At 39.1% G+C, this 60,948-nt stretch overlaps 1 protein-coding gene across 1 annotated transcript; it reads left to right on the top strand.

The window, feature by feature from the left end:
- Window positions 1-6,833: 6,833 nt before the first annotated feature.
- CIMIP6 (ciliary microtubule inner protein 6) lies at window positions 6,834-32,636 on the top strand. Its single transcript, XM_068988035.1, has 5 exons — window positions 6,834-6,859; window positions 10,823-11,030; window positions 18,005-18,158; window positions 30,379-30,494; window positions 32,268-32,636. The coding sequence occupies exons 1-5, from the start codon at window positions 6,834-6,836 to the stop codon at window positions 32,634-32,636; spliced, it is 873 nt and encodes a 290-aa protein (XP_068844136.1).
- The last annotated feature ends 28,312 nt before the right edge of the window (window positions 32,637-60,948 follow it).

The following is a 60,948-nucleotide window of genomic DNA, read 5'->3' as shown; positions in this document are numbered from 1 at the left end:
CTTATGCATATCTTATTTAACATAACAATCCTACAAGATAAAAGCTTTTATCCCTAATCTTTCAGGATCTTTTCTTATTCGTTTATTTTTTGAAGATTAATAAGAGGCATATTCAAAATCTAAATCTCAAAGAATTTAAATAACTTGCCCAGAACCATAGGGCTTTAATCACAGAGCTAGGATTTAAACTCAGGTCAACTAACTCTGAAGTTCAAGAAATATTCGTTCTTTACTCCAGGGAAAATACAGAGAATAGCAATTTGTATCATCCAAAGGATCAAAGATAGATTTTTTATGGGCAGAAGTTGAAGAATATAAGTTGCTTAGCTTAATAAGTAGTTTTAAACATTGTAAATCAACTGTACTTCAGTTTAAAAAAAAACTTTTAAATTTAAAGGTGATTTTTATTACCATTTTTTAAATGTCAAGATTCTCTAAGGAATTTGTTGGACAATTATAATCTGTATCCATAAAACAATTGAAAATGAAAGGTAACATACAGTTTGTATTATATAATGAAGAATCTTTCTGGGACAAGCTTGCTCATAGGATGTATTGTTTGCAAGGTACTTTTCTAGGTGCTGAGAATCTCAAATGAATAGACTAAAATCTCATGGTCCTATGAGAACAGGCCAGAATATACAAGGAGCTCAATATATATTGGATAGCTCAATAATTAGGTAAGATGTGGTAATAACATGCAAGGAAAATGACTATCTTTGGAAGTCTTCAAGTAGACAAAGGGAAACAGCCTAAAAAGGCAGCTAGATAAAAACAGAAAACCATCAAAATGACAGCTTAGACTAGTGATTTCTAACTTTTTGATAATGGTAACACCCAACCATGTTTCATTTTGCATTGTTCCTTCCTTAAGAAGTTCTGTGTTGATGTGTGTGGTGTGTGTGTGTGTGTGTGTGTGTGTGTGTGTGTATGCGCACGCATGCATGTTCAGTCATGTCTAACTCTTTGTGATCCTATGGACTATAGCCTGCTGGGCTTCTCTGTCCATGGAGTTTTCCAGGCAGGAACACTGGAGTGGGGTGCCATTTCCTATTCCAGGAGATCATCTGGACCCAAGGATCAAACCTGTGTCTCTTGCAACTCCCACATTGGCAAGCAGATTCTTTATACTGAGTCACCTGTGAAGTTGCCTATATGTCCACAGCTATTCACAAATCTTAGCTACATGATCACTCTACTTTGAACAGTACCAAAATGGCCCTCTACTATTTTAGCCACCCAAGACTAGCCTTTCATTCATCCTTGGTTACACAGTTTCTATACGAATGACCACAGTTGGATTAAAAATGAATCTTGAATTATGAAATTATAGAACCCTTCAAATTTTTAAAATATAGTCTTCTTCCTTCAGTCAGGTGAATTACCTAACTATTGATTTCTAACAATGATTTTGAGTAACCCAGGCTGTAATTATTTTAGTTATTTCAAGAAACTTCATAAAATTAAAGTTTTAACTTATACATCTATATGAATAAATCCATACTCATGAATACATCCAGGGTCACTTACATTGGAGTGATCTATATGATTTATACTAGACATCTTTACTTTTTAAGAGACACAACACTTCTTACTTGTTATATAATCAATTGACTTTGAACTTGGACCAGAGGGAAATTAATAGTCCCTTTCATATCTGGAGAAGGGAAAGGCTACCACTCCAATATTCTAGCCTGGAGAATTCCATGGACTGTATAGTCCATGGGGTCACAAAGAGTCGGACACAACTGAGTGACTTTTACTTCACTTCACTTCATATCTGTAATTCATCCGAACTTATCCATCCTCAAAGATAAACAAAACTAACATTTCTCATTCCCACTGCCCTCAAATTAATGTGTATTTTGGCTTAATAAAAGTCTTATAGTCTAAGGTAATGAAATAAAGACAATGTAATGCATGTACTTCATGAATTTTCTATCCTGTTAATTATAAAAATAGGAAGAATACTAACAGCCAGTTTTCAATGTGTGCTCCCTGGTGGCTCAGACAGTAAAGAATTGGGCTGCAATGCAGGAAACCTGGGTCAGGAAGATCCCCTGAAGAAGGGAACGGCAACCCACTCCGGTATACTTGCCTGGAGAAGCCCAAGGACAGAGGAACCTGGTGGGTTACAGTCTATGGGGTTGCAAGTAGACACGACTGAGCAACTAACACTTTCATATTTTTTTCACTTTACTTATGAGGATAAGTTATCTGCATGTATTTTGTAATTTAATCCTTACAAAAATGTAAATGAGGCAAAAAAAACCTCCCTTTAAAACCATAAATAAAATCAGAGATAGCTTTGTTTATTTGCCGTCTTCTTGAGATCTTCACCTGTATCCCATCACTGAAGAAAGAACTGAGAAGAAGCAGGAGCCTCCTGAGCCTCAGCTTTCCCACCAGGTTATACAACTGCACCTTCATTATTTTTGGCATTTTCCTATGGTTCAAAAAAAAGTGTTGACAATTTTCTGCATCTATAACATTTTGGATGAGCAATTTCCATCCTATTGTGTTTCCTCACATATGGTGTTCTAGCTCAAATAGCACTGGTATTTTTATCTTGCACAATTTAAGTATACCACTTTGAATTCTTCACTGACAAGTATCCAAATTACCTAACACAAATGAGAAAACTCCATGTGTGTTCATTGATTTTCAGACAAAAAATTTCCAACAGAATCACTGTATTTTACAGCTAGAATGGATCATAAGGACAATGTAATCTGACTATCTCTCTGTAGAAGTAATAATCTACAGCAGAGAGGTTTAAATGTCTGCTAGGTCAGGTTAACCAGCTGATGGTAGAAAAAACTAATAGTACTTCAGTACACTTTTCTAAATAAAAATGTCAATAGTTATTATAAAAATCCATATTATTTTTCAGTGTCCTGCAGAGGATGTTTCAATAATAAATGATGAGTACATGTTTATAATATTGTATTATCAGTACTGAAATTGAAAATTTGTGACTATGAGTTATATAATATCATTGTGGTTCAGAATTTTTTCCTGTATCCATAAATAGATTATGACTTCTTTGTTGGTTGGCAGAATACCTTTTTTCTTTATATGTATATATATACATACACATATATAATTAAAGATAGTTGACTTACAATGTTTCAGGTTTACAGCAAGGTGATTCAGTTATATACATACACATATATTACTTTTCACATTATTTTCCATTATAGGTTATTACAAGATACTGACTATAGTTCCCTGTGTGATACAGTAAACCTCTGTTGCTTGTTGCATATCTGTTTTTTTTTAATTAGAAATCTAGCATTCTATTCGTACTAAGTTAAACAAGTAGAATCAAACTGTCAAAAATTTTTTAGCCAGGCAAAAATTCATGTTTTCTAAAATATATATAGTAGGTTACATACACTATATATATATATACAAAGGCCTATGCTTGACAAAGGCTTGAGAAAGAACATTAAAAAAAAAAGCAAGAAGAGATGGAGAAACTGGAAAACATAGACTAAATGAAATGTAAGCACTGAATAGAAATAGAAAAAGTGAAACACACTAGATAAAAGGCACAATTTCTTTTTAAACAATCTTTTTTATATCCCTTAATAAACCTACACACACACGAACTACTTAACAGCTGAAAAGAGACTGACAGAAATACATTTATATTTTAGACTAATACTATATGACTCAAAATAGAATCAAACAACTGTCATCCTGTATGAATGCAGGTGAATATGTTGTTTGGAGGGACAGAAAGTTGAGAAAACTTTTTTTTTTCCTATCAAGCAATTGAGATTGTCCCTGACAGTGAGGGGATTTAGGCACTTCAAGAGATTGGTGAAGACTAGAATAGAAAGTAGATGGAATGATGAGAGTTGACTGAGTCTTAAGACATCTGGTGGCATATGCAGATCAAATTGCTCAATAAAAATAATAGCTAATAATAACTGAGGACTTAGTACATGTTTGGCTCTCCTCTCCGTGCTCCTGCGTTAAATCATCTACAGTTCGAAAGTCAGTTCAGTCACTCATTCGTGTCCAACTCTTTGCGATTCCATGGACTGCAACATGCCAGGCTTCCCTGTCCATCACCAACTCCTGGAGCCTACTCAAACTCATGTCTATCAAGTCGGTGATGCCATCCAACCAACTCATCCTCTGTTGTCCCCTTCTTCTGCTGCCTTCAATCTTTCCCAGCATCAGGGTCTTTTCCAATGAGTCAGTTCTTCACATCAGGTGGCCAAAATATTGGAGTTTCAGTTTCAACATCAGTCCTTCCAATGAATAGTCAGGAATGATTTCCTTTAGGATTGACTGACTGATCTCCTTGCAGTCCAAGAGACTCTCAAGAATCTTCTCCAACACCACAGTTGTAAAGCATGAATTCCTCCTCGCTCAGCTTTATTTATAGTCCAACTCTCACATCCATCCATGACTACTGGAAAAATCATAGCTTTGACTAGATGGACCTTTGTTGGCAAAGTAATGTCTCTGCTTTTTAATATGCTGTCTAGGTTGGTCATAGCTTTTCTTCCAAGAAGCAAGAGTCTTTTAATTTCATGGCTGCAATTACCATCTGCAGTGCTTTTGGAGCCCCAAAAAAAAGTCTCTCACTGTTTCCATTGTTTCCCCATCTATTTGCCATGAAGTGATGGGACCATATGCCATTGATCTTAGTTTTCTGAATGTTGAGTTTTAAGCCAACTTTTTCACTTTCCTCTCACTTTCATCAAGAGGCTCTTTAGTTCTTCTTCGCTTTCTGCTGTAAGGGTGCTGTCATCTGCATATCTGAGGTTATTGATATTTCTCCTGGGTATCCTGATTCCAGCTTGTGCTCCATCCAGCCCAGCATTTAGCATGATGTACTCTGCATATAAGTTAAATAATCAGGGTGACAATATACAGCCTTGATATACTCTTTTCCCAATATGGAACCAATCTTTTGTTCCATGCCTAGTTCTAACTGTTGCTTCTTGACCTGCATACAGATTTCTCAGGAGGCAGGTCAGGTGGTTTGGTATTGCCATCTCTTGAAGAATTTTCTACAGTTGGTTGGAAATTTTGCAAAAAACTTCACAAAACCTTAGGTTATTCTTTCCCTATTCTGTGAAGAAACTGAGGCTCAGAGAAGTCAGAACATTCACTCAACTGAACCAGCTACTCGATAGTGGAATCAGAATTCAAACACTGATGTCCACCAAGGCTATGCTCCCAACCACAGTTTAATAGTTAGGATACAACCTAACTTAATAGATGAGTATGAGGCACTTAATTCAGTCAGAGCAAATGCTGGGCTCCCAAGCAGGAGTTCACTTAATGTTAATTCCCTGCTTTTGATTTCAACCCACTCTTCTCATACACATTTACTCATCTCCTTAACTCCCTGAGTACACATACACATAACCATATACTCACACACACTCTTGTCTTTTTATCAACAAGGTCCACACTCAGGTGTCTAGGTAATGAAAGTGAAAGAACGTGAAAGTTGCTCAGTCCTGTCCGACTCTTTGCAACCCCATGTACTATACAGTCCATTGAATTCTCCAGGCCAGAATACTGGAGTGGGTAGCCTTTCCCTTCTCCAGGAATCTCCCCGACCCAGGAATTGAACTGGAGTCTTCTGTACTGCAGGTGGATTTTCTACCAACTGAGCTCTCAGGGAAGCCCACTCTGCATCAAACTTCTATTCATTTACTCTTCTTCCTCTTAAGCTCATTTCTGTGCAATGATTCCTGCGATCCTACCTTAACAAACCTCTGCTGCCCCATATCTTTCAAGGTAAATGTAAACACATACTAAGACTGAGGCTGGGTTACAAAATAGATACATGTGCATAGTCCAATATACAGCAGAATTCAATTCAAAAAGGAGTATTCTCTACCCATTATCTAGGGAGATGCCCGAGCAATACCAAAGACATTTGGCTCTGGTAGTGGAAATTGGGAAGCAACGGTGAAATGAGGTAAGACATTCCAGGGCCTGAAAGTGGACGCAAGTCATCAGCTGCTTCTCTGAGGAACTCGTTCTTTTTGGATAAGGGCTATACGTACAGGCCTCGATCTGCTGCCACAGCCTCCAGCCTCCTCTACCTGATTCTGAACCCCGCTCAGGCTGGAGCAGATGCCCACAATGCGGGGAGTCTCATTTGTAGGAGATAAGTGTTTCCTTGCTTTATTTTACTCTTTGCCGCCAGCCAGGGTAAGGAGGATGTGTCAGAAATCATGGAGAACACAACAGCCAAGCTTTCTCATGCAAAGACTAAGCAACTCAGGAGCAGCAAATCATGACTTGCACTCAAGTATTTAATGGATCATGGGGAAACAAGCTTCTCTCCTGCCTGCCTGCCCTTTTGGAACCAGCTCTGGCAGACGTGGGCAAAACCGGGGTGACATCTTGCGGGGCTCTATAGGGTGGACGATGCAGGGACGCAAATAACTCAGCCCCTCACCCCGCACCAGGGCCAAGGGCCGAGCGGGAGGCTCCGGAATCGCCCCTTGATGATCCCAAAAGACAGACTGGGCCCTGATAAATATCCCGCCCGGCCGGATATAGGGAGCGGAGCTTACAGCGGTCCGGGAAGTACACAGTCAGATCCAGCCAGCCACTCCCTCCCCATCGCCAGCCTCACCCTCTTGCTGCAGAGCTGATAGGGTTACTACGCCTGCGCAGTACTAGTCCCGCCACTCCCACGCTTTCCGAGGCCTCCTGCTCAGCTTGCTGTCGCTTAGCAACGTACAAGTCACAGTCGCGGCTTCTCCGCGCGTCCCTTTCCTGGCAGGGTTTAGTCCATGGTTTTCCTGTGAGGCTCCTCATTGCCTCGAGTCAGACCATAGGAGCCCATGGAGGGAAAGGAGGATAAGCAGCAGTAAGTGCTGAGCATTGGTTTTCTATTTCTCCTTCCGAAAATGTTTTCTTCCCTGGGGGGATGGTTAAGTGAGATCCGAAGGGTGTCTTCAGGCCATCAGGGCCTTTCCTCTGCCAATCCCCTTTCCTACTCTAACTTCTAGTATTGAGTGCAATAATACTTTTTAAAACGCATTGTTTACTGAGCGCCTACAATGTATCAGGCAATTTACATGCATTTCTTGGCCTAAAATTCCTGACAATATACCATCTTGAATCATCCATTCCTTCTGACATCTAATTTATTAGCAAATTCTGTAGGCTTTACCTTGAAAATAAATGCAGACGCCTCCAAGATCCAGTATCTCTACCGTCATTCCCACTCAAGGCAGCGTTCTGCGTGGTCTTTTTACAGCATAAATTTAGATTCCTGTTCATCCTTGGCCACTGCAGAGGAAAAGCTTCTACAGTGGCCACTGTGTGTCCTTTGCCTTCCTTGGCCTTGTCTGGACTTGCCTCCCTCTGACAGGGTTCTGCTCCAGCACTGAGGCCTCCCTGCTACATCTGCAGTAACTTTCTGAGTGTGGTCCCCAGAACGGCATCAGCATTACCTGAGCACTTATTCAAAATGCACATTCTGGGGGGTGGTGAGAGGTTCCCCTTCTCTCCATAGATGCACCATATCAGAAACTCTAGAAGGGCATGATAATTGGGTGTTAACAAAACCTCCAGGTGATTGTGATGTACCCTAAATTTTGAGAACTATTCAATCAAGCAGCTTGTTACAGCTTGTTATGTTGTGAAGCCAGGTTATTTGCTTCCAAAGCCTGATACTTTTGTCTCTAAAATGGTGGTTCTCAAATTTCAATGTATATAAGAATAATAGAGTTTCCTGGGAACCTGCCCCAAAGATTGATTTGGTAGGTTAGGGAGGGGGCCCTTGAATTTGCATTTCTGACAAATTGAAACTGATACCAGGGCTGCTACTCCAGGAACCACGCTTGAAAAACCACCGTCCTAAGGTCAGGTACTTCTGCTGCAAAGCTTTGGCAGCTACAGTTCCCTTGCTAGAATGCACTCCCTCAATATCCACTTAGTTCTCTCCCCTCTTTCCTTTTTTCATTGCCACCTTCATAATGCAGCCTCCACCTTATCTAAAAATGCCACCTACCTCCCATAGACACGGGCTTCTTTCCCCCATTCCCTGATTTATTTTTGTCCTCAGTACTTAAAAGACTATATATTTTACTTTTTATTTCTCAATTGCCTTCACCTGCTAAAATGTTAAGCTCTGTTTACTTTGTTGCTTCTCTATCCTCAGTGCCTCAAACAGCAGCAAGCATATAACTCAAATATTTATTGAAAGAATGAATGATTTAACGTTATTCTCACATGTCTTATGATAGGTATTATTGTCCTTACCATGCAAAGAATTGGAAACCAAAGCTCAGACAGTAAATGGCAGAGCTGGGATTCCAACCCAGGTCTGACTTACTTCAGAGCCCAGTAGTATTTTTAACTGGAGAAGGCAATGGCAACTCACTCCAGTACTCTTGCCTGGAAAATCCCATGGACGGAGGAGCCTGGTAGGCTGCAGTCCCTGGAGTCGCTGCGAGTCAGACACGACTGAGCAGCTTCACTTTCACTTTTCACTTTCATGCACTGGAGAAGGAAATGGCAACCCACTGCAGTTCTCGCCTGGAGAATCCCAGGGACAGGGGAGCCTGGTGGGCTGCCATCTATGGGGTCGCACAGAGTCGGACACGACTGAAGTGACTTAGCAGCAGCAGCAGCCGTATTTTTAACTGTGCTTTCTTTCTAGTAAGAGATAACTAAGAACTCCATATTTCACATTTATGAGTCAATCTAGAGCCACTCAGACCACAAATACTTAATCAAATGACTGCATCAGTATGTGAGCAAACAGCCACAGTCCTTTCCTTAGGGACCTGATTCTAGTACAAATGTACTTCTGGGTTACAACTATGAGAAGCAGATGGAAAAAACTAATGCCAGAAGTCTACGATGATAATGGCCTTTAAATAAATTCATTTCTGAAAAGATAACAGGAAAAGCCTTTGAAGTGATTTACACTTAACCAGTAATCATTTTTTCCAAACCCTTCACAGAGAGCAACTTCTGTTGGGACACAGGGAACTGGAATCCAAGGGTCCTGAATATTGTGTGTGTTCTGGGTGAGGGTTGGGTGTGTACAGTTAACACAAAGCCAGAGTGACAGATAAGTCCAGCAGATTCACCAGAAATGTGTAGACAGTATAGTGGCAAGACACTTGTCTGGACACTGGGTACATAATGATGAATGAAACCCAGTCCTCACCTTCATGGAACTTAATGGCTTGTAAAGGATATTTGTAGTGCCTACTAGAACAAGTAAACAAAAATAGGTACATAAATGATAAATCGTAGTTTGTGTTATGAAAGAAATGAACAAAGTACTAAAACAGAGAATACATGGTGTGGGAAGGGGAAGTCTAGGAAAAGCTTCTGGATTCTTTAGCCACTGAGCCACTAGGGAAACCCAAAAGCTTCTGAGGAGATGAGGTTTCAGCTGGAGACCTAAATGGTAATGAGTCAGGAGCTGTGCAGGGAGCTGTGGGGTCCAGCAGATGCCCTGAGGGGAGAGGAGACTAGTGTGTTCCAGGAACTGAAGGTAGGCAGTCTGACTGAAGAGATTAGCGGGAGTAGGGTCACACAGGGTCTCAGAGTTACAATAAGGACGAAGTGTTTTATCGTAAATGCAATGGAAAGCCACTGCTGCTGCTGCTGCTAAGTCGCTTCAGTTGTGCCACTGGAGGGTTTTAATTGGAAAACCTGACAAGATAGAAGAGATGGACTTGGCTTTGGTTTGAAGTAAGGTAGGGTCATGGACACCCACTCCAGTACTCTTGCCTGGAAAATCCCATGGGCGGAGGAGCCTGGTAGGCTGCAGTCCATGGGGTCGCGAAGAGTCAGACACGACTGAGCAACTTCACTTTCACTTCTCACTTTCAAGCATTGGAGAAGGAAATGGCAACCCACTCCAGTGTTCTTGCCTGGAGAATCCCAGGGACAGGGAAGCCTGAGGGGCTGCCTTCTATGGGGTCGCATAGAGTCGGACACGACTGAAGCGACTTAGCAGCAGCAGCAGCAGGGCCATGGACAAAGCTAAACAGAATACTCACTTTCTCTATAAATTTCTAATCTTATTCATTCACCTTCCATGGGTCAGGGCTTTGACTTTTTTCTACATAAAAAGTATCTAAACTCAATATTTTGTTCTTACCTTTATTTTTCAAGTATCTGAAATTTTTTAAAAAGCACCTTTTATAAAGTCTATTACTCATTTGAAAGGAGAAACAACTTTATAAACTATTCCTTTAAAATATTTTTATTGATAACATTAGAAAAAAAATCAATAATTTTTATTTTTATTCCAGGGTAGTCATTAGAAGCAAAAAATGATGAGATTGAATTAGCTGTTCTGATGTCTGCATAGTGGTCTCTTCCTGAAAAGATAAATAATAGTGCTCATTTGGGAGTTTTTGTAAGTCTGCTAGGTGAGCCTTTAAAATTAAATAGATGGCTTTGTCACCTTGTCCAGATAACTAAATCTACTACATAACTAACTTAAAGAAGATGAATTAAAATTAGCATGTGACATAGGCACCTGAATAAATACTGTAAACATGATTTGTAAGAATGATCAAATCACTACTCTTTCTTTACTCCAAGCAAATGTCTGTACACTGCATCGGTATAATAGTAATAAAGAATCACGATTATAGCAAATATCTTTATCTTTTATATGATTTCAAATGAGAGGATACCTTCTCAAATTTTAATTGCACCATCCCCTAATATTTATTAATAAAGCCTAAATTGTCTTGACACCCGAAATATATTTAAATCTTATTTTATATGATTATCAATCAGCACTGAAATGTTCATTGGAATAAAGGATATACTATTTAATTATGTTTTTCAGACAGCATAAAATAGAAGATGTTGGTATACTGTATGTAACTGAAAAAGAAGAATTCAAACATGAAAAAAAACCTGGAAAAAGTATTCAACATTCAAAACCATGTGTTGGGAGAGGACGTGTATATTATGCTAAATTCATTAACACAAATGTAAGAACATGCAATGAACCAGTTCCCTACATAGATGTCAAAAACGAGCCAGAAAATCAGGTTGGATTGATGTTCATTATGTACAAACATAGATTTAGATTCAGAAATGTTTTGCAGGATCATTTTGTCACAGACTACTTAGAGGGTGTGACATATCTCAGACTAATCCTTTTTATAATCCAATAGTTAAAAGCAGTAATCTGGAACAATACTCACAGATAATGTTTGCATGCAAACAATGTGTGTGTTTGTATAGAAGGAATCCAAATAATTGTTTTTCTCAACTGGATCAGATTATAGTCACTCAGCAGTGCTTAGGGAGAGGAGGGGCTATTGAAGAAATCTCTTCTAAAATATTGTATTTGTGACAGATCTTATAAAAATTTCCATGATACTCAGTAATTCAAACACTTTCTATAAAAAATAGCTACCGATTATTGAAAGTGTGCAACGTGCTAGGAACGAGCTAAGAGTTTCATGTAAACTATATCCTTTAATCTGGACAACTATTTCTAGGAGATATTATTGGAGATAGTTTAGTGATAACATGCTCTAATATAGTAAATTAACATAACCTGAGATTACATAGTAAGCAAATGTCACAGTCACATTTCTGACCCAGGACTCTCAGTTTAGCTGAATCACACTTTCATTCACTATTATATTAAATATATTCCATTATCTTTTTTTTAGAATCAGGTTTGTTGAGGTTTATTGTATTAGTTTCCTATGTTGCTGTTAATGATTACCACAAACTTAAAACTATACCTTAAAGCAACACAAAGTTATTCTCAACAGTTCTGAAGCTCAAAAGTCCACAGTCAATCTCATTGGCCACTAGCAGAGCTGGTTCCTTCACCAGGCTCTAAGGAAGAATCCACTTCCTTGTCTTTCCCACCTTCTAGAGGTTGCTGTATTCCTTGGCTCACAGACCCCTCTTTAAAGCCAACAACATAGCATCTTCAAATCTCTGACTGACTTCCCTGCCTCATTCTTCTATAGACCCTTGTGATTATACTGGGATCCTTAGAAAAAAATAATCTGGATAATCTCCCCTTTCCAAGATCGTCTGTCATAGCCGCCAAGTCCCTTTGCCATGTAAGGTTAGGTGTGCCTAGTCATGTCCAACTCTTTGCGACCCCATGGACTGTAGCCCACCAGGCTCCTCTGTCCATAGAATTTTCCAGGCAAGAACACTGCAGTGGGTTGCCATTTCCTACTCCAGGGAAGGTTAGGTATAGTTCCAATTTAACTTAACATTTAAATGGAGATTGCTTTTTGTGAGCTCTCGTTACACAAATAACATCAACTATTCATGTCATGAAACAGCACACCACAGCCCTGTGTGTAAATGTGAAATAAATAAATAAGATAAATAGATAAATAAATAAAGTTTACCTTGGTTTTTAAAAATTAACTGGTTTATAGTAATAATGGCTTTAAAATGAGTAAAGAAAATAAAGTTACTTAAATATTTAAATTGACATATATCTGTTATGTATTTTTTTAAGAAAATGTCTTTAGCATATTAGATTGGTTGATTTTACTTATTTGCAAGATTTTTAAATTAAATAATCAATTATATAGTTCTACATAGGGACATCAAATTGGTGATATTAGAAAAAGTAAAAACAAGTTTCAGCTCTGTTAGTTCCAATGAAAACTAATTTGGTTGTCTTATATTTTAAAATATTGGTAAATATTGATATTTCAAAGACAATTATACTAGGTCAGTGTTTTACAAATTGTATTTTTTGGAGCACTAACCTTTGGCTATGTGCTCAACAAAATAAAGCTTCAAAGTCAAATATGCTGTGGAAAAGCTGTATTTTTATATACCCTTCTGAGAGCTTTACAATTCACATCAGTAGATAAAGGTTCTGAGAAATCCTGTGGTAAACTTGTTTAACTTGCTTATCTTAGTATTTGTCAAATTTATTTAACTATGGAAACCTCTTTTATATAATACTTATTAACATGCTGCAGAACTAGTATTCCACAGAACACAATTCAAGGATAACTGTTGCCTTTTCCTGAAAATGGTGCCGAAGGCAAAGAAGGAAGCCCCTGCCCCTCTCAAAGCTGAAACCAAAGCAAAGGCCAAGAAAGCAGTGTTGAAAGGCGTCCACAGCCACAAACAAAAGATCTGGAGGTCACCCACCTTCCAACACTGCGGCTCAGGAGGCAGCCCAAATATCCTTGGATGAGCGCCCCTAGGAGAAACAAAGCTGACCACTATGCCATCATGAGATTCCCCCTCACCACAAGTCAGCCGTGAAGAAAATAGAGACAGCAACACACTGGTGTTCACTGTGGCTGTCAAGGCCACCCAGCACCAAACTAAACAGGCTGTGAAGAAGCTTTATGACATTGACATGGCTAAGGACAACACCCTAAGCAGGCCTGATGGAGAGAAGAAGGTGCATGTTTGACTGGCTCCTGACTATGCTGCTTTGGATGTTGCCAACAAAATTGGGATCATTTAAACTGAGTCCAGCTGGCTAATTCCAAATATAAGAGTTTTCACTATTAAAAAAAAAAAAAAAAGAGTAACTTATTGAGCAAAGTATGAATTGCTTAAAGAGGTATTTTTCAGCATTCTTTCCGATCGACAACAAAATACAGAGGAATGTGGATACAATGTAACTCTAGTGTTTGCCATACACAAATTTTTTAAAGCCACGGAGGTCTACTAAAAAACATATGATTATCTATGTGTAAATTGTTGTCAAAAGTCTGTATTTCCCTAGGAATCCCTACAGTATAATGTTATGTTCCACAGACAGCACCCCCATCACCACACCCCCATCATCACCAGCAGTCATCTTGGCCAGGCTGCTCTAGACCTTGGCTTACCATCTCTAACATTCTCTTAACTAGTTTCTCCAGGATATCCCACTTGCTTTCACTATATCCCCCCAGGATTCTCCCTTAGTTTCTCAAAGAATGGAAGTAATTTTACTGATGCATTTCTGAAGATACTGGGATGACAGAAGTATAATACAGAGATGGCCTCACAGTGGTTTCCAAGTGTAGCCAAGAGGCCTGCAGTACAAGGGCTCTTGGGCATTCCAGGAGCCTGCATCATAGTGGGTCTTGTCATTAGGAATCTCCAGGTACCTTCCTACCATGGAGCTCCAGTGCTGGCCATCCTGGGGCAGGGACCCTGGGCTGGAAGGGAGGACTTCATCCTCTCTCTGGGTCCAAAGTTTGGGGAACAACTTTTTCTTTAGGCAAAACTCCCTCTACAATCTGCAGGATTGTGGTCTGACCCCCAAAACCCGGACAGAGCAATTACAGAGCAGGCCTTTTCCAGTGTCCTTTATCATAAATAACTCCACATCAGCCCCTCGCAATCCAGTGTAAGTGACTGTACACAGAGTGGTAAAGTTTTATCCTTAGTCCTCCCCTTCAGCATGAGGTAAAGGAAAAAAAGTAGGCTTCCACCTTTACTTTTAATCTTTATAATCTGAGCAAATGCTTGGACCAAAAGGGCATGCACAAGTATCTGGGTGCATACTCACTTTCAGTCTTCTAGGAAGGAACCAGACTTTCGGGTCATAGGGCATACTATTCAGAAATAGAAAAGATTAAAAAAAGTTTTTGAACTGTAGGATTTCATTCTCCTGAAGTGAGGATTCATCCAATTGATGACAGTAATCAGAACACTCACCAACTCCAAGGGTCTTAAAATCATCAATCACAACAGGAAAAATTGCTCATTGTTTTCCTTATATGCATCTGTAAAACCAGAGAGACCATTTTGGTAAAATTCTAAATTCAAGTTTTCTTGAAAGGTGAACAATCTCTGCTTTAAGGCTAGCTTTTGCACTATACTCTGGTTTAAGGGAAAAAACTGAAGTCTACCAGACATAGTGGTTCGCTCGTTCCAGAGTCACTTCTCCAGTAACTTGGATGTTAGCAAAATAAATTTCTGACCTACAGAAGGTTATATAAAGAAAATACCTTAAAACTTTATCATATGGCTTCCCTGTTGGTCCAGTGGTTGGGAATCTGCTTGCCAGGGTGGGAGACACAGGTTTGATCCCTGGTCTGGGAAGATCCCACATACCGTGGAGCAACTGAGCCTGGGTGCCACAACGAGAGAAGCCACCACCACCTATTGAAACTAGAGAGTAGCTCTCAACTTGTTCACAACTAGAGAAAGCCCAAACACAACAATGAAGAACCAGCATAGCAGTGAAGAATCAGCACAGCCAAAAAATAATAATAATAATAATAATAATCTTAAAAAAAACCTTATCATAGAAGATCTTTCTCAAGGTATTTACTTATAGCCTCTTTTTATTTTTGAAATAATTTAAATAACTTGGTGTTTGTCTGGCTTTGCCTTCCACAGCAGATTTGCAATAGCAGTGCAGCACAGAAATGAGAGGCTCACACCAAAAGATGGGGGCAGAATTGGGTGCAGCTCTGCTACCTGGTAGAGATACACCTTGGGGAAGTTACTTCATCTGCCACCAGTTTTCTCATCTGTACAGTGTGTGTACGTATCTGGTAGAACTGGTACACACCTCAACACCTTGTGTTGAGAATAAGGGAGAGAAGGCCTAGACCCTGCGACATAAGCACCACAATAATCACAGAGTAGAGAAGAGCAAGAAGCAGGCACTCTGACAACAGTAAGACGAAACTATTTTGAGCCAGAGTTAGAAGATGCCATCTGTGTAGTGATCTGTTCTAGAATTCCTCGGATCTACATCAAGTAGTCTTTTTTGCAATTCACTTTTAAGTTCATTCTGAAAAATGAGGCATTAGCCGGTTTTTCCTACTCCAAAATTCTTTGATTTGTGCAAACATTCATTTTTACCTCTGGTTACAGGTTGTTACTGGCCCTCATTACCAGTTGCAAAGGGAGGTCTAACTCTTTTCAACTGTGCAGGGCTTAGTTCATGCACATGGTCTTTGGTCCATGTCCATCTTATCTTTTTTTTTTTTTTTTGAATCGTTTGGGGGCGTCTCCAGTGGCTCAGCGGTAAAGAATCTGCCAGCCAATGCAGGAGACACAGGTTCAATCCTTGATCTGGAAAGATCCCATATGCCACTGAGCAACGAAGCCCATGCACCACAACTACTGAGCCTGTGCTCTAGAGCCCAGGAACTGCAACAGCTGAACCCATGTTCTGCAGCTGCTGAAACTCGTGAGTAGGGAACCCTCTCTAGAGCCCGTGCTCCACAACAAGAGAAGCCTCCACAATGAGAAGCCAGTGCACAGCAACTAGAGAGTAGCCCCTGCTCGCTGAGACTAAAGAAAAGCCAGCAGCAATGAAGACCCAGCACAGTCGAAAATAAATAGATAATTGACTCTTTTGGCCATGCCAAACAGCATGTGGGATCTTAGTTCCCCAACCAGGGAGCAAACCCTTGCCCCCGACATTGGCAGTGTGAAATTTTAACCCCTGGACCACCAGGGAAGTCCCCATCCCATCTTTTCAGTTTGAAGATAATTTCTCTTAGGGAAGAACCTTGGATTGAATGGCTCTGACTTCAGCTCTAAACAAGGCACACTTCGAATTCTAAGCCTTTCCGAGATTTCTTGCTATAATAGATTTCTTTCCCCAGAATACCCTACTTTTCCTTCCTTTGGTATTTTCATAACTTTCTGCTATCTAAGCTTCTTGACAATCTCCTGACAAGACGACTCCATTAGAGTATGTTTTCTTTGAATCTACTACTGTGCACCTTTTTATACATACAGGTCTCTTAGGAAATTAGCTCAGTTGAAAGCTAACTCCCTAATATAGCCATATAGGTTTCTTTAGATGTCTCCTTCTTTTTTAAATCAATGCAGCTTCAATTGTATTTTCAGAATTTAACTTACTAGAATTTCATATTTATCGCCCTTGAATCATATTTTAAAGTCTCTGACTGTGCAATAACAGTTGATTTTTTAAAAGGATGATCTCTTTCTTTAAAGCCCCGGGTAGCTGTTTGAATATACCCAAGGTTACTCTCCAGGCAGTGTTCTTGCCTGGAGAATCCCAGGGGCAGGGGAGCCTGGTGGGCTGCCATCTCTGGGGTCGCACAGAGTCAGACATGACTGAAGCGACGCAGCAGCAGCAGCAGCAGCAGCAAGGTTACTCTCATTCTCTAATATCCAAGAACTCTGAGGTATCACAGTTCCCTTTTCCCAAGGTCCTCTTCTACCTGATCAACCAGATGAAAAATTTTTTAGGCAGTTCTAAGACAAGTAACAATTCACCTCACTGCTTTCTCAGCTTCTAGAAGATCAAATTGTCAAATGGGCTAATGTAGACTCTTCATTTGCTTCATACTTAGGTCATGTTTTATTATGAAAAATTCAGTAACACTGGAGATATTTCTGCTTAGAACAAAATTTTTCAAACTGAGTCATTAGTGAGTTATAAATCCATGTGGACTGCAACCAGCTTTATGAAATGAAAATAAAAAAGTAATATAATAGAAAAATAGCCAAGTGCACTGCATGTCATAAAAATAAGTATTTTTTTTGTGAAACCTCTAGTTATATGTGAATGTATGCAGTGGGTACTCTTGCATGACATAAAATGTATTTTGTGGTAGGGGTCATGGACTAAAAACTTTAAAAAACCATCATCTTAGATGATAATACATTATTTGTATTGCTGAAAGGAAAAGAACAGAATGTAAATTTTAGGTTAAATCATATTTACTATATGTTAATACATAGGCATACATGTCTACATATATATATAACTATAGTACAAAACATAGAAACATAACTATTTTGTTGATTTTTACCACTCCATCTGTGGAAAGAAGGTAGTTTAAGAACTTAGCAGCTGTATTTTAGCTAAAAGTACGTGATAATGCATTTTTAGATGCCTTTTAAGAAATATAGCCTTTGTGAAAATATTCAATACGTTTATTCCTAGATTTCAGAACTGTATTTTAGTACTAGAAAAATCCAGTAACTTGTTGAATCAAATTACTAAACATTCACAGACATCAAACAGCACATGAAAATATCTTATAATATCCAATTTTATGTTTCCATTTTCCTTCTCATGAAGGGTGACTGGTGGCCACATGGTAAAGGACTGGAAAATCCATTCCAACCACCTTATGACACTAAGAGCACCCAGAGGAGTGACTTTAAGAAGCCAACATGCCCACTGGTTTCTCCAGTCAAATACAGCAAGTTGCAAAAGCCTTCTTATGGAATAGGTAAGGTTAGCATGTCTCCATTGTCTCAAGTTACTGCTATCAAATTAAGATGTATTAGATGTGCTTTTACCTCCTGGGAAAAACTAGTCCTCTACAGGAGTTGAAAATATATATGCGGCAAGTGCAGCCCTTGACAAGTTTGTTTCTCATCCTTTCCTGGTGGACAATTTAGCTCTAAACATGTTTAATGTAACATAATAAAAATTGTAATAATCATTGATAACACTAGCCTCCAAGTCAGAAATATAGTGGCATTCTGCACATTACTGCCAGCAAACTTTTAAAACTGTAACTGTTAAAATAGGAGGCAACTCTAACAAGCAGTATTTCTCAAAAAACACACTGAGGGACACTAGTTTTTATGATGTTTATAGATACTGCTAAAAAAAAAACAGGGAAAAACTGAATTTATAAAGTGAAACAGTTTTTTTCTTACTATAGAACTCTTAAAACCCTTATTCTAAGCATAAGCATAATGAGTTTCCAAGAAGAGGAATGAAGTATGCTATGTTTGAATGTAAAAGACAACTCCATCCTTTGCAGAAGATCATCTACATGACTGGTATCTCACAAAACATAATTTAGGAAATACTGTTCTATACACTATTCATAGAGTTTGAGACCTAAAACTTGTTTTACCTGATGGCATCATTATCATATCTAAGTCTTTCACACTTATTCAATTTGTTTCTATTTCTTGACCCAGTCCTACCCATCTCTGCCACAGGAGTAGGATTTTTTGGCAAGCCTTTTTTTTTGCCCACATTTACTAACTTACTTTTACTATAATGAGAAATTATTTCTATTTTTCTAAACCAACTAAAAAAGTCTAGGTCAATTGACTCTACTGGTGAAATGAAGTAAAACATGGCTTCCTCCTCCCCCAAATGACTACCAAAAAAAAAAAAAAAATTCACTTGAGTTCTTTCACTTAGGTGAATTGTATTTGATCAATGACACTAATATCAATACATGTTTAGAGATAACAGTGCTTCACATTTTTAAGGCTGAGTGGTGGTTTACCATGGTCTGGGAAGAGCCTATGAAGAAAGAACCATTTTTGTTAGCTCTTGTCCTGAATGTGAATCTTCATCAGTATTAATTAACTAGAATACTTCCAATAAAACACTGCAGTTTATGTATGTTTAAGGGTTTATTTGGGAATACAATTTTTAATAATTCTCTTTTTTTGACCCCATGACTGCATTAGTAGCCCACCAGGCTCCTCTGTCCGTGGGATTTCCCAAGCAATAATACTGGAGTGGGTTGCCATTTCCTTCTCCATTTAGCAAGTCTTCAAGCAGACATCAAGCTTGCCAGGAGAAGTATCAATAACCTCAGATATGCAGATGACACCACCCTTATGGCAGAAAGTGAAGAAGAACTAAAGAGCCTCTTGATGAAAGTGAAAGAGGAGAGTGAAAAAGTTGGCTTAAAACTCAACAGTCAAAAAAGATCATGGTATCTGGCCCATCACTTCATGGCAAATAGATGGGAAAATAATGGAAACAGTGACAGACTTTATTTTCTTGGGCTCCAAAATCACTGCGATAGTTACTGCAGCCACAAAATTAAAAGATGCTTGCTCCTTGGAAGAAAAGCTAGGATAAATCTAAACAGCATGTTAAAAAGCAGAGACATTACTTTGCTGATAAAGGTATGTATAGTCAAAACTATGGTTTTCTAGTAGTCATGTATGGATGTGGAATTTAGACCATAAAGAAGGCTAAGTGCCAAAGAATTCATGCTTTTGTACTATGGTGTTGGAGAAATCTCCTGAGAATCCCTTGGACAGCAAGGAGATCAAACCAGTCAATCCTAAAGGACATCAACCCTCAATATTCATTGGAAGGACTGATGCTGAAGCTGAAGCTCCAATACCCTGGCCTGCTGTGAAGAGCCAACTCACTGGAAAAGACCCTGATACTGGGAAAGACTGAAGGCAGGAGATGGGGACGACAAAGGATGAAATGGTTGGATGGCATCACCAACTCAATGGACATGAGTTTGAGCAAACTCGGGGAGATGGAGAAGGTCAAGGGAGTCTGGTGTGCTGCAGTCCATGGGGTGGCAAAGAATCAGAAATGACTGAGCGACTTAACAACAAATAGAAGTGCAGGATCAAGTCCAAACAAAAATGTATTTATTGAGTACCCTCTCTGTTCTCACCCTATACAAAAATTCACAAGATAAACATCAAACTTTCTGAACACAACAGTAAGCGGTGAAGGATTGCTTTGAGGTCAACAGTCCCTCAGTTGTAGCCTTCTGGCCTCAGTGACTGGCCAGTCTAGTTAAGGATACAAAAGGCAGCTAGACTGAAGGTCGGATATTAGAAAATAGTCATATTTAACATCATTTCCACCTCAAGAAGGGCAAAACATCGGGAGGACAAGCCATGAGATAATCTATAACAATGGTGTCTCTTTTAGGAATGTAATAAAGTTTCCACTTCTAATTCAAGATGGTAGACTGAGCAGAAACATCTAAATCCCCTGCCTCCCACAACCCTACTACATGATACCAAAGCAGTCAACCCACAAAAGACCCATAAAATGAGAAGAAGGGAAGGAAGAGCCTTCTGACATATCAGAAGGAATGGAAGACTGCTGATGGATAAAAGACAGCAAAGAAGCAATAATCTAGAATATATGGAAGGAGACGCAACAAAGGAGAGCCAATCTGCTTGAAAAAAAAAACCAGAAGTGTCTGAAGGCTCAGTCAGGAGACAAAGCAAAATGGAAAGTGTGGAGGGAGAATTAGAGGGTTGCTTAAATAACTTCTCCAAGTCATGAGCACTCTACCCTCTCCCCACATTGGCTGCTGGAGTCCAGTGTCTCAGCCAGATGTCAACTACCACACTAGTTAGTTCAGTATTTCAAACTGGTCTCCTCTCCTATTCTTAACTTATGAAGGGACAACCAAAGATTAGAATTATGCCAAATTATATATATTTTTTAGTTTGGAGCATAAAGTCAAGAAAATATCACAGAGCATAAAAGAAACAAAGACAAAAACCTTAGAAAATATGAGAGAATAAAAACAAAATAGAGAATCATTCTTGGAGTTCCAACTCTTCTGGAGCTCCAGAAAAGAGTAAATGTAAAAGAGAGAGAATTATCCACACATAACATTTATTGAAAGTGAAAGTGTTGGCCTCTCAATCGTGTCCCCAGGTCTCCTGCATTGCAGGCAGATTCTTTATAATCTGAGCCACCAGGGAAGCCCTAAACATTTATTAAGCATATACTATCTGCCAGGTACTTTATGAAACTTCTAAATGTTAACTCTTTCAATTCTCACAGCAACATTATGGAATATAATATTAATAGTATAGGTGACACTAGTGGTAAAGAATCTGTCTCCCAATGCAGTTCAATCCCTGGGTTGGGAAGATCCTTTCGAGTAGGAAATGGCTACTCACTCCAGTACTCTTGCCTGGAAAATTCCATGGGCAGAGGAGCCTGTAGGCTACAGTCCATGAGGGTCATAGAGATTTGGACACGACTGAGTGACTGAGCACAATACTATTAATACTCTCATTTTTCAGATAAGAAACCAGAGTTTAAGAGTTTTAAAAAATAATTCCCCCAAGACTACACAGCAAATAACTGGTGTCTGAACTCACTCTGACTCTAGTACCTGTAAAAATAACCAGTACTTGGACTTCCCTGGCAGTCCAGTGGTTAAGATTCTGCACTTCCACTGCAAGAGACACAGGTTAGATCCCTCGTTGGGGAACTATAAGATCCCATATGCCATGCAGCAAATATTAAAATTAAAAATAACCAGTATTCTACACAGCCTCTAAAATAATAATAATTTCCCAATTAAAAGAAAGCCACTGAAAGAGTCCACTGAGTACTTCAAAATATGAAGGGGAAAAAAAAGAGACACACCTACACATCACTATGAAACTGTAAAACAACAATTATAAAAAGATTCTAAAAGTTTCCATTAAAAGAAAACCAAGTCACCACCTAAAGAATAAGTATATGGAATTAAGCAACACCGCTGGAAGAGCACAATGGGGTTAATGTCTTCAAAGATCTCAGGGGAAACCATTTTTAACCTAGCAAAGAGGATTCTATTTGACATTTACACTAGAACCTTTTTTAACCCCTAGTGACACTGGGCATTGGATCAAATGAGAAAGAAATGTAGTACTAGCACAGTATTTGGTCATTAAGTGAACAAAATTCATATGATTGTTAATATATTGTAAATACTATACAGTAGTTTTCAACTTTTAGCATCACTCTATAGACACAACATAGAAATTTTTAGAGCTTCCCTGGTGGCTCAGACTGGAAAGAATCTGCCTGCAGTGCAGGAGACCCAGCTTCAATACCTGGGTTGGGAAGATCTCCTGGAGAAGGGCATGGCAACCCACTCCAGTATTCTTGCCTGGAGAATTCCATGGGCAGAGGAGCCTAGCAGGCCACAGTCCATGGGGTCACAAAGAGTAGGACACAACTAAGCGACTAACACAAACACACAGATCAGGCACTACCTACTTGGTCTCCTGAAAGTCATGTTTGTTTCAGAACCAAGTACACAGGCGAAAATTGGTTCTGAAAAGAGTATTCTCTACCTCCTTGGTCTGAGTTATATATTCCTTCTCTAAATCCCCATACCATGATATCAGGACCAGCAGGAGATAAAGTAGGTAGATCTGGCAGGTCAAATAGGATCATGTAGACCACAGCAAAGAATTTGAAATTTATTCTACAAACAATGAGAAATAACTGGAGGCTCTAAACGGGGAGAGTGATATCATTTATGTTTTTAAAAGATCCTTCCAAGGATCTGAGTTGGTTTTTTTTTAAGTAGTTTTTTCTATAAAACATTCAAAGTTGAATGCTTTAGTAAAGACTTGCTAAAAGGTCATTCACTAACTTAAAAATGCTAACTAAGAGTGGGTAAAATAACTGTAAAAGAAGAGAGAGCACAAATTTTTAAAATGTTGAAGGACGCTGTAACTCATTTTCCTTCAAAAGTTTCCTTAAGTTTCCATTCTGTGTTAAAGAAACAAACTGAAAAGGATGCATCAGGGTGTGGTTTGCGCAAGAAGTACAAAGTGAAATTCCAAACAGACACTTCCTCAAAGAAAATGCCTTTGCACTTCAATAAAATTTTGGTAAATGGACTGCTTAAAATATCTAGACATGTTTCATCATTGACTGTGATTCTTTGCCAGTTACTGACTTTTTTGTGAGCAAACCAGTCGGTCCCAATACTTTCTCTGAAAGTAGCTGTTTCTTCTCTGGTTCAAGAAGGGACGTGGTGGAAGACAACACAGAGAGACAGGCTTTGTTCTAGGATGAACAAGCAGGACCTGGCCATTTCATAAAGGAACAACCATAATCACTGTCTATAAGTCTGTTAGTTTTCTCAAAGAGGAATCCTCAAGCTCTGCCTGGAGTAGGGGAGAGAAAATCTGGGAATCCCTCAGGCAATCTTCAGGTTACAGGTTCACCTTGCACCACTTTGCATGCTCCTGGCCTCAGAAGCATCTGATGCCAAATGCATGAACTAGATTGATTTTCACCCCACCTCCTCCTCCACAAGCACTTAGCTTCCAGTTTTCTGGGATCTACTCAAGTCAATTGCCACTTATCCATCTGCTTCCCAACTTCCAAATTTGTTAGTATCTTTGCTCATATTTAGTTCTCTTTTGTTTCCTTAAGGCTTTAAGACATTTTAATTTCTTTACTATCACTGTACTATCTTTTTCCTCTTTCTGTCTCTTCCTCTCTCTCTTGTTCTTTTATTGGTATTTCTCATTGCCAAGATCATTACTATATTCCAGGTCCTACCACTATGCCCAGACTCAACAATTATTTATTAAGTTAAATGATAATTCATATTATTCAGTAGATTATTTAAAGTCATAATATAACTTAAACTAATAACACACAACATAAACCTGCAATTTATTCAGTTTAGATGGTGTTTGGATACTAGATGAGAATGATTTTAGTTTATATAACATTTTAAAATGTATATACAAACCAGTCTGTATATGTCAGATTTTTAATGTATATATACATGTGTACATATTTACATATATGCATACAGACAGAAAACATGTATATAAACATGCGTTACTAACAAAAGTCATCTCATAGTTATTCTTTTCCATCAGCCCACTTAATTACGCCTGGCTTTTGGCATTTTAGTAATGTCATCTTGTGCTGATAATGAAAGTGCCCTTTATGTCTTGTACCACCACACAATTTCCTGGCTGCCATCCATGGTCAGTTTAACAAATGGCTATACTCCATCATATCTGAGTCGCTGTAGAAGTAAGTGTTCACTTTTGGTTTTATATAATAAAACTTTATAAATTGGAAAAGCTGATCTAGTTTATAAGGGAGGTATTTCTAATTTAAATGAAATTTTGACTGGTTATAAATTACTTGATATTTTACCATTCTTGCAAATTCAGATACAGTGCTAAAAATATTTTTCTAAAATAGGTTTTAGTTTGTGTTGCTTCTTTTGTATCAGGGTATGACAATGATTTCTTGCTATAATTGTATTCAAGTTTCTTATTTTTCACTGTATTTTGAAAATCTGTACTGTTGTTTTTACATTAATAATCTTTTATTTAAGATGAAAATAAATCCTACTTTGAAGAATGGGGTTTCTAATAGAAAAATTATACTGAGGAATGCTTTCTTAAGTAGATACAAACAAAAAGTTAAGAACATTTTTCAAAGTAAAAACTGCTAAGTTCCCATTAATATGAGGAGCAAGTTGTGTGCTTGAACAAATCCTGCCTTTGTTGATAAAATATAGATGGCTAGACACCAACTTGTTTGGAAAATTCCTATTTTAATTAGAAGTTTCCAAGAAACAGAGAGTGGATTTCAAATATTTTTCATAGACTTTGCCTTACTTTTGGAAGCCTCATCTAACAAGGCTTCTTTTAAGTAATTATTTTGGGTCCAATTTGAATTCTTAAGTAACCACTAAGAACTTGAATATCTTCTTTGATGTTTTCCCACTTAGATGATCTTCACTACTGTGGGCTTACTTTAAAATCTCATATATTTGCATAAATGAATATGGTAGTTATGTCTACTTTTAATAATGTCTGGGTAAGGAACTTCTTTCTGTAATACTCTAGATTGCCTTCCTTGCCTCTTTATTAATCTCCATGAAGATATTTTTTTAAGTTACTTAAAAGATTCTGGGAGGTCCTATTTAAAAGATGATTTAATTAACTTCCTTCTGAAGTCTTTCTGGCTGTTATCTGCCTAACAAGTCACTCCAACATTTAGTTGCTTAAAACAACAATTATTTTATTTGCTCATGATTCTGCAATCTGGGCTGTGCTCAGCTGGGCAGTTCTTTGGCTGGTCTTATCTGTGGGCACTTGAGTGGCTTAATTTAGTTGACAGGTCGTCTGAGGACGGAACTCAGCTAGGATGCTGGAATAATTGGGCCTCTCCTTCTGCATTTGGTCTCTGAATGTGGTTTCTCTAGCAGGGTAGATGGACTTCTTACATGGCAGTTCAGGGCTCTCAAGAACACAGTGTTTTCTTAAACATTATCCTGGAACTGGCATGATATTGCTTCTGCCTCCAATTGACTGAAGTTAATCACAATGCCAGTTCACATTCACAGAGGGACTGTGCAAGGATGTGAATACTGGAAGGCCTGATTCTTTGGGGCCATCAGTGTAACACACTAGTTCAATGTCTTTAAATAGTTCTTTCCATTAGAATTTAGGAATGGCCAACTCGTGACCTCTCTTTGTCTGAAACTGTGTAAACTAAATTGCCCTCACTCTTTAATGAATGAAAGTATAGCTGGATATAGAATTCTAGATTCACAGTTACTTAGCTTTTATACCAGGAAGGTATTATTTCACTGTCATCTGGATTCTACTGTTACGTCAAGTGTGCAAGTAAGCCAGTTGTTAATCCTTTGAAGGGCTCATGTTTCAGTAGATCTTTTTTATGTTTTAAGGGATTCTTTGTATACAGAAAGAGTTTATAGTTACTTATGATTTAAATTAATATTCTAGTTTTAACATTATAAATTTAAAGATATTTCTTTCCTTAAGCCTTTCATTTTTAAATATAATAGTAGATAGTAACTTTCACTTATTCTTTGATATTTAAACTCAAGTTGACCATAAACCTTAGGCACATAAGGGTTTAAACATAAACCCTTCTTGATTTATTTCTATTCTTGAGTTCTTCCTCTAGAAATTTTTTGAAGTGATCTGTTTTACAGGAAAATATTCGGAGGCCTTCTTTGCCTCCGAATATTTTTTATTCTGGCTTCATAATTAAATGACAGTTTGGCTGGATATAGAAAATCCAGGCTTAAAGATTTTTCCCTTTAATATTTAAAAAATATTGTTATCATGTGTCCAATGTTGTTGTTATCAAGTTTGATATAAATCTGCTTATTTACTCTTTTGCTGGTAATCTACCTCTCCTCTTTGAAAACATTTAAAATTTTTTCTTTGTCTCACATGACTTTAAATTTCTCTATAAAATGTCTAAGGTAAGTTTTTTTTCTTTATCTACCATGCAGGATTTGGAGGAGTGTGAGCCAAATGAGAGATCTAGGGTGCAAAATGTAAGGACGCACTCACTCCCAGCATTGTGCAAGTGCCTCCTTAAATTTGCATCCCATGGGCCTCACCTGCTCCATCTTACTTCTGACCCTGCTACCTGTTTGGTAATCTGTGACCCCTTTCACTCTGAGGCCTCTGGATTTTAATTCTAATATATTTATCATCCTTAAACATTTCATTTTCTGTCTTCTAGATTTCCTGAATTCTAGTATTAGTATTTCTATCATCCATGTCTCTTAGCTTTTTAATTTTATTCTTTTAACCTTTCCAGATGTCTTCTAGGAGAGCATCTCAGTCTGACTTTCTAGTTCATAAATGTTATTTATCTCATCATTTCCATTTCAACTACTAATTTTTCATTTCTAATATTTTACATGATTCTTTTTTATGTTCTCATTCTTGCTTTATTATTAATACCTTCTATATCTTTGAGGATATTTGTTATGCTTATTCTATTCTTGGTGCATAGGTTCTAATAATTCTCCTTCACACACGTTTTAAATTTTGTTGTCTTTCTTTTACAGTGTCTCTCTAGTTTAACTTTAGGTCATATTCCACAAGGGGAATTATCAACCTCTATGAGGGCAAGACTAAAGACCAGGGCTTGGATTGCGTGCCTCCCAATGAATTTAAGGCAAGAAGATGAAGGTCAAGCTGGGCCAGCTGTGAGTCAGGCCCCACAAAACCAGTTTTGACCATCTCTATTTTTTGTCCCTACTGAGACCAATCCTCTAGTCAGGTCTCCACTCCTTTCTCCTTTAAACTCCTGAAAAGAGGCATCACTGAGAGAAAGCTCTTGATGTTTTTAATCCACCAGCACTGACAGTTGCTAGGGGAATGCTGGAGGAGGAAATGCCCAAGGGGGCCGCATGCGTCCATTTTCATCCGCTTCTTACCCTGGAGGGATTTCTGTACTGTTTCAATGATGTCACTAAGTCGACAACAGATGGCTAGACTGTTGCTGCCAGTTTCTGCTGCCTTCAGGCAAACAATGATCTTCCTAAGGCAAGGCAGGGGAAAGTCAAGAGCAGATCTGAAAAGCTCTCAACCCATTCTCCACTGGCTATTTCGGATCTCCTATCCTCCAGCCCAAGCTGCCACCAACCCTTCATACTGGTTTACTAAACTCTTTAGTTTTCTCACAGTCTTTTGATAGTTCATTGAATTCATGCCTGATGGTTTCCCTTTTGTCAGGATATGAAAGAGCTCTCCTGCAGCCTAACTTGGAAATCCCTTTCTAATTTGGTCCATCATCCTGGAGACTTTATAGACACTATCTTTAATCCCCACAGCTCTGAAAGGGAAGTATTATTATCCTCATTTTAGAGACAGAAGTGATTTGTCCAAAGTGACACAGGTGGGATATGTGGGAGAGCTGGAATTTGAAAACACGTCTATCTTTTCCCAAAGCCCATGCTTTGGATACTCCATTGACTCCACCTAATTAATGCCTCAAATTAGAAGAGCTTCATTTTATTCACAAAGTTATCAGATTATGTTCCTGGAAACATTAACATTCTGTGAGCTGTACCGTGACATTTACCCTAAAACTGACAGTCTTTTCCAAATTGGTAGAAGAATATGTTATGGTTGGAATTTTCTCAGTTTAGTGGTTGTCCACAAATTTTTGGCACCTGCTATCTTTTGTGTGATAGCAAATCCTAAAGGAAAGGTAATGATAAGGTAGAAAATGAGTTTTGAGTATCTGATCTCAGTTAGAAATCAAGGAAATGTTATCAATTAGCATTTTTTCCTGGTAGCTGGAAAAGAATGCCATCTCATACCATGTAATATATAAATGTTTGAATGCTTCATTCCTGCTAGTAAAATTAGTTTATATTTAATGTCTGACTATTGAACTGAATTTGTGAATACTTAATAAATGTAAATTTACTAACATTTTTCCTTTTTATATGCACTCCCTAATTTTAAAGGCATTTTTTAAATTAAATTTTATTTTTTAATAGTGAATACATGCATATGGTACAAAATTCAAATGGTACAATAGGACAAAGAGTTAAAGTGAATCCACCTTTCTCCACCTCCATCCTCCAGTCTGCTAACTCCATTCTCCTGCAGCAACCACTGTTACCAGTTTCTTGTTATCACTCGATAGATATGGTAGTGATATGTATGTAATTACCTTATGTATGTCTTTTCTATAAAAAGGAGAAATGTTTATTTATTTTTAAAATTAATTCATTTATTTTAATTGGAGGCTAATTACAATATTGTAGTGGGTTTTCCCATACATTGACATGAATCAGCCATGGGTGTACATCTGCTTCCCATCCTGAACACCCCTTCCTCCTCCCTCCCCATCCCATCCCTCAGGGTCATCCCAGTGCACCAGCCCTGAGCACTCTGTCTCATGCATCAAACCTGGATTGGCGATCTGTTTCACATATGATAATATATATGTTTCAATGCTATTCTATAAAAAAGAGAAAGTTTTAATTTTTTCCTTGACAGAATTTTATGTCACTAAACTGGGTGTTACTCTGACTGCTTATATAACATTGTGTGCTAAAAGCAGAAATAAAGTGAGTTTTAAAAATTAAAAAGTTTCAACATTGAGAGTCCAACATAATAAACCCCTTCATAGATAGCTATTACCCACATTAAAAGATTATTTTAAAGTGATTTTTAGAGAGCTTAATACTCTTGCAAAGTTTCAGAGCCTCTGTTAATGGGAAATGAAAAGAATTATGTGTTTAATTCTAGGTGCAGCAGCCCTGGCATCTTCCAGTTGATCTGTCAGTGCTATCTGAGAGCAATTTGTGCATAAATTTCTCAAACCTTTCTAGTAGTAAAAAAAAAAAAACCTGACAAATAAATTGTACTTATGCTTTCCTAGCACTTTGGTTGGTATATGTGCAAGAAGCAGATCTAACAGTAGGTTTTTAAAAGCCATCAAAGCTATGGTTTTTCCAGTAGTCATGTATCGATGTCAGAGTCGGACTATAAAAAAAGCTGAGCACCAAAGAATTGATGCTTTTAAACTGTGGTGTTGGAGAAGACTCTTGAGCGTCCCTTGGACTGCAAGGAGATCAAACCAGTTAATCCTAAAGGAAGTCAGTCCTGAATATTCATTGGAAGGATTGATGCTGAAGCTGAAACTCCAACAATACTTTGGCCACCTGATGTGAAGAGTTTACTCACTGGAAAAGGCCCTTATGGTGGGAAAGATTGAAGGCAAGAGGAGAAGGGACAACAAAGGATGAGATGGTTGGATGGCATCACCAACTCGAGACATGAGTTTGAGCAAGCTCCTGGAGTTAGTAATGGACAGGGAAGCCTGGTGTGCTGCAGTCCATGGGGTTGCAGAGTTGGACACAACTGAGGGACTAAACTAAACTGAATTGCATTAATATTAGCTTTTTAAATTACTAGCAACTCCACATGTGGGGCTAATTTGGTTGTTTTGATTTGGTTCTTCTCATAGAGAAAGAATGATAAATCTATCATAGTATTATTTAGACGTGTTTAGGTAAACTTGCATACTTAAAACAATTTAGTTTCATTCACATTCTTTATAAAGCAAAATATTATAAATACTTATGTTTCCATATACAAATCTAACTTGTATCCTGACCTTCAGAAAATCTTTTTCCCCCTCAGTTCCACTTGTCTCTCCCGATGCATCAGCAGAACTTCAAAGGAACTTTAGAGAGCGCATCTCTTTTATACATCAATATGATGCCAGGAAAACACCCAATGAGCCCATTCGGGGAAAGGTGAGACAGTATTTAGAATCAATTATTTAATACTTTATGATGGTGGATAGATTTATGCTAGAACTCCAAGCTTTTTCAAGTCACAATCATCTTTCTCAAAGTTGATTTACACAAACTAACATGGTTATTAGGAGGATAAAAATCTTAAACACATGTCATCATCAAAACTAAAGAATGATATCATCATTTTGGATCACAGTATTTGGAATTTGGTTCAAATTAGTAAAATCATTCACTTAACATAAAGCAAGTTCCAAATAGGAAAAGGAGTATGTCAAGGCTGTATACTGTCACCCTGCTTATTTAACTAATATGCAGAGTACTTCATGAGAAACGCTGGGCTGGAAGAAGCACAAACTGGAATCAAGATTGTGGGGAGAAATATCAATAGTCTCAGATATGCAGATGACACCACCCTTATGGCAGAAAGTGAAGAGGAACTAAAAAGTCTCTTGATGAAAGTGAAAGAGGAGAGTGAAAAAGTTGGCTTAAAGCTCAACATTCAGAAAACAAATATCATGGCATCTGGTCCCATCACTTCATGGCAAATAGATGGGGAAACAGTGGAAACAGTGTCGAACTTTATTTTTGGGGGCTCCAAAATCACTGCAGATGGTGACTGCAGCCATGAAATTAAAAGATGCTTACTCCTTGGAAGGAAAGTTATGACCAACCTAGATAGCATATTCAAAAGCAGAAATATTACTTTGCCAACAAATGTCCATCTAGTCAAGGCTATGGTTTTTCCAGTGGTCATGTATGGATGTGAGAGTTGGACTGTGAAGAAGGCTGAGCACCGAAGAATTAATGCTTTTGGACTGTGGTGTTGAAGAAGACTCTTGAGAGTCCCTTGGACTGCAAAGAGATCCAACCAGTCCATTCTAAAGGAGATGAGTCCTGGGTGTTCATTGGAAGGACTGATGCTGAGGCTGAAACTCCAATCCTTTGGCCACCTGATGCAAAGAATTGACTCATTGGAAAAGACCCTGATGCTGGGAGGGATTGGGGGCAGGAGGAGAAGGGGACAACAGGATGAAATGGTTGGATGGCATCACCGACTCGATGTACATGAGTTTGGGTGAACTCTGGGAGTTGGTGATGGACAGGGAGGCCTGGTGTGCTGCGATTCATGGGGTTGCAAAGAGTCAGACACGACTGAACAACTGAACTGAACTGAAAGCAAAGCAATTTGATAAATTTCTGTATATATGTCACAGGGGGATGCATATCAGGTTTATAAATTTAAACAATGATGTAACAGCCAATTGCTGGATTATTTTTTTTTTTTACCAACTACAGATGTTTGTTTTCATATTTCATGATGGCTAACAATAACATTTCACAACTATTAGTTGTTGGAACTAATAGATGTTTGCGATGCAATCATAAATCCTTAGGTCTTTAAACTGCAGTTTCTACTGTTTCCATAGCAACCCAAAGAGCAAGAAAGGAAACTTGATATGAATAGTCTCATACAATCCAAATGACAGAAAAATTGAGAATGAGAGATAATGAGATGCTCCTCTGACTTTGCTTTTCCTTTCCTGTTCATTTTCTGGTGCACCTTTGTTCATACTTTGTTTGAATGGTTCACCGATAATAATTATGCTGCTGCAGTCTACAGTTTCAGACTAAGGTGACAGCTAATGAACAGGCAGAGAAGTAAGAGCCTGTTTCAACCAGGACTTGAGCTAATACATGAACTCAGGTCACAGCTGCATCTTCCAGCAACTTGTGTGCCCTGGTTAACATCAATTTTGTTTTCCTTTCCAGAGACATGGAGTTTTTGTGCAGACAGAGATAAAACCAGGGAGTAGGCCAACAGTTCCTGAGAGAACAGAGGTATTACTGAATGCTTCAGGGTCACGCTCATCAGAACAGTCCAAAAAAACAGAGAAAGGAAACTCAGCGGAAAGCAAAATGATCTCACCCGGTCTCTGCCGACAAAATTCCCAGGAGTTGTTAGAGACTAAAACTCACTTATCAGAAACAGACATCAGAGTGGCAGCCAACGCCTCCCCCAGAAGGCCTGAGAAAAGGGAGAAGACTGTAAAAGTCTTTCAAATAGCCGTGGTAAATGCTCTTCTCACCAGGCATGATCCTTTAAGTCCACCAATAAAAAGTCAAGACAAATCAGGATAAATTACCTTCTTTAGAAAAAAAAAAAAACCTTGGAACATAGAGAAATTTCAGAATCATCATACAGGCCCTCAAGTTTGTTTTTTCTTTGATCAATAACCTCAAAAATTACAATTTATATAAAATGGGACGATGAAAAAGGGATAATAAAATACACCAAAAATTCAAGTGTGGTCTTCAATGAGTGATGGACATAAGACATATTTCTACGTCATATTTATAAATATAACAACTTTGTTTTGTACAGCAATGGATGTAATTAACAAATATAAGAGGCCCTGTTAGATAGTCGTTAATCATGGCTTTAGAATCAAACTGGGGTTGAAATTTTGGCTCCAGCACATATAAGCGATGTGATCTTGGATAAATTACTTAAACTCTCTAGAATTCAGTTTCCTCATCCATAAAATTAGGATAATAGCAACTTCATAAGGATATTAAGCATGAGATCATGCACACTGATCAGTGATCAACGTAACCATCATCACTATTACTATAAATAAAATTTAAATTTAAGGATAACATTCTTCCATATACTTGAATTTTCCTCCTTATTCTAAAATTTTGAACCCTTTTATGCACAGTTAAGAGTGAGAAAACTAAAAACATTCCTCCCAGTACAAGATACACAAACATACCCACTTAATTCAAAGACATGAGTACCTAGAATATCAAAATATTTCCTAAACTGATTTCTATTTTACTTAAATTATTTCTAGCACTAACTCACTCTTTGCCTTTTTGGCTCAGTTTGCTATGGTTAATTCTTCCAGTTATTCTCTTTGATACATTTTGTGCCAAAAAATGTATATATTATAAGCTTGTTGTATTGTGTTGCACACAAGCGGAAGTAGGTAAAGTATTCCTCTGATGCCTAAAAGAGTATTTATGTACACAACAACTTTCCAGGGGAACTTATCAGTTGCACTCTATTATCCATAGTACTGGTAAGACTCTAGGTATATTTCTATTCCTTCACTAAAGACATTTTAATAGACTGCAAACAACCAAATGCCATTATTAAATATTTGTGTACTGGGGACTTCTGCTTCTTAAAACATGGCAGATTAAACCAAATAGTGAATCCCTTTCATTACAAATACATTAAAATGCTGAATAAAATGGAACAATAAAATTCATAGCCCAGCTCACAAAACAGAGAAACCCTTAATTCCAAAATAGAGAACTCACTTATTTTATGTATCAGTTCCTATCGTGAAGATCTCTGCTTGTCAACACATCTGGACTACCTTATTATTTTTTTTATTGAGGTATAGCTGATTTATAATAAAGCTGTGCTAGTTTCTGGTGTACAGCAAAGTGATTCAGTTATACATACATGTACATATTCCTTTTTCATCTTGGTTTATTACAGGATATTGAATATACTTCCCTGTACCAGAGGACCCTGTCTATTTTATATATAATAATTCATATCTGACAATCCCAAACTCCTAATTTACCCCTACCCAATCCTCTTTTCCCTTTGGTAACCATAAGTTTGTTTTTTTCTGTCAATCTGTTTCTGTTTTGTAAATAAGTTCATTTGTAGACTACCTCATTATTTTAACATGCTTTGGTGTGTTGGGGAAAGGAATGGAGGTTGTTAGAAGATTTGGAGAGAGGTCTTAAAGGCTATGGACTTGAAAAAAAATTTGTTAAAGTACACACAAATAGGAAAAGGAGTACGTCAAGGCTGTATGTTGTCACCCTGCTTATTTAACTTCTATGCAGAGTACATCATGAGAAACGCTGGACTGGAAAAAACACAAGCTGGAATCAACATTGCCGGGAGAAATATCAATAACCTCAGATATGCAGATGACACCACCCTTATGGCAGAAAGTGAAGAGGAGCTAAAAACCCTCTTGATGAAGGTGAAAGAGGAGAGTGAAAAAGTTGGCTTAAAGCTCAACATTCAGAAAACGAAGATCACAGCATCCAGTCCCATCACTTCATGGGAAATAGATGGAGAAACAGTGGAAACAGTGTCAGACTTTATTTTTTTGGGCTCCAAAATCACTGCAGATGGTGACTGAAGCCATGAAATTAAAAGACGCTTACTCCTTGGCAGGAAAGTTATGACCAACCTAGATAGTATATTCAAAAGCAGAAATATTACTTTGCCGACTAAGGTCCATCTAGTCAAGGCTATGGTTTTTCCTGTGGTCATGTATGGATGTGAGAGTTGGACTGTGAAGAAGGCTGAGAGCCGAAGAATTGATGCTTTTGAACTGTGGTGCTGGAGAAGACTCTTGAGAGTCCCTTGGACTGCAAGGAAATCCAGCCAGTCCATTCTGAAGGAGACCAACCCTGGGATTTCTTTGGAAGGAATGATGCTAAAGCTGAAACTCCAGTACTTTGGCCACCTCATGTGAAGAGTTGACTCATTGGAAAAGACTCTGATGCTGGGAGGGATTGGGGGCAGGAGGAGAAGGGGACGACCGAGGATGAGATGGCTGGATGGCATCACGGACTCGATGGACATGAGTCTGAGTGAACTCCGGGAGATGGTGATGAACAGGGAGGCCTGGCGTGCTGCATTTCATGGGGTCGCAAAGAGTCGGACATGACTGAGCGACTGAACTGAACTGAACACACTATTTAAAAAAAAAAAAGGCTTTGGACTTGAATTTTAATTCACATTGGAACAGAATTGGAACCTTATAGCCTCCAAAGTAGAGAGCTGGAACTGAAATTTGCATAAAGCTAGAACTCTGGAATAGCTGGTGTCTCGTTACAAAGCAGACTAAAAGAATTCCAACATTTAACTATTTTTATGAGATTTAGCCCAAATCAGTGGCTCAGACAGTAAAGAACCTGCCTGCCATGCAGGAGCGGGAGACCTGGGTTCAGTCCCTGGGTCGGGAAAATCCCCTGGAGAAGGGAATGGCAACCCACTCCAGTATTCTTTCCTAAAAAATCCCATGATGGAGGAGCCTGACGGGCCCCAACCATGGGGCTGCAAAAGAGTTGGATATGACTGAGTGACTCACACACACATGAGATTTAGTATGCAGTGATGAAGGTATATCATCGGTCTGCCATCTTGAGTCAATCTTTAATTTTCTTTAAGTAAATCATTTGTAAACTTAGTACTTTAATTATGAGTAGACCACAGATACTCTGAGATAGACCTCGCAGTTGACTGATAATCACTGAGCATTGCTACAGTCCTTCTGCCTTAGACAACATGCTTTAGTGAAGGATAGAGGGTCTGGATCCAGTTAGTGGACTACTGCCATAGGCTAGGTCTGTCATTTTCAATATTTTCAAGTATGAGGACATCTTTTCTGCATTATATAAAGGTTTTATGTTTCCGTACAAAATAGTAATTGGACTTTCAGTATCCATTGTTTGAATAAACAATAACAAAATGCAATGATGACTTTCAGGTTCAATTCTGTTTCTAACTGCTAAGAGTCTCTCCACAATGAATTCTATAGTCTATTAAACTTATAACTGCCTGTCAGTGTAAGTGCTGCTCTTAAATTTTGCCAGAATATTTGAATGTTTCCATGTAGTTCCCTTATTAGGTATTTTCATAGAATGATAGCTTTTACCAGGAGACAGGTAAAAGTTTCATTAATGGGGGTCACAGAGAGTTGGACACAACTCAGCAACTAAACAACAATAACAAATCAAACAAACCATAATTCTTCACATAATATTTTAAAACCTTCTTAATGAATGTGTTAATGGTTTCAATCCCTGACACTGCTATTAATAATACCATAAATTTACATTATGTGATTTAAGCTTTAATATATTTTTTAGTCTAATATCTCATTTGACCCTTATAAAACTTCTATGAAGCAGGCAAATAATACTATGTCAAATTTACAGCTAATCATAGGTTCAGAGAATTTAAGTAATTTCCCCAAGTCTGCAATTACCAAGCAACAGCGCGAGGACCTGAATCTAATCCCAATACTCTTGTCCATTAATTCCAAAATGTCAACCACAGGGCAATGCTGGCTCATCACAAATGAGTAAACAAAGACAGTATAAGAAGCATCAAAGCAAATAATTTCAACACTTTTATTGAAAGATTTTCATTCTATTGCTTTGGGGATTTAAAATTCTCTTTACCAGACTTTTTATCACTATGATGGACTAAGTTGACATGGAAAACACCAATCATGCCTAACACAGATAAAAGCTCAATAAAATATATTTCAAAAGTTGAAATATACAACTAAGCACTAAAACAAGAAATTAAAATTCTCAAATACCAGAAATAAAGAGAATGCTAAAAAGTGGTGAGTAAAGAGTGAGGCTAAAGAGGCAACTGAAGAAGTGGAATCAGAAGTTGAACTTAAGGGCTGGGACTTTAATATTGGAGCTGAAAAGGGAGCTGAGATTCCAAGCAGTGGAGTTGGGGTTAACATACAGCCAGGATTCCAGAAGAGATTTGCTGCTTTGAAAAGGATTCTAGAATATCTCCTCTCATTAGCTTGAGAATTAGGGGAGAGAGAAGAATGATTACCACTCACATGATGTATCCCCCAAACTGAACTGTGCACAGGCATGTAGGCCAAATGTGCATTCATGAATAGTGCTGGAAACTGAAACAGATAGCAATAGAAAAGCTGGCTCAAATCACGAAAACCTGAAGGCTGCCGGCAGAGACAAATACAAAACTGCTCCATAATAACCCTTTACAATCCTAGATACATGAGACAGTATAGAAAGAAATGCCCAAGAGGAGATGAAAACACATACACACACACACGGCTTTGTTGGTGGCTCAGATGGTAGAGAATCTGTCTGCAAAGCAGGAGAGCTGGGCTCAATCCCTGCGTCAGGAAGATCCCCTGGAGAAGGGAATGGCCACCCACTCCAGTATTCTTGCCTGGAGAATTCCATGGACAGAGGAACCTGGCAGGCTACAGTCCATGGGGTTGCAAAGAGGTGGACAAGATTGAGTGACTAACACTATGACTATCAGTCACATATCAGTGACGTGTGTGTGTGTGTGTGTGTGTCTATCTATTTTATGGGAAGAAGTTAGGAGAATTCATTCCCCCAAGAATTACAGACAGTAGGGCAGAGAGACTATGAAGTAAGTACAGTACACTTAAATGATTTGAGACATAAAAGAATAAAAACTATACAGTAAAAAATAACAGGCAAATTTCAGGGGAAAAGTTACAGAAATTCTAAAGATTAAAAAAATATCATTTTTTGCAGTGATATGGATGGGCCTAGAGAGTATTGTACTAAGTGAAGTAAGTCAAAGAACAATAAATACTACTGTATGATATTACTTATATGTGAAATCTAAAAAATAATACAAATGAATGTATATGCAAAACAGAAACAGACTCACAGATATAGAACACAACTAGTTGTAAAAAAAAAAAAAAAAAAAAAGAACTAGCTGTAACCAAAGGAGAGAGGTAATGGGGAGGGGCAAATTAGGGGTATGGGACTTAGAGATACAAACTCCTATGTATCAAATAGGTAAGTAATAAGGATATACTGTGTAGCACAAGGAATTATAGCCATTATCTTGTAATAACTTTTAATGGAGTATACTCTGTTAAAATACAGAATCACCACGCTGTACACCAGAATTTAATATAATATGGTAAATCAACTATACTTCAATAAAATATATATCATTAAAAAAAAACTTAACTCAGTAGACAAAACATAGCTCAAAAGAAAAGCAGTAAATTGGAAGATAAAGCTGAGTAAATCTCACAGAATATAATACAAAAAGATTAAAACATATTAGAAGGAGGCAAAGAGAACAGAATTTAGAATGTAATGTTATGGAGAGTTCCAGAAGGACATAATAGAGGGAATACGTGAGAAATCTGCAATCAGAAAAATGGTTATGAGGGAGACTACTACTTGTTTCCAGTAACCAATCTCTCCCTCTGCCTTATTCATAGAATCACCCATTTTCAGCTGGGAATTTGGTTGCCTAAAGACAGTATTTTCCAGCTTCCCTTGTATCTGGACTGACCATATGACTGTGTTCTGAGATATAACTAAAACAGCAGAACAGCTTCCAGAAATATACTTAAAGGGAGAAGGTAGGCTCTTCTTTATACTTTTTCCTTCCTAGTAACTGGAATGCAGATGCTAAGGTTTGAGCAGAGAATCTACTTGCGGAGCATGGTGGAACAATAAAATAGAAGGGTCCCTGAGCCCATGGCATCATCAAACACCACCTGAAAGGCCTAATTTATGTGAGAAAGAAACTTCTATCTTATATACATTACTCTGATTCACAGTTTTTCTGGGTATTTTGGTTTGCTTTTGTCACTTGCAGCAGAATCTCATCCTAATTTACACAATGATTAAGAATTTTCTAGGACTGAAGAAAGATGTGAGTCTTCAATTTGTAGGAGCAAATAATTTTGAGCTAGAAAAATGCAATTAAACTCACACATGAACACATAATAATGAAACCACAGAACATCAAGTATAAAGAAAGAAAGCTTTGAAGCAAATAGAGAAAAGAGATTCTTGCCTATAAAGGGAAGGCAATCGCAATGGCAACAGACTTTGCATTCACAACAACAGATGTTAAGAAGATGGTGGAGTAATATCTTGAAATGCTAACGGCAATAATGGTCAACACAGTATTTCATGCTTAATTAAACTGTAATTCAAGAATGAAGACAAAACCTGGACATTTTCTAACATATACAGATTAATAATAACAACAAGTGCTATGTAATACAATTTTACAGGGTACTATTCTAAGTGCTTTGTATGTTTTCACTCAGTAATCTCCATAACAGTTTAAGATATTATTAATATTTACCATATTAGAAATGATGACACTAATACACAGGGAGGTTAAGTAACTTGCCCAAGGTCACACAGCTAGTCAGTAGCCAAATGGGGATTCAAGCACAGGCATTCCTTTTTTTTAATTGGAGGCTAATTACTTTACAATATTGTAGTGGTTTTTGCCATACATTGACATGAATCAGCCATAGGTGTACATGTGTTCCCCATCCTGAACCCCTCCTCCCACCTCCCTCTCCATCATATCCCTCAGGGTCATCTGAGTGTACCAGCCCTGAGCACCCTGTCTCATGCATTGAACCTGGACTGGAGATCTATTTCACATATGATAATATACACGTTTCAATGCTATTCTCTCAAATTATCCTACCCTCATCTTCTCCCACAGAGTTCAAAAGACTGTTCTTTACATCTGTCTCTTTTGCTGTCTCACATTTGGGGCATCTTTACCATCTTTCCAAATTTCATATATATGTGTTAGTATACTGTATTGGTGTTTTTCTTTCTGACTTACTTCACTCTGTATAATAGGCTCCAGTTTCATCCACCTCATTAGAACTGATTCAAATGCATTCTTTTTAATAGCTGAGTAATATTCCATTGTGTATATGTACCACAGCTTTCTTATCCATTTGTCAGCTGATGGACATCTAGGTTGCTTCCATGTCCTGGCTGTTGTAAACAGTGCTGCAGTGAACATTGGGGTACACATGTCTCTTTCAATGCTGGTTTCATCGGTGTGTATGCCCAGCAGTGGGATTGCTGGGTCATATAGCAGTTCTAATTCCAGTTTTTAAAGTAATCTCCACACTGTTTCTCCATAGTGGCTGTACTAGTTTGCATTCCCACCAACAATGTAAGAGGGTTCCCTTTTCTCCACACCCTCTTCGGCATTTATTGTTTGTAGATTTTTTGACAGCAGCCATTCTGACTGCCATGAGATGGTGCCTCATTGTGGTTTTCATTTGTATTTCTCTGATAATGAGTGGTGTTGAGCATCTTTTCATGTGTTTGTTAGCCATCTGTATGTCTTCTTTGGAGAAATGTCTGTTTAGTTCTTTGGCCCATTTTTTGATTGGGTCGTTTATTTTTCTGGAATTGAGCTGCAGAAGTTGCTTGTATATTTTTGAGATTAATTATTTGTCAGTTGCTTCATTTGCTACTATTTTCTCCCATTCTGAAGGCTGTCTTTTCACCTTGCTTACAGTTTCCTTTGTTGTACAAAAGCTTTTAAGTTTAATTAGGTCCCATTTGTTTATTTTTGCTTTTATTTCCATTACTCTGGGAAGTGGGTAATAGAGGATCTTGCTGTGATTTATGTCAGAGTGTTTTGCCTATGTTTTCCTCTAAGAGTTTTATAGTTTCTGGTCTTGTGTTTAGATCTTTAATCCATTTTGAGTTTATTTTTGTGTATGGTGTTAGAAAGTGTTCTAGTTTCATTCTTTTACAAGTGGTTGACCAGTTTTCCCAGCACCACTTGTTAAAGAGATTGTCTTTTCTCCATTGAATATTCTTGCCTCTTTTGTCAAAGATAAGGTGTCTACAGGTGTGTGGATTTATCTCTGGGCTTTCTATCTTGTTCCATTGATCTATATTTCTGTCTTTGTGCCAGTACCAAACTGTCTTGATGACTATAGCTTTGTAGTATAGTTTGAAGTCAGACAGGTTGATTCCTCCAGTTCCATTCTTCTTTCTCAAGATTGTTTTGGCTATTCAAGGTTTTTTGCATTTCCATACAAATTGTGAAATTATTTGTTCTAGTTCTCTGAAAAATACTGTTGGTAGCTTGATAGGGATTACATTGAATCTATAGATTGCTTTGGGTAGTATACTCATTTTCACTATATTGATTCTTCCGATCCATGAACATGGTATATTTCTCCATCTATTTATGTCCTCTTTGATTTCTTTCATCAGTGTTTTATAGTTTTCTATATATAGGTCTTTTGCTTCTTTAGGTAGATTTATTCCTAAGTATTTTATTCTTTTCGTTGCAATGGTGAATGGATTTGTTTTCTTAGTTTCTCTTTCTGTTTTCTCATTGTTAGTGTGTAGGAATACAAGGGATTTCTGTGTGTTAATTTTATATCCTGCAACTTTACTATAGTCATTGATTAGTTCTAGTAATTTTCTGGTGGAGTCTTTCTAAGTAGAGGATCATGTCATCTGCAAACAGTGAGAGTTTTACTTCTTTACCAATCTGGATTCCTTTTCTCTTTTTCTTCTCTTATTGCTGTGGCTAAAACTTCCAAAATTATGTTGAATAGTAGTGGTGAGAGTGGGCACCCTTGTCTTGTTCCTGATTTTAGGGGAAATGCTTTCAATTTTTCACCACTGAGAATAATGTTTGCTGTGGGTTTATCATATATGGCTTTTATTATGTTGACGTATGTTCCTTCTATCTTGCTTTCTGGAGGGTTTTTTTTTTAATCATAAATGGATGTTGAATTTTGTCAAAGGCTTTCTCTGCATCTACTGAGATAATCATATGGTTTTTGTCTTTCAATATGTTAATATGGTGTATCACATTGACTGATTTGTGGATATTAAAGGATCCTTGCATCCCTGGGATAATGCCCACTTGGTCATGATGTTTTTATGATCTTTTAATATGTTGTTGGATTCTGTCTGCTAGAATTTTGTTAAGGATTTTTGCATCTATGTTCATCAGTGATATTGGCCTGTAGTTTTCTTTTTTTGTGGCATCTTTGTCAGGTTTTGGTATTCGGGTGATGGTGGCTTCATAGAATGAGTTTGGAAGTTTACCTTCCTCTGCAATTTTCTGGAAGAGTTTGAAAGCAGGATAGGTGTTAGCTCTTCTCTAAATTTTTGGTAGGATTCAGCTGCAAGCACAGGCATTGTTCCCCAGAGTCCATGGTTTTAATCACTTACAGTAATGGCCTGTATTACCCACTGACCTTCTCTGAAATTATTACTAAAAGAATGATCTTGAACCTGAAAATAAAAAGTAGGATGTAAGTAGAAAAATAAGACAAATCAGTAAATCATATTGAGTAACTCATGTATTAACTACAAAAATGTTCTTTTGTAAAATAATTCTGATACTAGATTTTAGGGATCTTTTTTTCCTTGTAGAGTCTTTACTTGGCAAAAGAAAATATTTGACAACTCTATGTTAGTTCCCCCAGAAAAAACTTTGGGAATTTTCCTAGTCTATGAAATCATAAAGTCTGGAAACTATTGGTTTAATCTATTGTGCAACAAAGGTTTGTTTTTTGAAAAAGAAAATTAGCCAAGTTAATTACTAATGTGTTATATAAAAAATATACTTATTAGTAAGAGGATATTTCACTGGGTATTTGAATTCATGGTATAAAGAGGACACAGGCTACATGTAACCATTACGGAGAATCACCCAGGAAAGGGCATGCTATAAATCAAAATGTAAAAAAGGAAGGGAAAAAAGCGCTTTTGACCAGAGAAATTTATTGCTAACTTATTAAGATTTATGGAGAGAATGCCATTGGCTGAAGATGATCTATAGTATTTCATCCAGGAAGGCAGAGTCCAGTGCTGTTATATGTACAACAAAGTCAAAGATGGATAACCAGACGTCACACCTCTGAAAGAGTGAATTTTGTGAGGAAGAGAGAAAATAGTTTGCTTTTTCAGTTCAGTTCATTTGCTCAGTCATGTCCGACTCTTTGTGACCCCATGGACTGCAGGACGCCAGGCTTCCCTGTCCATTACCAACTCCTGGAGCTTGCTCAAACTCATGTCCATTGAGTCAGTGATGCCATCCAACCATCTCATCCTCTCTTATCCCCTTCCTGTTACTTTTTGCTTGCTTGTGATGATTAACTTTTTTGGGAAACTTTTTTAAAAAAGATTTATGTACTCAGTTTTTTGGCTGCATGGGTTCTTTGTCGCTGCACACAGGCTCCTCTCCAGTTGTGAGGCATAGGCTTCCCATCGTGATGGCTTCTCCTGCAGTGGAGCACAGGCTTTAAGGTGCACGGTTCGGTACTTGCAGCTTGAGGGCTCAGTAGTTGCACCTCATGGGCTCCAGAGCTCTGGCTCAGTAGTTGCGCCACATGTGCTTAGCTGCTTTGCGGCATGTGGGATCTTCCTGGACCGGGGATGAACTGGTGTCCCTTGCATTGCCAGGCAGATTCCTAACCACTGGACCACCAGAGAAGCCCGATTAACTTCTTTACTATAAAACTTTCTTCAAAAGATTCTGTAAACTATCTTTTTAAATTCTGTAGATAAAGAATGCCTAACATTTTACTCTTAGGTAGTCACATTTCCTCACTCTTTAGTCAACTTTGCACTAGAAGGAAACATCCCAAAAATGATGCCCAGAGTTCTCAGCTCTTTGTTTCACAATCACAAGCAAATGAGTTGAAGAAGCCTATGACCTAATAGAGTTTTTAAGGCTAGAATCTTAATTGTGGCTCTAACGGATGCTGAGTTTCCAGATTAAGCTCTACTGAAAAAAACAATTTCCTTATTTAGGTTGTTTCTGTTTCTTTATGCTTATTTCTGCTTTGGTATTTAGAGGCTTCAGTATGTCATTGTGGTGGGAGCTGGGTAAAGTGAGAAGGAAATTTTTAAAAGTCAAGCTGTAAAGTAAAAAGTCCTTTGAAAGTCCTTCACATCATTTAGGATGTCTAGTACATGAAATTTGTGGTATAGTAATTTTTATATACACTAAACACTGGACTGGAAGAAACACAAGCTGGAATCAAGATTGCCGGGAGAAATATCAATAACCTCAGATATGCAGTTGACACCACCCTTATGGCAGAAAGTGAAGAGGAGCTAAAAAGCCTCTTGATGAAAGTGAAAGAGGAGAATGAAAAAGTTGGCTTAAAGCTCAACATTCAGAAAACAAAGATCATGGCATCTGGTCCCATCACTTCATGGGAAATAGATGGGAAAACAGTAGAAACAGTGTCAGACTTTATATTTTGGGGGGCTCCAAAATCACTGCAGATGGTGACTACAGCCATGAAATTAAAAGACGCTTACCCCTTGGAAGAAAAGTTATGACCAACCTAGATAGCATATTCAAAAGCAGAGACATTACTTTGCCGACTAAGGTCCGTCTAGTCAAGGCTATGGTTTTTCCTGTGGTCATGTATGGATGTGAGAGTTGGACTGTGAAGAAGGCTGAGTGCCGAAGAATTGATGCTTTTGAACTGTGGTGTTGGAGAAGACTCTTGAGAGTTCCTTGGACTGCAAGGAGATCCAACCAGTCCATTCTGAAGGAGATCAACCCTGGGATTTCTTTGGAAGGAATGATGCTAAAGCTGAAGCTCCAGTACTTTGGCTACCTCATGCGAAGAGTTGACTCATTGGAAAAGACTCTGATGCTGGGAGGGATTGGGGGCAGGAGGACAAGGGGACGACCAAGGATGAGATGGCTGGATGGCATCACGGACTCGATGGACGTGAGTCTGAGTGAACTCCAGGAGATGGTGATGGACAGGGAGGCCTGGCGTGCTGCGATTCATGGGGCTGCAAAGAGTCAGACACGACTGAGTGACTGAACTGAACTGAACTGAAAGTATCATTGAGCTATAAGGACAAAAGAAAAATCTCAATCAGATGTCTGCTTGCCTTAAGGGTTTCCTCCGTTCTGTTTTTTAAATTAGGATTCTATAACCCTACATGCTTGTGTAATAAAGTATTAACCCTAACTAAAGAGAGGAAGGGCTTCCCTGGTGGCTCAGAATGGTAAGGTGTCTGTCTACAATGTGGGAGACCCAGGTTCGATCCCTGGGTCAGGAAGATCCCCTGGAGAAGGAAATGGCAACCCACTCCAGTACTATTGCCTGGAAAATCCCATGGACAGAGGAGCTTGGTAGGCTACAGTCGATGGGGTCGCAAAGAGTCAGACACGACTGAGCGACTTCACTTCACTTTGTCTTCACTTCAAAGAGAGGAATGACCTTTACTCTTGGCTCCTATGAGGTCACTTCTAAGACTCTGGAATATCCTGACTGATAAGTGTGTCTTTGTTGACCTGGGGACCTTGGGCCATGCCAGATAGTCAATGCAACAATATGATTATTTGGGGGTGGGTCCTGAGCCATGCAGTTTTAGTTTGACCACTACAGGCTCTGGAGACAAAGGTCAGCCATGCAGGCAGTCAACCATGGCTGTATGACCAAGCTCAATAAAAATTCTAGACACCAAACTCAGGTTTGGACACAAAAGCCCAGGTGATAATATTTCATGTATCTGTAACATAGGACCGAGAGAAGTTAGTTCTGTCCACAAGTCCATGGGGAGGCAACTGGAAGCTCACGCTTGGATCTCTCCTGGACCTGCCCTATGTGCCTTTTAACTTTGCTGATTTTAATGTGTATCCTTTCACTGTAATAAACTGTAACTGTGAGTATAAGAGCTTTAGTGAATTCTGTGACTCCTAGCAAATTATTAAACCTAAGGGTGGATCACAACAAACTGTAGGAAATTCCTCAAGAGATGGGAATATCAGACCACCTTACCTGCCTTCTGAGAAACTTGTATGCAGGTCAACAAGCAACAGTTAGAACCGGACATGGGAACAATGGACTGGTTCAAAACTGGGAAAGGAGTACATCAAGGCTGTATATTGTCACCCAGCTTATTTAACTTATATGCAGAGTGCATCAAGCGAATGGAGAAGGAAATGGCAACCCACTCCAGTGTTCTTGCCTGGAGAATCCCAGGGACGGGGGAGCCTGGTGGGCTGCCATCTATAGGGTCGCACAGAGTTGGACACGACTGAAGTGACTTAGCAGCACCAGCAGCATCATGCAAAATGCCAGGCTGGATGAAGCAGAAGCTGGAATCAAGATTACTAGAAGAAATAACAACCTCAGATATGCAGATGATACCACCCTAATGGCAGAAAGTGAAGAGGAACTAAAGAGCCTCTTGATGAAGATGAAAGAGGAGAATAAAAAGGCTGACTTATGACTCAACATCTCAGCACTGAAAAAATTAAGATCATGGCATCCAGTCCTATCACTTAATGGCAAATAGATGGGGAAAAGATGGAAACAGTGACAGACTTTATTTTCAGGCTCCAAAATCACTGCAGATGGTGATTGCAGCCATGAAATTAAAAGACGTTTGCTCCTTAGAAGAAAAGCTATGACAAACCTAGACACTGTATTAAAAACCAAAGATATCACCCTGCCGACAAAGGTCTATATAGTCAAGGCTATGGTTTTTTCAGTACTCATGTATGAATGTGAGAGCTGGATGATAAAGAAGGCTAAGCGTTGAAGAATTGATGCTTTTGAACAGTAATTCTGGAGAAAACTCTTGAGAGTCCCTTGGACAGCAAGGAGATCAAACCAGTCAATCCTAAAGGAAATCAACCCTGGATATTCATTTGAAGGACTGATGCTGAAACTGAAGCTCCAATACTTTGGCCCCCTGATGTGAAAAACCAACTCATTGGAAAAGACTTTGATGCTGGGAAAAATTGAGGGCAGGAGGAGAAGGGGAGGACAGAAGATGAGATGGTTGGAAGGCATAACTGACTTAATGGACATGAGTGTGAACAAACTCTGGGAGTTGGTGGTAGACAGGGAAACCTGGTGTGCTGCAGTCCATGGGGTCACAAAGAGTCAGGCATAAATGAACAATGAAAGGTGATCTTGGGGACCCTAGAACTTGCAGTTAGTGTCAGAAGTGAGCACAATCTTAGAGGCCCTCAAACAAAGCAATACTGTTGTGGGGATTAATTAAGATAATTAAGTCTATAGTGAAATTGCCTGGTAATATAGCACCTCTCACTACATTAAATAGAGCTGGAATGTTTGACAGAAGACTGTAATAATTTATTTAGCTCTAAAAGTATAACCAAGCATTTTCAAGATGAAATTCTGAAATTTTAAAGGACAAAGTCTTGATTTTACTACAGCTAACCTCAGTTGTGGTAAAGAAATGGCAAAAAAGAAGAAGACCTGTGCATCAGTCAATAAAACTCTCATTTATTTAATTAATCCTATCAAAGGTCCTTTTGGCCTTGAAGTGGTCATCACTATTTCTGGCTATGGTACAGCGTGCTACTTATTAACTTCATTTAACTCTGCCCACAGCTTCCTAAATTATCCCTTTATTCTCCACATTCACCCTATTTCAGTGGTCATTATTTTCTAGCTGGACTAGATTGATACAGTGATCGGCACTGTCACATATGATCACAGAATCTTCTCAAAACCAGGTTATAACTATAAATTGATTAAAGTTGACACTTAAAATACATTTGTCATTCTTAGATTTTGGACGTAATGGTATTCTTCCTGGTTTGAACCTGTACAAAGAAACATACCTTATTGCTGGACACCTGATGGCTCTCTCGTTTCTGGTTCCTGGAGAAACAATGTCTAGTTATACCACGTCTTAGTTACACCACTCTGTGGTCCTAGTAATGGGAACCTTAACCCAATTTATCTGTCTGTCAATAAAGCCTCCAAGATGCCCTGTGACCCAATAAACTTCTGCTTCATACCTCTTTTTTGAGTCACCTGTCTCTGTGTCTCAAATTTCCACAGAGAACAGCAAATTAACCCAAATAAGGCAGTGGTATAAATAATAGTCCTGATTTCTGGTAGAAAAGACTTCAGAAAAATTCATTTCTCCATGAAAGAAATGAGACACTGACAAAAGTGGTTGAAATCAAGTACTTTAAAACTTTGAAAATTAACCAAAAACTTACTATAACCAGAAGAACATTAATTCAATAAAAATGACAATCTCTGTGAGAACAGTAAGCTCTATGGTATTTTAACTCATTCTATTTCCATCCCACTCTCAAAGAGAATAAAACACTTAGGAATAAGTGTTTCAAAGACTGCAAGTCTTTTAAATTGAAAATTATGAAATATTGTTGAAAGAAATTAGAGGATCTAAATACGTGGAAAGACAGTGCATGTTCAAAGACTGAACAACTGATATTGTTAAAATGCAAAATACCCTGACTGGTTTACAGAGAAAATACAATACTTTTCAAAATCCCAGGTGCCTGTTTTGTTTTGTTTTTAAAGAAATCAAAACTGATTCCAAAATTCATATGGAAATGCAAGGGGGCTAGAATAGGAAGACAATTTTAAAAAAGAAGAGCAAAGTTGGAGTACTCACACTTCCTAGTTTCAAAACGTAACACAAAGCTACAGTAAATCAAAGTGGTGTGGATTAGGACAAGGATAGACATGCAGACTCATGGAATAGAACTGAGATTCCAGAAATAAACTGACACATCTATAGTCAATTGATTTTCAAGAAAGGTGCCAAAACAATTTAAAGAACAGTCTTTCCAACAAATCGTGCTAGATAACTGGATCAGTTCAGTTCAGCCACTCAGTCGTGTCCACCTCTTTGCGACCCCTTGGACTGCAGTACACCAGGCCTCCCTGTCCATCACCAACTCCCGGAGTTTACTCAAATTCATTCCCATTGAGTCGGTGATGCCATCCAATCATCTCATCCTCTGTCCTCCCACCCACAATCTTTCCCAGCATCAGGGTCTTTTCTAATGAAGTCAGCTCTTCACATCAGGTGGCAAAAGTATTGGAGTTTCAGCTTCAGCATCAGTCCTTCCAATGAATATTCAGGACTGATTTCCTTTAGGATAGAGTGGTTGGATCTCCTTGCAGTCCAAGGGACTCTCAAGAGTCTTCTCCAACACCATAGTTCAAAGGCATCAATTCTTTGCTGCTCAGCTTTCTTTATAGTCCAACTCTCACATCCATACATGACTACTGGAAAAACCATAGCTTTGACTAGATGGACCTTTGTTGGCAAAGTAATGTCTCTGCTTTTTAATATGCTATCTAGGTTGGTCATAACTTTTCTTCCAAGGAGCAAGTGACTTTTAATTTCATGGCTGCAGTCAACGTCTGCAGTGATTTTGGAGCCCCCCAAAATAAAGCCTGTCACTATTTCCACGTTTTCCCATCTATTTGCCATGAAGTGATGGGACCAGATGCCATGATCTTCATTTTCTGAATGTTGAGTTTTAAGCAAACTTTGTCACTCTCCTCTTTCATCAAGAGGCTCTTTAGTTCTTCGCTTTCTGCCATAAGTGTGGTGTCAAATGCATATCTGAGGTTATTGATATAACTGAATAACCACATACAAAAGAATAAAAGTGAACCCCCTTTTTTCTACATCTAACAAAAATCAACTCAAAATGTATCACTGACCTAAATGTAACAGTGAAAACTATAAAACTCTTAAAAATAAAACATAGGTATAAATCTTTATCATCTTGGATTAGTCAATGGTTTCTTACAGATGACACCAAAACACAAGGAACAAAAGAAAAAAAAAGACAAGTCAGATTTAATAAAACGTGAAAACTTTTGTGCTTCAGAGAACACCATCAAGAAAGTAAAAAGTCAACTCACTGTAGAAAATGGTTGCAAATCATTTGAGAGACTTTTAATATATAAAAAACTTGCAAACTCAACAATTAAAAACAGCCCATTTAAAAAAATGAGCAAAGGATCTAAATATGCATTTCTCCAAGAAAGCTATATACATGACCAGTATACACTTGAAAGGATTCTTAACATCTTGAATAATTAGGGAAATGCAAATCAAAAGCATAATGAAAAAATCACTTCACACCCTTTCAGTTCAGTTCAGTTGCTCAGTTATGTCTGATTCTTTACGATCCCATGGACTGCAGCACATCAGGCCTCCCTGTCCATCACCAATTCCCAGAGTTTACTCAAACTCATGTCCACTGAGTCAGTGATCCCATCCAACCATCTCATTCTCTGTTGTCCCCTTCTCCTCCAGCCTTCAATCTTTCTCAACATCAGGGTCTTTTCCAGTGAGTCAGTTCTTCGCATCAGATGGCCAAAGTATTAGAGCTTCAGCTTCAGCATCAGTCCTTCCAATGAACACTCAGGACTGATCTCCTTTAGGATGGACTGGTTGGAGCTCCTTGCAGTCCAAGGGACTCTCAAGAGTCTTCTCCAACACCACAGTTCAAAAGCATCAATTCTTTGGCACTCAGCTTTCTTTACAGTCCAACTCTCACATCCATACATCCTTGACTAGACGGACCTTTTTTGACAAAGTAATGTCTCTGCTTTTTAATATGCTGTCTAGGTTGGTCATAACTTTTCTTCTAAGGAATAAGCGTCTTTTAATTTCATGGCTACAGTCACCATCTGCAGTGATTTTGGAGCCCCCAAAAATAAAGTCTGCCATTGTTTCCACTGTTTCCCCATCTATTTGCCATGAAGTGATGGGACCAGATGCCATGATCTTAGTTTTCTGAATGTTGAATTTTAAGCCAGCTTTTTCACTCTCCTCTTTCACTTTCATCAAGAGGCTCTTTAGTTCTTTTTCACTTTCTGGCATAAGGGTGGTGTCATCTGCATATCTGAGGTTATTGATATTTCTCCACTCTCATAGGTCCTGTGGCCACTGCTGAGTTTTTCAAATTTGCCTGCATATTGAGTGCAGCACTCTCACAGCATCATCTTTTAGGATTTGAAATAGCTCAACTGGAATTCAATCACCTCCACTAAAAATTGATTGGAACGTACTTTAAAATTTGCAAAGCGACAGACAGATGTGAGGTTCATTATCACATCTTTGAAGTCATGATTTTATGAAAATTTTAATGGGCAAATAAAAATTGTTTATATAACTAGGAACAATTCCATGGTTACAGTGGAGCATTGTTTTAAAGAGAGAAAAAGAATACTTCTGAATGCATATTTTCATATATATGTGTGTGTGTATGAAATACATTCCTTTCTAGGCCACAGAGTGACATCAGTGTCATGCTGACATTTCTCATCACACCAATCATGCCGAAGTTGCTAGACTCAAAAGAATTCAGTAATGGCAAGGAGGGGTGTCCCACTGATAGATGGTCAAGTGGGAAGTTCCTTTCTTCATTTTGCTCCTAACATCACTACCAGTAAATTCAACAGTACAAAAACACCTGGTAATTCTATGCTACTTCAGTCTTATGTTATATTTCAGTGCTGCCAGCTATAAAAAGACATCAAAATTACATTTTTCAGAGAGAAGAAGGGAAAGGACATAAAATCTCCTATTATCTCTCCAAAATATTGTAGGAATCATGAGATGTTAATTATAAAAATTACTTTGCATATTCATTTAAAAGCACATATTTTGTTTTGAAATATTAGTTGTTATTTTAGAGCTTTGTCTAAAAAGAACAAAACCATAAAGAGAAGAGTAGCATGAAGTGATGCTTCACTCAGACCAGTTGCTGCACAGCTGACATGGTAATTTTTTGGTTTTGCCATCCAGGATTCCACCCCTCAGGATCTGAAGTGGGCTGGAACCCAGATAACTTGTTGAAAATATGCATCTGTGAGGAGCTCTGCCTGGTGATTCCTTCCAGTCTGCTTACACTGAGGAGAGGTGAAGAAGCCTCACTGGCCTTTAGAAGAGGAAAGCACTGGCTTAAAGGTGCCTTCTCTTGTGACGGGGGTGGACAGGGAAGCCTGGATGGAGGGCGGGCTGGGACCCAGCAAGACCAGACAGGGTTCCTGACGTTCTTGGGAACTTCCTGGAAGCGTGAAGAGGTGAGGCCCCACCCCTGGAGGAACAGGCCACTGGTCAGCTCCGGCTGTGCCCTGGGCCCCTGCCAAGGGGACTGTTTTTATTGTTACCAAATGTCACTCCACCCAAGGCAGGATTTTCAAAGATTCCTTAGATGAATGGAAACTTCTGGTTGCTCCTTGTTTTCTGAAGAGTGTTATGACAGGCATTTGATCTGCTCCTCCTTTGTAATTCAGGAAAAATTCCTCAGGGCCTGGAGGGCGACCTTTAACAGGAAGCAGGGGACATTGTTATTCCTTTCCCCACAGTTTCAGGGTCTCAGATGAGCTAAGATTCATTTTCTCACAGATGTTTTAGGCTGTTCAAACCCACCATTGTCCTCAGTATTTCCTTGATTTTGAGCCCCTCAAATAAGGAAGATGGGGCAAGTTGAGATTAAGAAAAGGCCTGAGCTAGGCCAGAGCCTCCAAGGCATGAGAGGGACCACCCAGCTGGGACCGCGGCTGGAGGCTGCCAGCCTTCCCCAGGGTGCTGGCTTGTGTTGGGTTTTTCAGGGAAAGGCAGGCCTATCTTATTTAGGAGCCCCCAACCTCCACAGCCATCTGTGCCCAGAAAGGCGGCAGGAACATCTGGGCTCGGCATCTACTCTGGTGCTGGGTTCAGAGGGAGCAGAGGGCACATTGAAGCGTCCAGTCTCTAGTTCCTACTGGCTTGATGCCACCCCACTCCGACTCCAGAGCAAATGCAACAGTCTGGAGACTTCAAGCAGTCTTCAAGCAGCAGGAGTCACACCTGCTGTCACAGCTGTCCGGGTCTCGCCTCTAGTAAATATCAGACATGCCGGTGGTGGGCGAGGGCCTAGGCAGCCACAACGGCATCTCCCAGGAGGACAACATCAATGCCAGAAACATGGTGGCTTTGCCAGGAAGCGAGTCCCACAGTGTGGGTGGGTGCAGGAGTGGGCCTGAGGCTTCTGCCTGGGAAGCAGTTGTGCTGGCTGCCTGGGAACAGCCAACTCCAGGCAAGCAGGAAAGCAGGTTTCCGAGTTACCGCTCAGTCACTTGCCAGCTGTGTGACCTTGCAAACGTCACCTAACCTCTCCCACCTTTAGCTGTTAAACAATGATGATGTGAACAGATACATCAGACGGTCCTGGTAAGGAATAAGTGAGATGATGCATGTGGAATGCTTCATAAACAGTAACTGCTAACATGCACTGAAGGTACTATGTGCCTGATACTAGTCCATGAACTTCACAGGTCTTACTGTATCCTCACCAACCCATTGAAGTAGGTTACTATTATTACACCCATCAAAATGGGATAACATAAGGAAAATGGGACACAAGGATATTACGTAGCTTGCCTCTGATCACATGGCTAACATGCAATGGAGCTGGTATTCAAACCTGGGTAGTCTGATTCCAAGTCTGCCCTCTGACTCTAGCAATAATGTTATAATGTGGGAAATTTTGACATGCATATTCAGCTTTAAGGCTTCCTTCCTCCTTAACCTAATATTCCACCAGCTGCTGAGATCTGTGGAGTCCATCAGTGTCTCACATTTGTCCTTTTGTTTTTTATTCTCTCAAATTTATTGAGCTAGTTTCAAAACATAGCTTGCAACTTTTTGACACTCTCCCTATTGAGAGGTGACTGTGGCCCCTTGCCTTGAATTTGAGTGGTCATGTGACTGCCTAGACCAACAGACCAAGATGACATCAAACTTCCAAGCCTAGGTCATTAAAGCCCTCTGTCCACTGACACAGTGAGCCACCATGTGAGAAGTCACTTCTCCGAGGCTGCCACGTGGAGAAGGGCACATGCAGGCATTGTACCAGCTGGGCTGAGGCCAGCCTTCTAGTCTCCTCCACTAAGGTGCCAGAAACAGCAAGAGAAAGCTCATCTTGGAAGTGGCTCCTGCCCCTCCAGCTCTTCCTGTCCCAGTCATCTGAGTCATCCCCAGTCTCCAGCAGAGGCCGCAGATCAGGAGCAGGTGAGCCACGTATAACTATATATTAAAGTGATCGTTATCCTGTGTTACCATGTTTGGATTCATTCACTGTACTGCCATAGATAACTGGAACACTCACCATGTCCCAACTCAGACTCATCCCTGCCTGTGCTCCCCCTCCCTCATTTCTGCCTTTAGATGAACGGCAAAATCGGTTACCCAGTAGGTCCGAAACTTTCATGTTCCACCTCCAGTTAGTCACCAAGTTCTATCTCATCTGTTTCCTGTCTTCTGTTTCCACTGCCTCTTCCTTTCCTAGCTCAGGATCTACTGCTCACTCATCTAAAGACAATGGTCTCCTAACTGATCTGCCTGTCTTTAGCTTCTCACACCCTGCACATACTCTGCACTACGGCCACATTTGGTCTTTGCAGATTCTGATCAGTCTCAGCCTTGCTAAAAACCCTCTAAAAGCTCCCCATTGCTGCCAGAAAAACTTACAGGATCTTCACAGCCAGGTAGCCTTTCCCCATCCCCCCATCCCCCAGCCCAGTGCCCTGCACTCAGACCTGGAGCTACTCGCTCTTTCCAGAATATGCCAGGAATGTTCAAGCTTCTGTGCCTTTATTCACACTGTTCCCTCGGCCTGAACTGCCCACACCCTCACACCTCCCCCACGTCTGTAACATGTTTCTGATTCCTCCTAGACCTAGCTCAGCTATCGCCCTCTCTGAAGGCTCACCCTTCTCCAACTCCCAGCAGAACGAACTGCTCCTTCCTGTACATCCCATTGTTTTCCAGTTTGGGTGTCACTTTGTAGCTCATACGTGGTGTTTGTCTCTACACTCTGCATCTGCAGGGCCTACTGTGTAGCCTGCCTGGCATATAATAGGTGCTCTATCAGTGCTTCTAGGATTTCCGCTGCTGCTGCCCTAATTCAAAGAATCATCTCCACTCTGTCTTCTTAAATACAGCACCCCAACAGGCCACCTTCTCCTCAGAAATTTAGGCAGCTCTTCACCACATGAAGACAGAACTCCTTAATGTGACATCTGTGACCTACACATATGTCTATGGACTAAGGAGACTTAGCAAAATAATCAAACAGTTGAAGCTGCCCAATAAGTTGGGTGTGTGCTGGCAACCTCTGGGCTGCTGACCAACCCTCCCTCCCCTTGTCTGTACCCAGACATTCGTCAGCACGGTGCCATCCTCGATTTTTAAATTTCCATTCCTATTTTATCTTCCTAATAGTCTATTTCTCTCAGGCAATGCTTATCCTTCCATTCCTGTCACTGAGTTTCCACATCAAGTCTCAGGAATACCCATCAGGTCCTACTTCATTCTGGGTGCAAGACAGCAAGTTCACTTTCTTTACTGCTCAATGCCTAGGCAATGGCATACAGACACCTGGCATCAGAAGTATAGTTTTTTTTGCTTCCTCTCCAATTATCTTAACTTGTATTTTATGACACAACATGCCTTCTGCAATGTTCTTTTCTTTTTCTTATCCTCTATACCCTCCATAGTAACTGGTTTTACAGTCTTGTCTAAACTAAGCATTTCTTGCTCTACACTATAATTCTTATAGATACAATCCTAAAATGTTGAAAATGAATGTCTTTTCTTTTTTCTCATTCTATTATGAGGTATTTCCAGCAATTATACACCCATCTACTGGGAGCCCTATTTAATAGAAGGCATTTTGAGTAATTAGATTTGAGTTATCCACTTGAGAAATGATATTTAATAACTTGCTGGTATGTTCTCATTTGGTCATGATTTCAAGTAAAAAGGAGAACTATCCCAGGGCAAAAGGAGCATAAGGATTTTAATATTTTAAGTAAAGGCAAAATAATGCTTAGAGAACCAATATATTTGCCCTATGTTTCTCAGACACTGACTAATTCCTTTCAAAATAACAACATTGTTTATTTCCATTTAAAGAACTTAAATATCAACCAGAAGCAGAAGATATTAACAAGAGGTGGCAAGAATACACAGAAGAACTATACAAAAAAGATCTTCATGACCCAGATAACCACAATGGTGTGATCACTTACCTAGCATCAGACATCTTAGAGTGCAAGGTCAACTGGGCCTTAGGAAGCATCATTACAAACAAAGCTAGCGGAGGTGATGGAATTCGAGTTGAGCTATTTCCAATCTTAAAAGATGACACTGTGAAAGTGCTGCACTGAATATGCCAGCAAATTTAGAAAACTCAGCAGTGACCACAGGACTGGAAAAGGTTAGTTTTCATTCCAATCCCAAAGAAAGGCAATGCCAAAGAATGTTCAAACTACCGCACAACTGCACTCATCTCACACGCTAGCAAAGTAATGCTCAAAATTCTCCAAGCCAGGTTTCAACAGTACATGAACCAAGAACTTACAGATTTTCAAGCTAGATTTAGAAAAGGCAGGGGAACCAGAGATCAACTGCCAACATCCACTGGATCATAGAAAAAGCAAGAGAATTCCAGAAAAACATCTACTTCTGCTTTATTGACTTTGCCAAAGCCTTTGACTGTGTGGATCACAAGAAACTGTGGAAAATTCTTAAAGAGATGGGAATACCAGACCACCTGACCTGCCTCCTGAGAAATCTGTATGCAGGTCAAGAAGCAACAGTTAGAACTGGACATGGCACAACAGACTGGTTCCAAGTCGGGAAAGGAATACGTCAAGGCTGTATATTGTCACCCTGCTTATTTAACTTCTATGCAGAGTACATCGTGAGAAATGCTGGACTGGATGAAGCACAAGCTGGAATATCAAGATTGCTGGGAGAAACATCAATAACCACAGATACGCAGATGACACCACCCTTATGGCAGAAAGTGAAGAACTAAAGAGCCTCTTGATGAAAGTGAAAGAGGAGAGTGAAAACGTTGGCTTAAAACTCAACATTCAGAAAACTAAGATCATGACATCCAGTCCCATCACTTCATGGGAAATAGACGGGGAACAATAGAAACAGTGAGAGACTATTTTTTTGGGTCTCCAAAATCACTGCAGATGGTGACCACAGCCATGAAATTAAAAGACTCTTGCTCCTTGGAAGAAAAGTTATGACCAACCTAGACAGCATATTAAAAAGCAGAGACATTATTTTGCCAACAAAGGTCCATCCAATCAAGGCTATGGTTTTCCCAGTAATCACATATGGATGTGAGGATTGGACTATAAAGAAAGCTGAGCACCAAAGAATTGACGTTTTTGAACTATGGTGTTGGAGAATACTCTTGAGAGTCCTTTGGACTGCAAGGAGAACAAATCAGTCAATCCTAAAGGAAATCAGTCCTGAATATTCATTGGAAGGACTGATACTGAAGTTCCGATACTTTGGGCACCTGATGTGAAGAACTGACTCATTAGAAAAGACCCTGATGCTGGGAAAGATTGAAGGCAGGAGGAGAAAGGGACAACAGAGGATGAGATGGCTGGATGGCATCACTGACTCAATGGACATGAGTTTGAGCAAGCTCTGGGAGTTGGAGATGGACAGGAAAGCCTGGTGTGCTGCAGTTCATGGGCAAGCAATGAGTCAGACATGACTGAGCAACTGGACTGAACTGAAACATCAACCAGTTCCCATTTTGGTCCCTTTAGAAGGATGTCATACATTATCCTCAACTGTGTGTCAGAAAGAGAAAATTGTAATGGGCCTGGCCTTGAAAGAGTGGTCACTTTTCAAATACAGAGCACTTGACAGATTTCTCATTCTCTTTCTCTTCTTTTAATGTGGCAAATAAAGACAGAATATGCCAGTGCTAAATATTGGCTCCAGAGGTGAAATGCGTACACCAAGACACCTTTCTGGGTCCTGTTTGCCTCCCTCACTCTACTCCCATGCACAGAAGGTTCGGTGCAGCTTTCTACTCTGCATTTTCTTCCCTGAGCTGTGAAAAACATTTCTTAATCTTACTTGGAAAACATTTTTTAAGGTTTATCTAGTGAAGTATTAAGTAAATCCTGGCTATTACTTTATGACATTCATTTAGTGAGACTTTAAGGCTTCCCCTTATCAGCCTTTAAAAAAAATATATCCAAAACAAGACCCTCAAACCCAGAAGGAACAGATGAGATTTTTCTACAAAAAATGTTAAATGCTAATATGGCCAAAAATATAGCTCTACTAAAGATAAAAGATAAATGGCAGAGAGAAAATATTTGTAGCTTATAACAAAATATTAATCTATTCCTTAATATATAAAGATATTAAAAGTTCTATATAAAGAACTCACACAAATTAGTAAAATAAAATTAAAAAATGAATATTTTGTATTCAAATAAATACAAAAAAGCCAAAGGGCATGAACAGGAAATTCAAAGGACAAATATTTTAAAATGTGTAAATAATGTCAAATAATTGTAAAACAAGAACAAGACACAAGTTTTCACCTGAGTTCAGCCAACATTTAAGACTGTTTATATAAAATGTCAGTGAGGATAAGGGGGGTGGGTAGATATTTTACTATAAGGTTGTGGGAAGGTAACAGGTACAACTCTTTTGAAGGCTATTTGACAGAATAAAAAGTATAGCTGCACATACATTTTTACCCTACAATTTTATTTCTTGGAAGCTATCCTACAGAAATAACTATACTATAAACAAGAACATACTTACAAGGATGCTTATTGACTATGTTATTTTAACTGTATATCATTGAAGAAAACCTCAATGCTCTTCAATAGAGAAATCTTTAAATATATTATGGTACACTGACATGACTGAATTTTCTAATACACCAAAAGCATGGGTTAGATCCTCTAAGATATACTGTGAACTAAACAAGTCACCAAACTATTCAATATTTATGGAGACAGTATGATCCTATTTTTTACCTAAAATTTTTCAAATTATGTAGATAGGTAGCAGGGTGTGTGTGTGTGTGTGTGTGTGTGTGTGTGTGTGTGTGTGTAGATAACGTTCTGGAGGGATACATATTGTGATTATTCCAGGAAAGCTAGGATAAAGAGGCAACTCCCTTTCAGTTTTATAATCTCAAATATTGTTCAAAATTTTTACAGTGATATGAGTCACTTTGTAATTTTTTTTTTACAAAAATAATTGAAGAGAAATAATATCCACAGAAATCTTACCTACGTTCCTGTCATGGGTAGCTACCTACTAAGTTTGAGGATCCCTAAGACCATGAACCGTGTTCAAGCTGGTTTTAGAAAAGGCAGAGGAACCAGAGATCAAATTGCCAAAATCCGCTGGATCATGGAAAAAGCAAGAGAGTTCCAGAAAAACATCTATTTCTGCTTTATTGACTATGCCAAAGCCTTTGACTGTGTGGATCACAATAAACTGTGGAAAATTCTTAAAGAGATGGGAATACCAGACCACCTGACCTGCCTCCTGAGAAATCTGTATGCAGGTCAAGAAGCAACAGTTAGAACTGGACATGGAACAACAGACTGGTTCCAAATAGGAAAAGGAGTACGTCAAGGCTGTATATTGTCACCTTGCTTATTTAACTTCTATGCAGAGTACATCATGAGAAACGCTGGGCTGGAAGAAACACAAGCTGGAATCAACATTGCCGGGAGAAATATCAATAACCTCAGATATGCAGATAACACCATCCTCATGGCAGAAAGTGAAGAACTAAAGAGCCTCTTGATGAAAGTGAAAGAGGAGAGTGAAAAAGTTGGCCTAAAGCTCAACATTCAGAAAACGAAGATCATGGCATCCGGTCCCATCACTTCATGGGAAATAGATGGGGAAACAGTGGAAACAGTGTCAGACTTTATTTTGGCGGGCTCCAAAATCATTGCAGATGGTGATTGCAGCCATGAAATTAAAAGACGCTTACCCCTTGGAAGAAAAGTTATGACCAACCTAGATAGTATACTCAAAAGCAGAGACATTACTTTGCCAACTAAGGTCCGTCTAGTCAAGGCTATGGTTTTTCCTGTGGTCATGTATGGATGTGAGAGTTGGACTGTGAAGAAGGCTGAGTGCCGAAGAATTGATGCTTTTGAACTGTGGTGTTGGAGAAGACTCTTGAGAGTCCCTTGGACTGCAAGGAGATCCAATCAGTCCATTCTGAAGAAGATCAACCCTGGGATTTCTTTGGAAGGAATGATGCTAAAGCTGAAAGTCCAGTACTTTGGCCACCTCATGAGAAGAGTTGACTCATTGGAAAAGACTCTGATGCTGGGAGGGATTGAGGGCAGGAGGAGAAGGGGACGACCGAGGATGGGATGGCTGGATGGCATCACGAACTCGATGGATGTGAGTCTGATTGAACTCTGGGAGATGGTGATGAACAGGGAGGCCTGGCGTGCTGCGATTCATGGGGTTGCAAAGAGTCGGACACAACTCAGCGACTGAACTGAACTGAAAGATCATATCTGGGGCTTCCCTCATAGCTCAGTTCGTAAAGAATCTTCCTGCAGTACAGGAAACCAGAATTCAATTCCTGGGTCAGGAAGATCCTCTGGTGAAGGAACTGGCAACCCACTCCAGTATCCTCATCTGGAGAATCCCATGGACAGAGGAGCCTGGCAGGCTACAGTCCTTGGGATCGCAAGGGTCAGACATGACTTAGCGACTAAACCACTGCCACAACCAAGACCATATTTACCCTAAAAGTTCAAGTTTACTTTATGGTCCCTTCTCTTGGCACTAGAGTACAGGAATGACTTTACATTTGAGACCATGAGTTTTATTTCTGAACCCCTTCCCAATTATTCTGACTTACTCACTTCCAAATACCTTATTTCCATGGAGGTTTAAATCTGACCTTTGGTGACAGTTACCCAGAAGAAACCAGTGAACATACTTTGGGGCAATGGGCTGGCAGTGCCCAGCATCACAAGCCAAACGCAGTGAGCTAAAGAAAGCCAGCCAGATTCCAAGCTCTACAACCTGCTCTGAGTATGTGACTACACACCTCACCAGCCAGGGCTGCCCCTTCTTGGCCATTAGCACTGAGGCCCAGGAAGCAGAACATCAAACACACGCCAGGGCTTCTGTTACTGTAAGCACAAGAAACGAGGCTTGCTTTTCCTTGAGGGCACAGGCTCTCCCTTTCAGGGCCACCGACACG

Source organism: Capricornis sumatraensis, chromosome 1 (genome assembly GCF_032405125.1).
Source record: "Capricornis sumatraensis isolate serow.1 chromosome 1, serow.2, whole genome shotgun sequence".
Classification (NCBI taxonomy): Eukaryota; Metazoa; Chordata; class Mammalia; order Artiodactyla; family Bovidae; genus Capricornis; species Capricornis sumatraensis.
The sequence above is the reverse complement of the archived record's forward strand: the minus strand, read 5'-3'. Positions and strand labels throughout refer to the sequence as shown.

Excerpts from the sequence above, each read along its gene's own strand:
- CIMIP6 (XM_068988035.1), top strand. The coding sequence starts at position 6,834 with ATGGAGGGAAAGGAGGATAAGCAGCA. Across the intron at positions 6,860-10,822 it reads GGAAAGGAGGATAAGCAGCA|ACAGCATAAAATAGAAGATG; the intron begins GTAAGTGCTGAG and ends TATGTTTTTCAG. Across the intron at positions 30,495-32,267 it reads ATGAGCCCATTCGGGGAAAG|AGACATGGAGTTTTTGTGCA; the intron begins GTGAGACAGTAT and ends TTTCCTTTCCAG.